General features: G+C 31.4%; 2 pseudogenes; both read left to right on the top strand.

Moving 5' to 3' along the window:
- The first annotated feature begins 12,393 nt into the window (after positions 1-12,393).
- Positions 12,394-15,346, top strand: LOC117906312 (annotated as a pseudogene).
- A 13,126-nt stretch (positions 15,347-28,472) lies between these two features.
- On the top strand, positions 28,473-50,897 carry LOC117905603 (annotated as a pseudogene).
- The last annotated feature ends 21,192 nt before the right edge of the window (positions 50,898-72,089 follow it).

Genomic DNA, 72,089 nt, shown 5'->3' with positions numbered 1-72,089 from the left:
ACAATCCAAAGCGCTCATCTATCACATGTAGCCTACACTTTTTTAAGGAAAGAACCCTTTACGTGTATTGCATAGATATCTTCTTTCTATTTGCATAGGCTGTGCATCTTGTAAAAGGTCAATGGGTGTGTGTTGTACACATGCAGGCTGGGGGTTGTATCTCTTTAACCAAAAAAGTATCTCCAATGTGTCTTGATCTCCATCCTATTATGAGGGCAGTCGTGTACGCCAAGGGATCTTCTTTAATTTGAGCATTCAAATCTCATGCAAAATTAAAATAATGTTTAAAATTAGTAAAAGTCATGAATTTGAAAATTAAAACGAATTAAATTAAGCAATTAAAAATTATATGCGTATCTAAGATCAAGCATCAATTAAAGTAATTAAAAGTCATAACATTAGTTTCACATAAATTTTCTAAAATAAACAAATAAAACAAAAAAATTTAAGAAATTAAACACATGCAGTCAAGATCCAAATATTAATCTTTATGCAATAGATATTAAGAAAATCGACACGTCGATCTCACGCAAATAAAGATCAGTACTCACGAACTCAACTAAATGGTTTTTACATAGGTCCTATTCTTGCCCCATTCTATATACCTAAACTAATTTTGAAGAAATAAATTATTTTTCATTTTCTTTAATTTTAATTGTTATTTTTTTCTTTAATCTACACTTCCTAAACTTAAGTTTAGACACATGTTTTGTTGATAATCGATTCCTAAGTAGGAGCAAAAAATTTTCTTTTCTGCACCTACTACAATGGGTCTATTATGTCGTCAAGGACTGTTTGGTTCGATTTAAAATTCTTCCTTGTGTTTTTTAATTATGCTATTTTTTCCCTGAAATTTAGACATCTGAAATGAATTGTGTAAATTTTGGTAAAATTTTATCATGCTTTTAAATAATTTAATAAAATTTGTCTTTGTGCACTATTGAAAACTGCCTTATTTATGGCTAATGTGTTTATGAATTAATTTGAATTAAATTGGGATATGATTTGGGTAATTGGCCAATTAGGTTTTGTTTTAGAATTAGTGGGTATTTGGTAAATCAACTTAATAACTTAAAATAACTTAATTCAAGTCATTAAGTAAATTCAACATGTTTAGTAAAATGACTTAATAATTTTTCTTAATATAACCTGATTTTTTTTTTTTTTTTTTTTGTGATTGTTATTTATTTATTTATTTGTGGGTTTGAAGTTGGAAGACACATGCCCACATCTCTTGTGCATTGCTTTCTTTTTATATATATTTCGTCAAGGTGTTTTGTTTTTTAACCTTGAGATTTGTAAAAGGTTTAAGAACATGCTTCATAAATGAGACTTTTGTCTCTGTGTTTTTTCACACTGAAAATTATTTCTCTGAATATGAAATCAAAGAATTTAGAGGAATGTTTGAGGATTCACTGAGAACTGGGTGTATAAAAAGTTATTGGTCATGTCTTTATATAAAGAATATTTATATTCCATAGTAAAAATTATGTATTTATATAAAAAGTCCCATCAAATCCACCTGTAAATGTCAGAATTTTTTCTTATTTTCTTTTATTATTATTATATGTGAAATATAATAATATTTTATGTGAAATGGGTTTGGCTTTATTCTATACTTTCTTTTTCTTTTTTTGAGGGTATATTTCATGACATGAGCTTCCATGAATTTTTTCCTATAAATGTCAGAATTTTTTCTTAAAAAATATTTTATTTTACTTTTATTATTATTATTATTATTATTATTATTATTATTATTATTTAGTTTTCCTTATTTTTAGATTTAAATCTGAATATTCACTTACTATTTCCCTTCTTGTGATCTGCTAATGTTAGATAGAATTGTATGACATTTTTGTTTATTAGGGCATAGGAATCATGATTGTGGTTTAAAGCTTGATGTCATTTTGGGTTTTGAACTCCCAAAGTCCAATCCAAGTATGCAGGCACAAATAATTATTAGAAACATCTTTAAAGATTACGAATGAATTTGAAGCCTTGCTTGAAACCCAAATTTCAAATTCACTCCTCTTTATTTGCATGATTGCCCACTTTAACTAAAATTTTTAGTGGAAGATATCATTATTAGGGTTAACTACAATTTACATCATATTTAAAACCCAAAAGGTATCCTCATAAATTTTATTGAACCCTTGTTGAATTAATACTTAATAAAAAATATGATCATATGTACATTTCATATCCGACCCATTATTTTATATTTTGAGGTCATTCTTTTGTAAGTGGGATTATTATTTTACATGCTTAAATTTTTTCTCATAACTTAACTAATACTTTGATTGAAGGCTAATTTTTTAGTTATTGGTCTATTAATTGAGATTTGGTGAGAATATAGTATGGAACCAATATCTTGAATTTTTTCTATGAATATTTCTAGCATTGAAAGGCCTTAGTATGGTACCAAACATGAGATCAGAAGTGTTGATTGACAGATCGTTGATGAATCACCACTGCACCACTACCACCCTAAAGTCTTCATTTTTAGTCTCCAATTTTATACAAAAGGCTTGGTGAGTACAACTTTTGGTTCACTTTTTTTTTTCCTTATTTAATTTATTTTTTAGGGTTTTTTTAAATGAAAAAAATTGATGGAAACTTGTGATTTGTTGGAGTCGAAAATAGGCTTTTTGTGGAAAGGTCAGATCACTGGGAACATTTGTAGATCTATACTAATTATATTAATATTGAAATAATATAAAAAGTGGTTGAAACATGCCCTTTCAAGTATATAAAAAATAGTTTTCAAAAAGTATTCAAATGCATTTCTATGATGCCTTTTGGAATAAAAATGTGTTTAAAAATTTGGAATATCCTCATGTTTTTTAAGTGTTTAAATTATATTAACATGCTTGATGTTTAAATTTCAATTTCCCTTTTTATTACCTTATCTTAGAGTATTATAAATATTATTTCAATCTCTGTAATTAGCATTATTTTGTAGATGTGTCACAACCAAGAGCAAATTGGAGTGATCCTACGATTAGGAAAAATTTTATTGAGATTTGTCTCAAAAAAGCAAATATGGGCTTTAGATCGGGAGGAACATTGAAACCTATTGCATGGGCTAGGATTATAAAAGAAATGAAGAAGTGAATAGGAGTTGGTTTTAATATTAAACAATGTAGGAATGGTGGGATTATATGAAAAAACAATATTTAATAAGGAAGAGATTGATTGAGGCAACAAGACACGGTTATGATGCATCAACAGGAACATTCAATTGGCCCAATGAGAGGTGGGAAAACTATGCGAAGGTGAGCGAGGATGTAAATTTTATATTTTCTTCTACCTTTTATATTATATAAGTATAACTAATGAGTTGAAATAATGAATAATAGAACTATCCAAAAACAAAATATTTTTTGAGTAGGCCATTGGCTAATGTTGAAGAGCTAGAAAGTTTATTTCAAGGTATGCTAGTAATGGGGAGCACTCGTGTTGCTCCACATTTTAATTTAGAGAAAGACATTATCTATGCTAGCTTCTTTGTCATCCATTGGTGTATACCTCGGTTTACCTCCACAAAGTTTTGATGGTGATGATCTTGAGAAGAGTTGTGATGCCTTAGAATCATCTAGGAAGCATTCTAAAAAAAAATAAATTAGATGAAGATGCTGATAAGCTTGATGAAATGGTAAGTGCAATGTGTACTGTGGATGCAAAGGGATCTGACATTGAGAAATACATGAAGTCTTTGCATTCACTGGTTGAAGAACCAAACTAATGATTTTTAAAAGAATTATACCTAGCATAACATCAACAAAGCAACTAAGGTGATATTTTTTAAAAAACTAAACTAAAAATGAGATTAATGGAATCACCAAACTAATGATTTTTAAAAGAAACTAAACTAAGCATAATATTAATAAAACAGTAAAAGTAATAATATTTAAAAGCTAAATTAAGTATGAGATAAAAAAGAATAACCAAACTAATGATTTTTCAAAGAAACTAAACTAAGCATAATATCAGCAAAGCTACTAAACCAATAATTTTTAAAAACTAAACTAAATGTGAGATCAACGGAATAATCAAACCAATGATTTTAATAGAAACTAAACTACGAATAATATCCATAAAGAAAGAAAACCTAGTAATGTTTAAAAACTAAACTAAGCATGAGATTAATAGAATAATCAAACTAATGATTTTTAAGGTAATTAAACCAAGCATAATATCAACAGAGCAACCAAACTAATATTTTTTCAAAACTAAACTAAATGTGAGATCATGAAACAAAGAAATGAGAATAAAGGTTTATCAAATATGTACAACATGTCCACAACACATATGAAGGATCAAAGAAATTAAAAAAATACGTGGAAAGAGGTTGAATAAATAAAAACATACAAATTACACAACGGTCATAAAACAGTGGCATGCAAAAATAAATCTGTAAAAAATATTTGGAAGTGATATTTCATCAAAAATAAAATAAAATTGTACATCATCCTTGAAGAGTTTTGAATAAACCCAAGTGCCCAAGAAACTTAATTATACTCAAATTATCCCATATTTGATTAAACTTAGGGTCACGCATAAAACAAGACATAACATACACATGCACAAAATAAATCCGTAAAAAATAGCTAGAGGTGATATTAAATAAAATAAAATAAAATAATTTTTCCATCATTCTTAATGAGTTTGAAATAGAACCCAAGTGTCCAAGAATCCTAATTATACACCATATATCTCATATTTAATCAAACATTTGATCATTCAAAAATAGCACAGAATATGATTATATGCAAAGATGAATTTTAAAAACTATCTTAAGAGTGTGATAAAATCAAACTAAAAATTGTACAACTTATTTGAGATGTCTACATTACATGAAAAATATTTAGGAGATTAAAAATATATATTTATCAAGTAAAAATTTTAATTAAACATTCAACATTTACAGATTGGAATTAGCATAATACACAAAAAGATGTGTTTAGTTCTCATACATGGAAAATTGTTTTTGAGTGAAATAAAAGCCTAAAATTCCATTTGGGAAGTCTAAAATATGAGAAAAATATCAAAATAAATTTAAAACCTCTCAAAACAATTTAATTTTATAGAAACATGTCATGTATCAAAAAATGAACTGAATATGGACATTTTGAAAAAACTGATTTTATTTATTAGCTTGGAAATTGATTTTTGTTCAAAATAAAATTTCTCCAACACTTTTAAGAAGTTTAAAAAAGTCATCCAAGCATGAAAAAGATTTTTTTTGATAATTTCTAAAGTTTCCAAACTCAATTTAATATCTTGAAGGCCAGAAACTCATAGCCAAAGGGGTTGTTTTGGAAACTTAGAATGTAGCTAGGGCTTCACCAAGGCCTGATTTAATTTTCATGAATTAATCCACACTTCCCTAAACCTCAATAATCATGATGAAGCTCATGAAGGCCATTAATTACTCCATTATTTTAGAGTTATGAATTTCATTAACTGTAAGAATAGTGAAAATCATTGAAAACCAAAGTAAGCATGCATACCGAAATAAAGTGGTTGCATGATTTTGAAAAATGAATTTTCATAACCTAACAATGTCTAAGATGAATTTGAAAAATTGAAAATTGATTTTTAGAAAGGTAGATTGATAAGCATTTTGAAATCACTAACAAATACAAATAATCACATAAAATCACACAACCAAAAGAAGAAAATTCCTTAGGAAACAAAGTGGTGTGTGCAAAAAGTGAGTGAAACATGCTGAGTTGTGTGTGATGAGAGTGAAAGTGTGGCTGATGTGTGTTTGTTCATAGTGGTATCATGGCTGCAAGTGAACAAGTTGATCATCACAAAACCAAACAACCAAAATGAGATCAAAGCAAAGAAAACAAAATCAAAAAATTAATTTCACACAAAGCCTTATTTCATGTGGTCTCCAAAGGCTTGAATTAGGCGGTGAACATGAGAAGATTTTAAGAAAAATGATTTGAGATTCTAACAAAGATTAATAGAAACTAAATTGCTAACAATGCTAATGCATTCACGACCAAAGATAGAAAGCATCACAAACAAATTTCCACATGAAATCACAACTAAAAGGAGAACACATCATGATCCAATTTTCAATATGAATTCATAATTAAAAAGAGAAGCATATCTCAATCAGATTCAACAATCTGTATGGCCTCCAATATCCACACCCAAGCATGGTAAAATCTCATATTCAAAAGGTGCAAAATAAGAAGAAGAAAAAGAAGAAGATGATGAAATAAAAAACGAAAAAAAGAAAAGTCAACAATTTACCTCAAAATCCTCTTCAAAGTTCACTGATGTATCTCTTTAAACCTAATGCGTGCTGATGGTGTCTTCAATGGCTGACACACGTTGATGGTGTCTTCAATGGCTGATGCGTGTTGCTTCAATCAGCAACTTGGTGGTCTCCTTCTCTATGCAACTATGCATGCCTTCTTCATCAGTTCATTGATGTGGGAATCCACCACCCCTAAAAACAATGAACTGAAAAAGATCAGGAAGAAATCATGGCATATGAACTTCCCCAAAAAGGTTGATGAAAGAACTAAAACTTCATCTTTGAGCCCTAGAACAATGCCTAGAAAAAAACCCTAATTTTCTTTCTTTTTCTCGATCACTTTTTTTTGTAATATACCAAAGCTCCAGTGCTATATATATTTGGGCTTAGAGAATACCCAAATATAAAATAACCTAATACATGAGCTCACGGGTTGGACAAATTTAGCCCAAATGATCTTCCCTTCCAACACATGAGAGAGGAATGCCAACCTATAACCCCATCACAATGGAGTTCAAACTTGTTGTGCCAATGCACAATTGAAGCTGCTACTTGGGAACAACATTTGTCAAACATGTTTAAGGCATTCTTGTTTGTGTGAATCTTCTTCAACTTGGCTGGATTTTCTTCAAGTATCCATCAACGACTTGAACACCCATTGTTTTTCAATGATTTTCTTCCTTTAGAATGTTCTACCAACTCATAGGTTTCATTTTTTTGTTTTTTTTTTAAATAAGGAATCTATCTCATCTTGCACAGTTTTCAACTAATACTTACTATCTTCATGAGACTTAGCTTCTTGAAAACTTAGTGGTTCTTTCTCATCAGTTACTAAAATGTATTTAGAAGAAGGATATTTAATAGAGGGATGGTGCTTTCTAGTAGAACTCCTAGCCTGAGGTGCCAAATCCTCTTAATGAAGTGATTGCTCCCCTGTTCCTCATGCTCAACTAGCTCTTGTACAAGTATATCACTTGCACTATCATCTCTTGGTAGCTCATCAAATTTTTCTTCATTTTTGGGCTGTTCTAATGATGGATGAATAGGTACTAACTCAATAAAGTCATCACTTGTACCTTTGGATTGATTAGCTTTGTCAAAATCTCCTAAGGTTTGATTCTCTTGGAAGACCACATCTCTACTTTTCACCAATTTCTTCTTCGTTGGATACCACAACCTAACTCCAAACTTTTCATCACCATACCCATTAAAGACATGTGAAATTGCCTTATTATCAAGTTTGGATCTTTGTTCTTTGGGAACGTGCACAAAAGTTTTACACTAAAAGACCCTCAAGTAAGAATAGGAAACATCTCTTCCTGTCCACACCTTCTGTGGAACCTCAAAGTTCAATAGACTTTATGGAGATTTGTTTATCAAATAGTAGGCAATTTGAGCAACTTCACCCCAAAACACCTTAAACAACTTTGCAATCTTCAGTACACACCTATCCCTCTCAATGATGGTGTGATTTCATCCTTTCAACCATATCATTATGTTGTGGAGTGCTAGGGAGTGTTTTCTCATGCCTTATACCATTCTTAATGTAGTAAGTTTCAAACTTTCTTGAGGTGTACTCACCTCCATTAATTTCTTTCCAATCTCTCTATCAACCATGGCATGAAACTATAAAAAATACTAAAAGACTTGATCTTTTGAATTGAGCAAATAAATCCATACCTTCATCATGGCATCATCAATAAAGGTGACAAAGTATCTATTTCCTCTAAGAGTTTCCACATCCAAGGAGCCACAAACATGAGAGTGTACCAACTCTAACTTCTTTAACTTCTTAGGTTTGCTACAAAAGGAAACCCTATGTTATTTTCTATCCAAACAACAATCACAAGAAGATAAGAATTCATTTTTGGCCAAGGGAATTAAGAACTTTCTTGCCAAAACTTGCAATCCTTTCTCACTCATATGCCCCAAACCTTTTATGTCACAACTCCAAGGAAGTACCCTCTATAACATATAACTCATCATTACAAACTTTTCCTAGGGTCTTATACAAAGTGCAACATACTTCTCTTTTTGCAACTACCAATGAGCCCTTAGTGTGCTTCCATTTGCCTTTGCCAAAGTGGCTTTCATAACCTTGCTTATCCAAGGCAAATCCAGACATTCGATTAAGGCGTAAATCTAAAACATGTCTTACATCTTTCAATGTCGACTTACATCTCATAATGGTTTCAAAGCAAACATCACCCATCCCTATATTCTTATCAAATTAATTTTAACTTATAAAATATTAGAACTTTATTATTAATTTTTTATATTTTAATATTTTTTGAATAAATTTATATTTTTAATATTTTAAAATAAAGACATTCAAAATTGAAAGATAAATATAAAAAAATTTAAAAGTGAAGCGATAGTTATTTTTTAAAATAGAATTAATGAGATAAATGATGATATATTTAATATTAAAACTATAATTTATTTAATTTAAATGAATTCAATAATATAAGATAAATGATGATGCATATATGATTTTTTAATATTTATATTTTTTATATTTAGTTATCATATAAATGATATAAAAAAAGACTTGTTAAAAAAATTATAATGTTGATTTTTATATTTTTATTAATCAATTAAATAAAATTTAAAATAAAATAATTAGAATTATTGTTTTTAATAATAAACCTTGACAAATTTAAATTGAACATATATATATATATATATATATATATATATATATATATATATATATATATATAAATATCATCTTAGGATAGTGGTAGCCAGGTTTGACCATGGGTTAACCAAAGTATCTGTGAGTGGGCTGCACCAACCGCGCGTTGACCAAGGTGGATGTGAGCAGGCTGCACCAAAAAATGGGGAAAGGAAAATAGGCAAAAAAAAAAAAAAAAAAAAAGGAGCCGATAAATACTCGCCATATTCTGGGCAAAGTGAGGCTGCCGATTCTGGGCATAAGTCACAGTAAAATATTTGTTCATATAATTTTTTTAAAATTTGTTTATAATTGTTTTAAATATAATTTAGTTCTATCTTTAAATTGAAATTGTGTAATTTTTTTTTTGAAGAAAATGAATTTATTTATTGAATTAAATGAACTCCTATTTATCAATATTTTTTTAATTTTTATAAAGATGTGATATCTCATAGAATTTAACTTTGTACTATAATTGATCCTTCTTATTGAACTATTTTTCCTACTTGAGTTTTAAGTTCACTCTTATTTATTGTTTCACTTTTTAAGTGCAAGTGATATTAATAAAGGAAAATTGAGATATGAGGGGTGTTTCTTTTAAAATGTGCTGCACAATTAATTATTTAGGAGTTTTAAATTAAAATTGAATTTAGTATTGATTTCTAAAACTCTTTAGGGGGTGTTTGGTACACGGGAATAGGGAGTAGGAATAGACATCTCATTTCTTTTCTCCCTTATTCCTATGTTTTGATAAATGTTAAGAAGGCGGAAATGAAATAAAAAATTATTCCGGCAGAAATCAAATCCAACTTATGAGTCGGATTTGCATTTATTAAAAGTAGGTGGTATTCTGATTCATTAAACCTATTTGATAATATAAAATAACCTAAATTATTATTTTACCCTCTTATCTTGTTTTTCAAACCCGATGTTTATCTTCTTTGTAAAGGTCTATCCATTCATCATCCACTTCTTATCTTTTTTTTTTTTTTCTCTTTTTTTTTCTTAGTAAAATATAATTCTATAGCTTTTTTTTGCATGACAAATTATTTAAAATTTTGATAAAAAAAAATGAATATTTAAAATTTTTTAAGGTTATGGATTTTTATCGGATATGATACTTGTTGAAAATTAGAATAAATTTGAATTCTTTTATTTCCTCTTTTGAAAATAGGAAAAACATTTGCTAGCTTTGAGAATTTAAATATTATAATAAATATTTTTTTTTTGAAAAATATAATTTTATAACTACTTAAGCATGACAAATTATTCAAACTTTTAATAAAAATAATAATTGAATATTTGTGCATTAGGGTTATACGATTTTTTATGGTTAATTTTTTATTTATTGAGTATATATATATTTTTTAGTCTTATTATTTAATAACAAAAAACCTCTCAAATTTTATTTTTTAAAAATAAAAGTAAAAATAAAAAATATTTTAAATTATATGTAAGGATATTATTGTAAATTTATTTCTTTTTCATTTCCATTCCTATTATTATCAAACATTGGAATGGAAACAAATAATCATTCCAATCTTGCATTCATAAGTTCATCCAAATGCTAGAAACGGAATCATCAAATTCATTCCATTCCACTAAGAAATAGGAAATGAAACAAAATATTATTTCCATTCCCTATTCCAACGTACCAAACACCCCCTTAAAGTATTTGGGATGATAATTGAAAATTATTATTATTTAGATATTTTTAATTAGTTTTGGATTAGAAATTTATATATATTTTTCATTTGTGCTCTAATCATTGTTATGAATCAATTTGAGGAAATTGTTAACTAATTACTTATTGGATTTGTTAGTTAAGGTCATTGATGTGTTGGGCTCTTAGGTTTGACAAGTGAAATAATCACGGTGTCTTTGATTTTCGAGCCTCACAATTAATATATTTGAAAAACTATGTTCTAAAATAAGGCGAAAATAATTATCATTTTCAAGAAAAGTTTTTTGTTAAGGTAAAAATATAAGCTCAAAATAATTCAACCAAATATTGCATAAATATGTATCATATAGAGAAAAAAATTATATTAAAGCTCCACAAATAGTAGGGAATTTATTCCAAAAGTTTAAAAGGAAATATGAGAAAAAAAATGAAAAAATAAAAAAAGTTTAAATTAACTTCATCAAATTTTTAGGTTATGTTTGGTTTCCGGAAAATTTGAGGGAAAATGCAATGGAAAAAAAATAGAGAAGACAAGTAAAAGAAAGAAAAAGTGAAGGAAAATAAAAAATAGAATTAAAGATGATAAATTATTTTTATTTGCTACTTCAAACTCATTTTATTTATTTTAACTCATCAATATAAAAATTAAATAATTTTAAAATGCATTAGTTTCTAACTAATTTTAATTATATTTAATTTTCTTTGGAACATTTCATAGGACAACCAAACATGATAAAATCATTTTTCTTAGCATTTTTTTTTCTTTCTTTTATACTTTTTAGTAACCAAACATAACCTTAGGGTCTTAAAATTTATTCATCATTTTTTCCTGTTTATAAATAATTTAAAAATATATATATGGTACAATAAACCAAACATGGAAGTTTGGATTATTTCTTATTTTACTTTTTTTTTTTTTAGATAATAGTTTTTGTAAGCCAACTAAAACCATTTTAATCAAGATATATATATATATATATATATATATATATATATATATATATATATATATATATATATCATACTAACAAATAAATTATAGATTGCATTTGTTTTAAAAAATGTTTTTTTTTTTAATCTATAATTATTTATTATTATTATTAAATTGCTTTTTGTTGAGAAAAAAGATACTATGAATCCCAATAGATGTTTTAAGTGATTCGCAATATACATGGGGTTGTTGGTATCCTATTTTCAACTTTTTATAAAATATATTTTTGTGTTTTTTATAAAAAAATTCTGAAATACCAAATTAGTTTATCACCTTGTCTTTTATAATCTCAATTCACAAGTTTCAAAAAAATTGGGAAACAACATTGTCCCATTTAGACGAAAACAATGATCATGACTAATTTTCTTAAGTAACACGAAAACAAGTAAGACTAATAATAAGGGTTTGATAAATAATATTCTTAAAAAATAATTCTTAAAAGTAGTTGTATAAGAAAAACAGTTTTCATATATGCTGAGGTCAAAACTTTCATGTCTTACCTAACATTTCTTGAAATAATCAATAAAAGACTTGTGAAAGAATTAATATTTTAAATTTAGTCTAAAATAACGTGTAAGTAACTTGTAAGAAATTTTCACAATTGTTAGCTCTCTTCAGGCATTTGCATTATTTTAATTTGGTGAGTGATCAAATATCATTATTATATTGACACGTGGAGAGGAAGTATTGTATCCCGCGAGAATTATCATGACTATATAATGAATCATATATGAAAGAAGTACAGCAAAAGTCGTGCCATTAGAAATAGCAAGAAAATTGGAGTTGTGTTTAGGACAAGGGAAGAGGCTTTTATTCCAAAGAAGATGCGGCTGATCATGAAGGTTTTCCTCTTGCAAATTTTAGCGTTTCTAGTTTTTAGTGGTGGCATTCATTGCCAAGCTGCAACCCGTGGGCTTACTTTTGTGGTAAATACTATATATGATTTTGGCCTTAATATCACCTTCTAATCATGATATTTAGGGAGTGGTATGACTCTCAGTTTCAATCGTGTGACCCTTACCCTGCTGTCGTTGAGTCATTCATGCATGCTATGGGTGTCGTTGAGTTGTTCATGCATGCTATCAATTTCTAATTGGTTATACACATGTGTGAATGGATCGATGCAACCATTCATGCATGTAATATTTCTTTTGGGATAAGGTTGCATGGTTAACTTTTAATTGGTTGCAGGTGAGGGAAGCTTCATATACAAGGCTTTGTAGCACCAAGAACATCTTAACAGTAAATGGACAATTTTCGGGACCAACTATATATGCAATGAAAGGAGAGACGATCATTATCGATGTTTATAACAAGGGAAAAGAAAACATCACCATTCACTAGTAGGTCCTGTGCTTGTCTCAGAGAAAGAGCGTAGGCAGCATGCTTGCATGGCATACATTCTTTTATTTCTAAGATGGGGCTACAATATATTGCTTTGCAAATAGAGCCAAATTTAAAACAATACTTTAGGCTTTTTTTTGCTTCAGTTCCATTGAAATACAGTTGATGCCTCTTGTTACTATCATAATATGTTGTTGTATGCCATCTTTTGTTAGTCTGAAAATTAGTACTAGTCTTAACGTACAATTATGGTTTTGCAGGCATGGGGTGACCATGCCTAAATATCCATGGACAGATGGTCCTGAGTATATCACACAATGCCCAATTCAGCTAGGGTCAAAGTTTAGACAGAAGATCATCCTTTCCTTTGAGGAAGGCACTCTATGGTGGCATGCTCATAGTGATTGGACTCGAGCCACCGTTCATGGAGCTATAATTGTCTATCCCAAGAATGGAACAAAGTATCCTTTTCACAAACCTAACGCAGAAGTTCTCATCATATTAGGTATAAATGTTATTACTTTTAAATGTTAATTTACATATTATGAATTAACCAGCAATGCAAAATCTAAAATTATTGAAGTTGTTGAAATGCAGGAGAATGGTGGAAGAGAGATGTGAATGAGGTTCGAGATGAAGGGCTTGCAACTGGAGTTGATGCCAATGCCTCTAATTCTTTATTGATAAATGGACAACCCGGTGATCTACTTCCATGCTCAAAATTAGGTACAAATTAAGTTTAATTTGCCATTTTAAAATTGTACACGATTTCCTTTTCTTGTATGTTGACCATATTACTTTTTTCTTATTAACATCAACATATTTAAAGCTTAATGCTAAGAAAGAGGAATATATCTATGAGGATGGTAGAGCCATGATTTAACACATGAGAAAAGGCTAGTCCAAATATAATTTTGAACTATGGAAACTTTTTCTTTTTCTTTTAGCTAGTCATAAGCATACAACTTTCCCTTTCTAATTGCAGACACATTCAAGCTAACGGTGGATCATGGAAAGACCTATTTACTTCGCATAATCAATGTTGCCTTGCACGAGGCTCTCTTATTCTCCATTGCCAAGCATAAAATGACAGTGGTTGGAACAGATGCTAGCTACATGAAACCATTGACATGAGATTATATCACAATATTTCCTGGCCAAACCTTCGATGTCTTACTAGAAGCTAACCAACGCCCGAATCACTATTACATGGCGGCTAAAACTTTTGCCAATATCCTGGTAGCTGGTAATAGATATTATGATAACATAACCACGACAGCTATTGTACAATACAGGGGATACTACACTCCATCTTCACCTCCCTCCTTGCCTCATTTTCCTGCATACAATGACACAAATGCATCGGTTCAGGTCATGGCCGGCCTCCGAAGCTTAGCAGATGCGAAACATCCTTGCAATGTCCCATTGAGCACGAGTACTAAACTGATTTACACTATTTCTATAAATTCGTACCCATGTGTCAATAATTCATGTGAAGGGGCCCATGGGACGCTGTTCGCCGCAAGTATAAATAACTTAACCTTCCATACCCCTACAGTTGACATACTGGAAGCTTACTATTATAACATCAGTGGTGTATATGGAGATAAATTTCCTAGCGTTCCACCATGGTGTTCGATTTTACAGCTGATTATCTTCCATTACTCTATCAGTTGCCGAGCACCGGAACAGAAGTAAGGGTGCTCGAGTATAACTCCACAGTGGAGATTGTTTTTCAAGGGACAAACTTGGTTGCAGGGACATTTCACCCTATACATCTCCATGGACACAGTTTCTATGTTGTTGGATGGGGATTTGGGAATCTTGATGAAACTAGGGACCCTTTGCGCTATAATTTGGTGGATCCTCCCTTTCAGAATACCGTCTTTGTTCCTGCGAATGCTTGGGCTGCAATCAGATTTGAGGCATCCAACCCTGGTATGTTGCAAGCACTTAGGTCCTCTATTAAAAAAAAAAAAAAAAAAAAAAAAACCCTTGAAACTACCAACCTGCATACCAAGGAAATAATTTTTCTTAATATTACAATTAAGTTAGGTGTAATGTTGTATATTTTTTTGTTGTAGGAGTGTGGTTCCTGCACTACCATGTAGAACGCCATCTAACTTGGGGCATGGAAATAGCGTTCATAGTGAAAAATGGTAAACACCCAGAAGCTCGAATGCTGCCTCCTTCATCTGACATGCCACCATGTTGAAGTTGCAAATAAATAACATGCCAAAGATTTCATTGAATATTCGTATTATTCAGCTTTCATGATTTATTTTCTGCTCAATTAAGATAAAAAGAATAATGTAAAGTTGTAGAATATTGTGTCTGGGATTATTAATGTCAATTTCTTGGATTGAATAATCTTTGAGATATGCTATGGTGGAATTTGCCATGGTGATCTTTGATTATGGGAAGAGAATTTGATGTTGTGTTCCTGTTTCAACGTTAATAATTTCAATATGAACAACTCATTAAACAGACCAGTACAATGCTAAGCCTCCCAATGCCATGTCCATAATAGATATATCTTGATTTGATAACTTTTGGTCATTCCAATTTCTTTGGACATGATAAAATATCATGTTCTATTAGAAAAGTTTGATTGTGATTAAAATGTTTTTTATTTGTAATGTTTTTATCCATAAAAAATATTATTTAAACGTAAATTTTAAAAAAATGTCCAGAAATGATTTTTAAGTGATTTTTTTTTTTTTTTTGGATTTTTAAAAGTGATTTTCAAATGTATTTAAATTTTATTTGGATTGGCCCTTAATAGTTAAAAAATAACTAAAATTAAGTTGAATAAAAGTTTTTATACTTATTTAATTATTTTTTTTTTTAAACTTATAACTTTTAAAAAAGGTTTCATATAGAAGTCATAAAAATGCTATTTCTTATAAGAATTTTATAATTATATTTTTGTTTAGATAAGTTCTTTCATGTTTAATAAAACTTTTATAACATCAACATTACCCCTTAAAAATTATTACTTTAATTTTGATTTTAATTTTCGGTTAAAGCAAAAAATATGAAGCTATTTCCAATTTGACTTTACCATCCACTTAATTAATTTTTATAAGAAAGTTTTTTTTTTTAATATTTAAAAGGGCTTTTATTTATTTATTTTTAAATCACTCCCAAATGAAATTTATAAGAAAGAAAGATAAAGTTTTCTCCCATATTACAAAGAAATACAATTTTTAAATGTGGATTGAAGTGATTATGGAACTTTGTTACATATTTAAAATTAGGATCTCCTTGATAGAAACCATGATTTACGTAGCGGAAACAAATCATGATGAAACAAGTATGGAGGCAAGCCAAAACCATATGTAAAAGACTGACCTTTTTCTCTGCTGAAAACGCCCACAATCTCCTACAATCTTCTGTTGTTTACCTTATCAATTTCCGGACTATGATTTCTGAGTGGGCAAAAAAACAATAGCTAGGGTATTTCTTACTCTCTTTTCTGTTTCTAATATATCTCTCTTCGATGGGAAGAAGACCGCTTTCTAAGAAACTCTTTCCCTTAAAATGCTCATTTTAAATAAATTAGATTATCTATTTTTAATTAAATAAAATTTAATTAAAAACTAATCTATCATTTATTTAAAACACATAATTCATGTATAGTCCAAACAATTAAGGCACAGCAAGGACCGCAAGAATAAAATTAACAAGGCTACTAATTATAATAAGAATTCATACAGGACCAGTATATTCTCATTATAATTAATCACAAATTATACCACTAAAAATTCATGATTGAACTCCTTATTAATCTTACAATTCCATTACATAATAATTTATGTTTCCCACGTTAAGATTACAGATGCTATTTACATCAAACAAATTACTGACAATTTATTTGAGTAACAATAGATCTTCAAGATTGTCGCTTAACTTAATTCATGTGTCGGATAAAAATCCACCTGCAGGGTTTACACTATGAAACCTTATAAGCTTACTTAAAGTGCATCATCAATCTCTATACCGAGACGTGGATTCAATCATTATTTAATACATCACAAACATAAAGCGTCTTTGTCCAACTCATCGAGTCTTATCGCTCCAATAAATGAAACTCACTCTTTAATGAATCAAAACACAAGACATTTTATATTTGCTCATATTAATTAAATCATGATTAAAAACATAAATCTTATTTCTAATGTCCTAGAGAATATGTTTTAACAGTCAGTACAAAACATTCATTCTCTACTTGGTCCAGTTAGTTATATATAAAATATACTAACACAATTATTATTAAATTATACCGAAAGATTAATTTATCTAATGCAAATCTCCAATTAAATACAAAGAAATAATTGTTTATAGAATGTCATCATAATAACATACTATTAAATTCACGCATATGCATGGTTAATAGTATATCTCTATCACTCCTAATTTCTCTCCTAATTTCTTACAACTCTAATATTCAATATTTGTTCATTATCTAAAATCTAACATAAGGAATGGTTGTCCACTTATGACAGAGGACATGGAATATAATTTTATTTTAGGTAACATTCAAATTCAATGCATTAGAATCAAAGAGCAAGTGAGGATCTAGATTTCTCCCTGTGCATGGTATTTGACAATGGTCTAAATGAAATTTGTTTCTAGTCAAAGCATTTCTATTATCCAAAATTTTAGATGGTGTTTGTTTTTTGGTTGAATAAAAAAAGGTAAAATATTTGATTTTTTTCTATTTAGTTAAAAATAACTTGTTGATATTAACTAACTTTATTAAACTGAATTTATTGATCATAAGTTCACTTTAGTTAATATCAACGACATAAATAGAATTTAAAAAAGAAAAAACTTATATATATATATATATATATATAATATATATATATATATATATATATATATATATATATATATAACCTATTGATATTAACCAATATCATTAAACTGAATTTATTGATAACAAGTTCACTTTAGTTAATATCAACAACATAGATAGAATTAAAAAAAGGAAAAACTTATATATATATATATATATATATATATATATATATATATATATATATATATAAACTCCTCTAACAAACCCAATGATTAAACCTAAATAATAATATTTTTAATATTTAAACTATATTTAGATTTAATATTTGGTTTAATTTTACCTTTTTACTTTATTTTATTATTAAGTCCCTAGTTTTAAGTTTAATATGTTTTTATAAAAAAAAATATTTTTCTCTTAATTTTTGCATATTTATATCAAATGTTGGAAGATGTCTTTCTATAAAATTGGATACCATTTTTTTTTCTGGTATAATTACCATATATTCCCCACCCTATGATTGCCCTATGGTTGACACATCATCTAATAAGAGAGCTTAACATGTTCTAGTCATTTTCATGCTAAAGAGGGATCCACACGTTGCTGCCCATGCCTAAGCCTTGATTAGCTACCACCAGCTGTCCAACCTTGCCCCAAGGTTCATTCATCTTTCTAATCTTATGAATTAGTGTGAAAATAACTCTATATAAAGGGAGGAATGCTGATTGAAGAAGGGAGTAAAAATATGATGTAAAATAGAGTAGTGGATGTAGAAATGCAGGAATAAGGAGGAAGAATATAGAGTCTTACTGTAATTCTTAATTTTTATTTATAAAGGATGTGTTTAGTTTTTAGAAAATGCAAGGGAAAGGGAAAAAAATATTGTAGAAAGTTATTTTCCTTAGTTTGGGTGACATGAAAAATATGATGGAAAAAAGTATAAAGGAAAATACTAAAGAAAATATCGTAGTATTTTCCCTACTACTTTCCTTAAAAATTAGTGAGGAAAACAAAGAGAGAGAAGGAAAAGTTGGAGGAAATTTTATCAATCTCACATTATCTTCTTCATCAAGTCTCCAATTCACCTAACTTCCTCTTTTATGGCTTCCCACCACCATCAACCCTTTCAATAGCCACCACCATTACTCCAACCACCTTCCAATGCCTCCAAAAACCAACCCTCTTCTGGTGCACAAGTTCCTATGGATGAATTGCATTCTTCAAATCTAGTCAATGTGTTCAAATCCATGTCTCTATATTAGGCATGGATTGAATTGCTCTATGTTAACCTTACACCTTGATGTTTTGTAGATGTATGCCTTCTCTTAATGAACCTTTTTTTTTTTTTTTTTCATTTTTGGAAATATAAACACCCGACTTTTGTGGATATGGAAAATTTGATGCTACTATTTATAATTGGATTTAAGTGTTTCTCTTGTGTCTGCATTTTTTAATTCTTGTGCTTCCATTTGATTTTAAATGCAAGAATTTTAATTTTTCATTTCATACTACAAGACTTAATAGCAACAATGAGGACAACATGTTTGAGGAATTACCTATAAGAGAATTTAACACACCAATGAAGCTATAACTATAACCAAAGAAAAATTAGCTTAAAAAGCCAAAAAAAAAAAAAAAAAAAAAAGCCATGCAGAACAACTATAATAATAGTGTTGTGGATTGAGATGATAAAATTACAGAAAATGGAGCATTCTTGATGCGGTAGATTTGCAATTGAATGGGATTTTCAACCAGGAGCAAGATGTCCATTCCGTGTAGCCTTTTGTCTTATCTTATTGGGATTTGTCTTGTTATATCTTGGGTAGTGAAAAATTCATAAACTAAAACTATCAACTTGTCCTCTACCACTAGATAATTTCTTTCTTAATAGAAATGTAGTAAGTATTATTAGAAAATACAATTTGGTTTTGGTGGTACAGTTTTTCCTCAATACTTTATTATCATGATAGAACTTGGTATACGTCTCTTAGATCAATTCTGTGATGTTTACAAATTCCCTCTTAAAAATTCTAAACAACTTATCCAACTTTAGAAGTCTTCTTACTTAATTAATGCACAATTGATTACATATGTTCAGAGATTGTTCTGTTTTGTAGTAGCTCTCTAGATTATTCTTACGAAATTTCCTTTCTTGTGGAAGTCTTTTGTGCGTGCATGTAGTTAATCCACTTGAAGCATTGTACTAAGAAAGTGCTTGAGATAAGCCTCTGTATTGAGTTAATAAGTAATTCCATCAACTCCAAACTTGGTTACTTTCATTTGGCCCTCAAATCTTCAATTTGCATTGTTTAACAACCTAACTAGCCTAGGATAATAGTTCATAGGCAACCCCACTAGCAATTGTCTCAAATTATACTAGAAAAGGGTCTTCACAAACTATTTGTAAAGCTCCTCAACAACAAAACTTGTCATGCATGCACCATCAGTTCTTTCTACTTGAATTACTCTATTTTGGTAGTACAGTGAAACTGGAGATCAAACTAGTTTAAGTATTTGGCTTATGGAAGCTTCAACCTAGATCACTTACCAAAAGTGGACTGGCAAACAATCCCAAATAGTAGAGGAGTAGGACAAATATAATTGCTTGGATTTTGGAGTGTTGTGGAGAATCTTGGGACTTTGTGAGTCAAACCATGCTTATCCAAAGCCAATTTAGCTGGGCTATAGTTTGGTGTTGGAGGCCTGAAGCCTAACTCCTATGGCTTCATTACAAATTAAAAGTTGCTTATGACATAAGCATAATCTAAAATTTAAAATCCTTATACTTTGGGACTTAATAATGATGATAATATAATTTCAAGTCACAAGCACTCAATATGTCAATAATTCTACCCATTGACTTACTCCTAACAAGCAAATAATCCATAGGTCTACTCCTACACATTATTTTTTTTTCTTTTGAAAACTATTTGTTCCATTGTACTTTGAATCTTTTATGATCAAAGATTTAAAAACTTACAACATTCGTTAATTTAGCGATCGTATTATATTTTAAGTCTAAGAAATACAATTGTGAACCCGCATTTTTCATGTACATCCCTACTTGGCGATGAGATTTGTTTTTATTGTAAAAAACTGATTTTTTTTTTTTTTTTTTTTTTTTTTTTTTAAGTTGGAGTCATCACTTATTTTTGTTTATTTTTAAAAGAAAACAAAATAAGAAATAAAACCCTTGTGTAACTCTATTTTTAAAGGAAAGACATGTTGGCAAAAATCGAGTTTGAATCTAGAGGTTAGTTACCTATTGGGAGGTACCATAATAGCACCTTTTTAAGCTTTAAAAAGGTTTTTACTAAGCACATAAAAGGGAATTATGATAATTAATTAATTAATCATGGATACTGAGAAAAAGAATAATACAAGTATATGGAATAATGCAAAAACAAATTATAAGGATACACAAAAATGATACATGCACAAAATAATTTATTAAAAATATTTTATTATTTCCAATATCATAATAGAATTTCCAAAATTTTCAAAGAATTCATTTATATTAACAATAATTCCAAATTAGGGATTTGAATTCATTTATATTACAAAAGATTTGATTTGATTTACAAGAAATGATTTTTGTTTACTTTACTAAGAAGGGGTGGATTTTACTAATTTATTTTAAAAAGTGTTTTGATTCAATATTTATTTATTTAAAAAAAATTACACACTTAAAGAAAGACATTTACAAGTTTATAAGAAGAAATTTCAACCCAATTTTATTAAATATATATATATATATATATATATATATATATTTTACCTATAAAAAGATTCTTTATTACTAATTTATTTAGAGAAAGAATTTCCCAAATTTATTCCCAAGGGGTCCAATTTTATTTAAACTTGTAAACTAGAATTCGTAAAACACCTAAACTACATAGGATAACTCAAAACTAAGATTAATAAAACCATGATTAACAATTCTAACTTTCAATCTAATGGAATCAAAACAAATATAAAGAAAATTAACTTACAAACCAAAAATTAAGAATCGAAACAAAATAAGAAAAAAACCTAAACTATATAGGATAACTCAAAACTAAGATTATTAAAACCATGATTAACAATTCTAACTTTCAATCTAATGGAATCAAAACAAATATAAAGAAAATTAACTTACAAACCAAAAATTAAGAATCGAAACAAAATAAGAAAAAGCTGACTTACCTTCTCGAAACGGTGTGCGCGGGCTGCCCATGGTAAATCTTGAAGTAGCAGCCTGCTACTTCTTCTCCAATATGTGCGGCTGTGTGTGGGGCTGTGGATGAGCCACTAATATTCATGGTAGCAAGTGATCCTCCATGTGCATGTGTATCCTCTCTGATCGGCAACGTGTGAAAACCTCTCTCCTTAGGATGCAGTGTGTGTTGTATGGAGAGAATCTCTTCCATAAGGAACACGTGGTTGTTAGCTCTCCTTCAATGGCGGACTGTGCATTCCCCTCTCCATGGAGCCGTGTGATGATTTTATTCTTTTCTCCAAAGCGGACTCCATTTTCAAAGTGGCCCTCACTTTTTATACTTCCTCTTGATCCAAAAGATAGAATCCCTTTTCTTTTTAGAAAGTGGCCCCATGCATCTGTAACTGCTCAATCTTGAAGTATATGTGAAATGGGTTTGGCTTTATTCTATATTTTCTTTTTCTTTTTTTGAGGGTATATTTCATGACATGAGCTTCCATGAATTTTTTCCTATAAATGTCAGAATTTTTTCTTAAAAAATTATTTTTATTTTACTTTTATTATTATTATTATTATTTAGTTTTCCTTATTTTTAGATTTAAATTTGAATATTCACTTACTATTTCCCTTCTTGTGATCTGCTAATGTTGTTGAGATTTAATACGGAAATTAACACACAATAATCCAGATCATTGAATTCAAACTCATCTCTGATAATAAAATAATAAAAACATTAATTAAAAAATAAATTACATACCGTTTGAAGAACACGCAGCCATGAGAGATTTCCCTTCAGTTTATAGATCTTAAATCTTTGATCTCTTCTTCGCCTTATCAAACCTTAATACACAGAATTGTTTTCTGTATTTGATGGAAAAGAGCACATGAAGAGGTTTCTGTATATATATCTTATTGATAGGAGAAGAGGGCCAAGAATACACGTTCAAAAACCGTTCTAAACGTGTTATTCGAATAACTGTTTTTATTCTAAATAATAATATTAAAATTATTATAATTTATCCACTCCATCAAGGGTAAATATCTTTATAACATTTTAAAGATATTGGGTATTCTTTTAATTGGCTAAATACTAGGTTAGTGAGCCACCCACTTAATTTTAATGTGGAAATAACATTCTCCCACTTGGCCCACTAAACCGATTATGAAAACTATAATATATATAGTTTATATATAAAATATATACTGGAAAATAAATTTGACACGTGATCACGATTTCAATAAACTTAGCCAATACGTCCAAAATCATATACCATAATACTGAATAGTTTAGATCATAAATGCGAGTCATGGCGGTCACATGACCATAATGTCATGTTTCCTTCCATGCACCACACATCAATAACCCTTACCAACCCAGTCCTTAATGCCAAATAGCCCTTGTAATTTGTCTTGTCAGGACAATTCTTGTTTATCAAACAATAAAACGTGCACCCATAATTGAAAACAAGAATAAACATAAACAATTTTAATGCGTAAATTGTCAATTACATAACCACCATTCATTATCATACATATTATGGATTACTCAAAAGGCCCATCCTCATAACATGTTCCAAATATGCCTTAGGAGGTAATCCTTTAGTTAATGGATCAGCAACCATAAGTGTGGTCCTAATATTTTCAATTGACACTTGTTGTTTCTGGACTCTTTCTTTAACAACTAAATACTTTAAATCCATGTGTTTCGATCCACTAGAAAATTTGCCATTCTTAGAGAAGAAAACAGCTGCGGTGTTATCACAATATATTCTCAAAGGTTTAGCAATAGAGTCGACAACACCAAGCCCTGAGATAAAATTCCGCAACCATAAAGCATGACTTGAAGCTTCAAAACAAGCAACAAACTCGGCCTCCATCGTGGATGAAGCAGTAATTGATTGTTTTTCACTTTTCCACGAGATTGCCCCATTTGCTAGCATAAAGACAAATCCTGAAGTTGACTTTAAGCTATCGAGACAACCACCATAATCAGAATCCGAGTAACCGACAACCTCTAATTGTTCTGATCTTTTATATGTGAGCATATAATCCTTTATCCCTTGTAAGTACCTCATCACCTTCTTTGCAGCTTTCCAGTGTTCGAATCCTAGATCACTTTGGTATCTTCCTAACATACCTACAGCAAAGCTGATATCTGGTCTTGTACATGTTTGAGCGTACATCAAACTCCCCACAGCTGATGCATAAGGAATTTTCTTCATTTGCTCCCTTTCCCTGTTATTCCTTGGGCACTGCATTTTACTTAATTTGTCACCTTTCAATATAGGTGCAATACCCGATGAACATGACTGCATATTAAATCTCTCTAAAACCCGATCAATATATCCTTTCTGAGATAAACCTAGCACTCCTCGAGATCGATCCCTAAAGATCTCGATGCCAATAACATAGTTTGCCTCACCCATATCAACCATGTGAAAGTTTTTAGAGAGATATTCCTTGGTTTCACGTAATAAACCAAGATCACTGCTAGCAAGCAAAATATCATCCACATACAGTATCGGAAATATAAACTTGCTCCCACTAACTTTCAAATATATACACTGATCAACAATGTTCTCTTTAAATCCGAAAGATGTAATGGTATTATTGAACTTAATATACCATTGTCTGGAAGCTTGTTTAAGACCGTAAATGGATTTCTTTAATTTGCAAACTAGGTGTTCATTTCCTTTCTTTCCGAACCCTTCAGGTTGTTCCATGTAGATATCTTCATCCAAATTCCCATTTAAGAATGCAGTTTTCACATCCATTTGATGTAACTCTAAATCAAAATGAGCTACAAGTGCCATGATGATTCTAAGCGAATCTTTCTTGGAAACCGGAGATAAGGTATCTTTGTAATCGATACCTTCCTTTTGAGTGAAACCTTTGGCCATAAGTCTGGCCTTAAATCGTTCGATATTGCCTTTAGCATCGCGCTTTGTCTTAAAGACCCATTTACAGCCGACGGGTTTACAACTATTAGGTAATTCGATGAGATCCCAAACACCGTTATGGGCCATAGATTTCAACTCTTCATTCATAGCTTCCATCCATTTACTAGAATCATCATTTTCCATGGCTTGTGAAAACGAAACCGGATCCTTCCTTATCCCAATATCAAAATCAAATTCCTGTAGATACACCACATAATCATCTGTAATGGTAGGTCTCCTTTCTCTTTGAGATCTCCTCTAAGGTGCCGGTTGTGGTGGCTCTACAACATTTTCAATGGCAATATTTTCTAGTGGTAATGAACCATCTCTATTATGTTGCTCATTTTCCTCAACTTGTTGAACAGGTTGAGGGACAATAATTTCTTGAGGTAAAAAAGGTGGTGGGATATCCACTCTTATCTCCTCAATATCTACCTTTCTTGGTTCATTACTCCCACTGATTTTGCCATTCTCTAAGAATCTGGCATTACCGGTTTCAACTATTCTCACACTGTGGTTAGGACAATAAAATCTGGCATTACCGGTTTCAAATATCCAGATATCGTTCTTGAATCAAGCTTTTTCTCATGTGGGTTATAGATTCTTGCCTCCGCTGGACAACCCCATATATGTATATGTCTCAAGCTAGGTTTCCTACCAGTCCATAACTCGAAAGGAGTTTTTGGAACTGCCTTACTAGGAACTCTGTTCAAGATATACATTGCGGTTTTTAAGGCTTCACCCCACAATGAAATAGGTACAAAAGAGTAACTCATCATACTCCTAACCATTTCCATTAATGTGCGATTACGCCTTTTAGCAACACCATTCTGTTGTGGCGTACCAGGCATTGTGTACTGAGCACGAATGCCACGCTTTTCAAGGAATTTGGCAAAAGGACCAGGATTTTATCCTGATTCATCATATCTGCCATAATATTCACCGCCTCGATCTGATCTCACAATTTTAATCTTTTTATCTAATTGTCTCTCGACCTCTATTATGAACATCTCGAAGATGTCAATGGCCTGAGACTTTTCATGCATTAGATAAACATAACCATAACGAGATAGATCATCTATAAAGGTGATAAAATATTTCTCTCCTGTAAAACATGGAACAGAGAGTGGTCCACAAATATCTGTATGAATTATCTCAAGGAACTCATTAGTTCTTGTGGTACCTTTCTTTGTATGTTTAGTTTGCTTTCCCTTTATGCAACCCACGCATACATGAAAATCAATGAAGTCAAGATTTTGTAAAATTCCTTCCTTCACTAATCTCTCAATTCTTTCCCTAGAGATGTGCCCTAGTCTTCTGTGCCACAAGATTGAAGAATTTTCATTAATTAAGCCACGTTTTGAACCAACATTTGAATGCAGGGTTATCAAAGCTTGTGCAAATTCATGATTCAAGGAAATTTTATATAAACCATCACATAAAATACCAGAACCAACTATAACAGAATTTAACATCAAACTTAATTGTCCAGAACTGAATAAAATAGAATATCCAGTAGCATCTAATTTAGATAAGGGAACTAAATTACTAGAGATGGAAAGTACATAAAAAGTGTTTAAAAGATCCATCTGATGACCCGTCTCTAATAGTAAGCGATAGGTACCAACAGCTACCACTTCAAACTTGAGACAGTTTCCCATATAGAGGAACTTTTCACTTTCCTTTGGTTTCCTGGTTGTAAGGAATCCCTGCATTAAATTAGTCACATGAGTTGTGGCTCTAGAATCAATCCACCAAGTATTTGAAGAAACTTCATTAAGATTGGATTCATAACATACAAATGAAAGATTTATACCTCTCTTTTCGAACCAAGCCTTGCGCTTGATATAGTCCTTCTTCACATGCCCTTTCTTGCCACAAAAGTAGCAACTTACCATGAATTTTCCATCATGACTCTGGCTACCTTCCCCAGGTCCGCTTTTCTTAGGTGGAAAGTTCTTTCCTTTTTTGAATTTTCCTTTCTTCTTTGTGACTCCATGAGTTACAGCAAGAGCAAGATTATGTCCTTCTTGTCTTAATCTCACTTCCTCTTGTATACATTTACTGGTGAGCTCATTCAAGTTCCACTGATCACTATTAGTATTATAGTGGATTTTGAATGGAGCAAACTGTGATGGAAGTAAGTTAAGGACAAACTGTACCAAGAAGGACTCATCCATACCCATGCCTAGTGCCTTAAGCTTTGCAGCCTTTTCAGTCATGTTTAAAATATGTTGCTGAATACCTTTCTGACCATCATATTTCATGGTGGTCAATTCAGCCATCAATGTGCCTGCAAGAGACTTATCAGCGCGTTTGAAGCGCTCCTCAACAGATTTCAGAAATTCCGAGGCAAACTCGGTTTGAGGGAGAGAGGTCTTGATATTATTGGCAATAGTCATTCTCATAAACATCAGACTGAGTCTGTTGGATCTTGCCCAGGCTTTTGATTGTTCCACTTGCTCCGGAGTACTGTCATCTGTAGCTTCAGGAGGTTTATCCGTTATTAAAGCCAGGTCAAGATCCAATACGCCCAGTGAGAATTGAACCCTTTCATACCATTTAGAAAAGTTTGACCCATCAAAAACAGTCATTCCAGATGCAAGAGAGTGTAATGAAGTGGGAACTGTATAAAATAGAACAATGCTCACAATAAGGCCTCAAGTATAAAATAAATAGCAATGAACTATTGATATCATTAAAATTCTCCTTTGGGTAAATTTTTAACATATCCAGTGTTCACTTGGAGGGAGCTTAAAACACTTTACTATTTTGTGTCATTTATATGTTACCTTTGGGTATCCATTTTACCTTTCTAAGCAACACAAAATAAAAACATTAATTAATAATTAGCAGAAATTGACTCTCCTTTGGGTTAGTCTCATTCTCCTAATTATAAAGAGAATTGTTAAGAATTTTACAAGTCTCCCTTTATTCTTTTATGCAATTCAATAAATACAAGGCTCACTAATTTAGGTTACTTTGGCAACTATCTAAATTAGTTAACCTCACATTTATCAATTGTCATTTGGATAAAATTTCACAAGATGAAATTAATTCTTTTATTTGAGTTAAAAAAAAAAATCAAGGAAATAGTATCTTTAATAATCATCTCATTCCACCCGGACGGGAATCTCTCATTCCACCTGGACAGGAATCCCTCATTCCACTCGGACGGGAATCCCTCATTCCATCCGGATATCTCATATCCGGCGCCTGTCTGGCCGACATTCTACCTTTCTGGATATCTCACATCCGGCACCCCTGTCGCCGGATGGGAGAGGAGGACGATTCAACTTCCCTGGGCAGACATGTCCGGATCCTTCGGTAACACCTATCTGGAGTGCGCGCTTGACTTGTCCGCGATCCCCACACTTAGCTCCTGAGGTTTGAACCACCAAACCTCCAAGCTTTCCTTGCTTTCCGCCTAGGCTCTTAAGGGTGCAAGGTCTACCCATGAGGCCTAATTCTCCGGGTCTGAATCAAGTAACTAAGGGGCTGACAAACCAAACGACCAGCAATGGCGCCTGAAATGGCGCCTGAAAATGGCCAGCAATGGGGCTTGAAAACGGCCACCAGACTGACGCCAAACCAGCGCCCCTCACCGGCATTGATCCAGTCAGCGTTGCAAGGAAAAATAAAAATCTTCCTTCTACGCGTTGAGGCTGGTCTTTACTTTGTTTAATTAATTTTTTTTTATTCATTTTAGTGAGACGAATTAATCAAAGATAAATCTCAAAATTTAATCTTTATAAAACAATGATTCTGAATATTTAAATTCAACCTTGCTCTGATACCAATTGTTGAGATTTAATACGAAAATTAACACACAATAATCCATATCATTGAATTCAAACTTATCTCTGATAATAAAATAATAAAAACATTAATTAAAAAATAAATTACATACCGTTTGAAGAACACACAACCATGAGAGATTTCCCTTCAGTTTATAGATCTTAAATCCTTGATCTCTTCTTCTCCTTATCAAACCTTAATACACAGAATTGTTTTCTGTAATTGATGGAAGAGAACACACACCGCACATGAAGAGGTTTTTGTATATATATCTTATTGATAGGAGAAGAGGGCCAAGAATACACGTTCAAAAACCGTTCTAACCGTGTTATTCGAATAATTGTTTTTATTCTAAATAATAATATTAAAATTATTATAATTTACCCACTCCATCAAGGGTAAATATCTTTATAACAGTTTAAAGATATTGGGTATTCTTTTAATTGCCTAAATACTAGGTTAGTGGGCCACCCACTTAATTTTAATGTGGAAATAACAAATGTTAGATAGAATTGTATGACATTTTTGTTTATTAGGGCATAGGAATCATGATTGTGGTTTAAAGATTGATGTCATTTTGGGTTTTGAACTCCCAAAGTCCAATGCAAGTATGCAAGCATAAATAAATATTAGAAACATCTTTAAAGATTATGAATGAATTTGGAGCCTTGCTTGAAACCCAAATTTCAAATTCTCTCCTCCTCTTTATTTGCATGATTGCCCACTTTAACTAAAATTTTTAGTGGAAGATATCATTATTAGGGTTAAATACAATTTACATCATATTTAAAACCCAAAAGGTATCCTCATAAATTTTATTGAACCCTTGTTGAATTAATACTTAATAAAAAATATGATCATATGTACATTTCATATCTGACCCATTATTTTATATTTTGAGGTCATTCTTTTGTAAGTGGGTGATTACTACCAAAAAGTGCTATTTTGTAGACCTAATTATAATGGTTTTAAGCACCTTTGTGTAGTAATCATATTCATTTAACCCAATTAATTCATTAAGGTCCTTAGTAATTGGTTTTAACCATTTTGTGGCAAGTTTACATGTTTTTATCAGCTTATGAATCAATTCAAGCATGCCAAATGATGGAGGAGCTAATTAGACAAGTTAAAGCAAGGATTTTGGAAGTTTACAGGCTTGAATTTCAAGTGGAAACACGAGCACAAGCAAAGAGAATGCAAAGAGGAAAAACAAGCAAAGTGAAGAGGAAAACAGAGGACAGCAGCTGCAGTCTTCTTTCGAACTTTTGGAGCACTTCCCGAAGTCCATTTTCTACATGCTATATACCATTTCAAAGCTCAGGAAGTCAAGAATCCAACGCTTCAAACCGTGTACAATTTGGAGCTGAAATGAGGAAGATATGGCCTTCGGAAGACAACTGCATCAAATCTTGTGAAAATTTCGCAAGGTGAATTTCTCCTTGCGAAATTTCGCAAGGAGGATTTAGGCACATTGCGAAAATGCCGAATTTCCTCTGTTTCTCCACGCACGCACCACCGACTTCTCAGATATTTGTAGCTTGATATTTTCTCATGTAAATTCCTTTTGTAACCTTGTATTCAGCCATCATAAGGCTTTATCTTGTAATTTTGCTATATATAGAGGTGCACAACACCTCCAAAAGGGGAGATTGGAAAATGGATGAATGGGGTGATCGATCCTCTGTACATTAGCTTAGAATAATATAAAGCTCTGTTTTTCTTCTTTTCTCTTTTCTTTCTCATTTTCTTAGAAGCCAAACAGCCTCTGAGGACTTTTCCTCAGAGGATGGTTGGCTAAAACCTTTAAGTTTCTCAAAGTATGGATGTTATGTGATGGCTTGGATGCAATCCCATGGAAATTTCTCGCACCCGGAAGGTAAGGTAGTCGTTTTTCATTAATGGTTCATTAATGGAAAGTTTGGTTTTTATTTCCTTTGGACAACTTCCAATGGCCAATACTTGATAAGCTTTTGGATTTCTATCCATTAGTTATCTCCTACGAGCTATTGGAAGGTGAGGTTTTCAATTCCAAGTTTTGCATTAATCTGTTAGAACCAATTTCAATGGCCATTGAAAGGTGAGTTTATCACCGGGAATGACTTTGAGTTGCCAATATTTGGTAAGCTTTTGGCTTTAGACCATTAGTTATCTCTTACGAGCCATTCAAAGGAAGTCTAAGGTGAATAACCATTGATAAAATCCACTACCATCTGTTTTGCCATTTTAAAGGATTAAAACTTGATTTGCTAAATCCATACCGGTTCGGGAAGCAAGCATCACCATAGTTGCAACCCCAACGCGAGGAGCCTATCCTGAGATTTCCAATTTGCATAAGAGTCAGAGCATAGCTATCCTATCTTTGAGAAACTTGTTTTTACACCCTTTCATTTTAGTCTTTAATGTTAGCTTAAATTAGTTTAAATCTTTCTAAAACATTTTCATCTTCTTTTAAAGCTAACATCCATAAGAAAATCACCTATTTTCCTAATTTGAATATCACTTGTGTTTGCGAAAACCCTTCCCAGTGAACGATCCTAGAACCACTATGCTATAGTAGCTTGGCTACTTTAGTAATAGTATTTAAGGTATAAATTTTATTGATACGCCTTTAAAGCTAAGCTACCATGAGTCGCACAGTGGGATTATTATTTTATATGCTTAAATTTTTTCTAAATTTTTTCTCATAACTTAACTAATACTTTGGTTCAAGGCTAATTTTTTAGTTATTGGTCTATTAATTGAGATTTGGTGAGAAAATAGTATGGAACCAATATCTTGAATTTTTTCTATAAATATTTCTAGCATTCAAAGGCCTTAGGGTGTGTCTTTAGCTTAAGGAGGGTACCAAACATGAGATCAAAAGTGTTGATTGACAGCTCGTTGATGAATCACCACTGCACCACTACCACCCTAAAGTCTTCATTTTTAGTCTCCAATTTTATACAAAAGGCTTGGTGGGTACAACTTTTGGTACACTTTTTTTTCCTTATTTAATTTATTTTTTAGGGTTTTTTTAAATGAAAAAAATTAATGGAAACTTGTGATTTGTTGGAGTCGAAAATAGGCTTTTTGTGGAAAGGTCAGATCACTGGGAACATTTCTAGGTTTATACTAATTATATTAATATTGAAATAATATAAAAAGTGGTTGAAACATGCCCTTTCAAGTATATAAAAAATAGTTTTCAAAAAGTATTCAAATGCATTTCTATGATGCCTTTTGGAATAAAAATGTGTTTAAAAATTTGGAATATCCTCATGTTTTTTAAGTGTTTAAATTATATTAACATGCTTGATGTTTAAATTTCAATTTCCCTTTTTATTAGCTTATCTTAGAGTATTATAAATATTATTTCAATCTCTCTAATTAGCATTATTTTGTAGATGTGTCACAACCAAGAGCAAATTGGAGTGATCCTACGATTAGGAAAAATTTTATTGAGATTTGTCTCTAAAAAGCAAATATGGGCTTTAGAGAGGAACATTGAACCTATTGCATGGGCTAGGATTATAAAAGAAATGAAGAAGTGAATAGGAGTTGGTTTTAATATTAAACAATGTAGGAATGGTGGGATTATATGAAAAAACAATATTTAATAAGGAAGAGATTGATTGAGGCAACAAGACACGGTTATGATGCATCAACAGGAACATTCAATTGGCCCAATGAGAGGTGGGAAAACTATGCGAAGGTGAGCGAAGATGTAAATTTTATATTTTCTTCTACCTTTTATATTATATAAGTATAACTAATGAGTTGAAATAATGAATAATAGAACTATCCAAAAACAAAATATTTTTTGAGTAGGCCATTGGCTAATGTTGAAGAGCTAGAAAGTTTATTTCAAGGTATGCTAGTAATGGGGAGCACTCGTGTTGCTCCACATTTTAATTTAGAGAAAGACATTATCTATGCTAGCTTCTTTGTCATCCATTGGTGTATACCTCGGTTTACCTCCACAAAGTTTTGATGGTGATGATCTTGAGAAGAGTTGTGATGCCTTAGAAATTAAAACATACGTGGAAAGAGGTTGAATAAATAAAAACATACAAATTACACAACGGTCATAAAACAGTGGCATGCAAAAATAAATCTGTAAAAAATATTTGGAAGTGATATTTCATCAAAAATAAAATAAAATTGTACATCATCCTTGAAGAGTTTTGAATAAACCCAAGTGCCCAAGAAATTTAATTATACTCAAATTATCCCATGTTTGATTAAACTTAGGGTCACGCATAAAACAAGACATAACATACACATGCACAAAATAAATCCGTAAAAAATAGCTAGAGGTGATATTAAATAAAATAAAATAAAATAATTTTTCCATCATTCTTAATGAGTTTGAAATAGAACCCAAGTGTCCAAGAATCCTAATTATACACCATATATCTCATATTTAATCAAACATTTGATCATTCAAAATAGCACAGAATATGATTATATGCAAAGATGAATTTTAAAAACTATCTTAAGAGTGTGATAAAATCAAACTAAAAATTGTACAACTTATTTGAGATGTCTACATTACATGAAAAATATTTAGGAGATTAAAAATATATATTTATCAAGTAAAAATTTTAATTAAACATTCAACATTTACAGATTGGAATTAGCATAATACACAAAAAGATGTGTTTAGTTCTCATACATGGAAAATTGTTTTTGAGTGAAATAAAAGCCTAAAATTCCATTTGGGAAGTCTAAAATATGAGAAAAATATCAAAATAAATTTAAAACCTCTCAAAACAATTTAATTTTATAGAAACATGTCATGTAACAAAAAATGAACTGAATATGGACATTTTGAAAAAACTGATTTTATTTATTAGCTTGGAAATTGATTTTTGTTCAAAATAAAATTTCTCCAACACTTTTAAGAAGTTTAAAAAAGTCATCCAAGCATGAAAAAGATTTTTTTTGATAATTTCTAAAGTTTCCAAACTCAATTTAATATCTTGAAGGCCAGAAACTCATAGCCAAAGGGGTTGTTTTGGAAACTTAGAATGTAGGGCTTCACCAAGGCCTGATTTAATTTTCATGAATTAATCCACACTTCCCTAAACCTCAATAATCATGATGAAGCTCATGAAGGCCATTAATTACTCCATTATTTTAGAGTTATGAATTTCATTAAGTGTAAGAATAGTGAAAATCATTGAAAACCAAAGTAAGCATGCATACCGAAATAAAGTGGTTGCATGATTTTGAAAAATGAATTTTCATAACCTAACAATGTCTAAGATGAATTTGAAAAATTGAAAATTGATTTTTAGAAAGGTAGATTAATAAGCATTTTGAAATCACTAACAAATACAAATAATCACATAAAATCACACAACCAAAAGAAGAAAATTCCTTAGGAAACAAAGTGGTGTGTGCAAAAAGTGAGTGAAACATGCTGAGTTGTGTGTGATGAGAGTGAAAGTGTGGCTGATGTGTGTTTGTTCATAGTGGTATCATGGCTGCAAGTGAACAAGTTGATCATCACAAAACCAAACAACCAAAATGAGATCAAAGCAAAGAAAACAAAATCAAAAAATTAATTTCACACAAAGCCTTATTTCATGTGGTCTCCAAAGGCTTGAATTAGGCGGTGAACATGAGAAGATTTTAAGAAAAATGATTTGAGATTCTAACAAAGATTAATAGAAACTAAATTGCTAACAATGCTAATGCATTCACGACCAAAGATAGAGAGCATCACAAACAAATTTCCACATGAAATCACAACTAAAAGGAGAACACATCATGATCCAATTTTCAATATGAATTCACAATTAAAAAGAGAAGCATATCTCAATCAGATTCAACAATCTGTATGGCCTCCAATATCCACACCCAAGCATGGTAAAATCTCATATTCAAAAGGTGCATAATGAGAAGAAGATGATGAAATAAAAAACTAAAAAAAAGAAAAGTCAGCAACTTACCTCAAAATCCTCTTCAAAGTTCAGTGATGTATCTCTTTAAACCTGATGCGTGCTGATGGTGTCTTCAATGGCTGACACATGTTGATGGTATCTTCAATGGCTGATGCGTGTTGCTTCAATCAGCAACTTGGTGGTCTCCTCTATGCAACAATGCATGCCTTCTTCATCAGTTCATTGATGTGGGAATCCACCACCCCTTAAAACAATGAAATGAAAAAGATCAGGAAGAAATCATGGCATATGAACTTCCCCAAAAAGGTTGATGAAAGAACTAAAACTTCATCTTTGAGCCCTAGAACAATGCCTAGAAAAAAACCCTAATTTTCTTTCTTTTTCTCGATCACTTTTTTTTGTAATATACCAAAGCTCCAGTGCTATATATATTTGGGCTTAGAAAATACCCAAATATAAAATAACCTAAAACATGAGCTCACGGGTTGGACAAATTTAGCCCAAATGATCTTCCCTTCCAACACATGAGAGAGGAATGCCAACCTATAACCCCATCACAATGGAGTTCAAACTTGTTGTGCCAATGCACAATTGAAGCTGCTACTTGGGAACAACATTTGTCAAACATGTTTAAGGCATTCTTGTTTGTGTGAATCTTCTTCAAGTTGGCTGGATTTTCTTCAAGTATCCATCAACGACTTGAACACCCATTGTTTTTCAATGATTTTCTTCCTTTAGAATGTTCTACCAACTCATAGGTTTCATTTTTTTGTTTTTTTTTAAATAAGGAATATATCTCATCTTGCACAGTTTTCAACTAATACTTACTATCTTCATGAGACTTAGCTTCTTGAAAACTTAGTGGTTCTTTCTCATCAGTTACTAAAATGTATTTAGAAGAAGGATATTTAATAGAGGGATGGTGCTTTCTAGTAGAACTCCTAGCCTGAGGTGCCAAATCCTCTTAATGAAGTGATTGCTCCCCTGTTCCTCATGCTCAACTAGCTCTTGTACAAGTATATCACTTGCACTATCATCTCTTGGTAGCTCATCAATTTTTTCTTCATTTTTGGGCAGTTCTAATGATGGATGAATAGGTACTAACTCAATAAAGTCATCACTTGTACCTTTGGATTGATTAGCTTTGTCAAAATCTCCTAAGGTTTCATTCTCTTGGAAGACCACATCTCTACCTTTCACCAATTTCTTCTTCGTTGGATACCACAACCTAAATCCAAACTTTTCATCACCATACCCATTAAAGACATGTGAAATTGCCTTATTATCAAGTTTGGATCTTTGTTCTTTGGGAACGTGCACAAAAGTTTTACACTAAAAGACCCTCAAGTAAGAATAGGAAACATCTCTTCCTGTCCACACCTTCTGTGGAACCTCAAAGTTCAATAGACTTTATGGAGATTTGTTTATCAAATATTAGGCAATTTGAGCAACTTCACCCCAAAACACCTTAAACAACTTTGCAATCTTCAGTACACACCTATCCCTCTCAATGATGATGTGATTTCATCCTTTCAACCATATCATTATGTTGTGGAGTGCTAGGGAGTGTTTTCTCATGCCTTATACCATTCTTAATGTAGTAAGTTTCAAACTTTCTTGAGGTGTACTCACCTCCATTAATTTCTTTCCAATCTCTCTATCAACCATGGCATGAAACTATAAAAAATACTAAAAGACTTGATCTTTTGAATTGAGCAAATAAATCCATACCTTCATCATAGCATCATCAATAAAGGTGACAAAGTATCCATTTCCTCTAAGAGTTTCCACATCCAAGGAGCCACAAACATGAGAGTGTACCAACTCTAACTTCTTTAACTTCTTAGATTTGCTACAAAAGGAAACCCTATGTTATTTTCTATCCAAACAACAATCACAAGAAGATAAGAATTCATTTTTGGCCAAGGGAATTAAGAACTTTCTTGCCAAAACTTGCAATCCTTTCTCACTCATATGCCCCAAACCTTTTATGTCACAACTCCAAGGAAGTACCCTCTATAACATATAACTCATCATTACAAACTTTTCCTAGGGTCTTATACAAAGTGCAACATACTTCTCTTTTTGCAACTACCAATGAGCCCTTAGTGTGCTTCCATTTGCCTTTGCCAAAGTGGCTTTCATAACCTTGCTTATCCAAGGCAAATCCAGACATTCGATTAAGGCGTAAATCTAAAACATGTCTTACATCTTTCAATGTCAACTTACATCTCATAATGGTTTCAAAGCAAACATCACCCATCCCTATATTCTTATCAAATTAATTTTAATTTATAAAATATTAGAACTTTATTATTAATTTTTTATATTTTAATATTTTTTGAATAAATTTATATTTTTAATATTTTAAAATAAAGACATTCAAAATTGAAGGATAAATATAAAAAATTTAAAAGTGAAGCGATAGTTATTTTTTAAAATAGAATTAATGAGATAAATGATGATATATTTAATATTAAAACTATAATTTATTTAATTTAAATGAATTCAATAATATAAAATAAATGATGATGCATATATGATTTTTTAATATTTATATTTTTTATATTTAGTTATCATATAAATGATATAAAAAAGACTTGTTAAAAAAATTATAATGTTGATTTTTATATTTTTATTAATCAATTAAATAAAATAATTAGAATTATTGTTTTTAATAATAAACCTTGACAAATTTAAATTGAACATATATATATATATATATATATATATATCATCTTAGGATAGTGGTAGCCAGGTTTGACCATGGGTTAACCAAAGTATCTGTGAGTGGGCTGTGGCTGTGAGTGCGTTGCAACGGCTAAAGAAAAAATGTGAGGGTTGACCAAAGTGGCTGTGAGTGGGCTGCACCAACCGCGCGTTGACCAAGGTGGATGTGAGCAGGCTGCACCAAAAAATGGGGAAAGGAAAATAGGCAAAAAAAAAAAAAAAAGGAGCCGATAAATACTCGCCATATTCTGGGCAAAGTGAGGCTGCCGATTCTGGGCATAAGTCACAGTAAAATATTTGTTTATATAATTTTTTTAAAATTTGTTTATAATTGTTTTAAATATAATTTAGTTCTATCTTTAAATTGAAATTGTGTAATTTTTTTTTTGAAGAAAATGAATTTATTTATTGAATTAAATGAACTCCTATTTATCAATATTTTTTTAATTTTTTTTTAATTTTTATAAAGATGTGATATCTCATAGAATTTAACTTTGTACTATACTTGATCCTTCTCATTGAACTATTTTTCCTACTTGAGTTTTAAGTTCACTCTTATTTATTGTTTCACTTTTTAAGTACAAGTGATATTAATAAAGGAAAATTGAGATATGAGGGGTGTTTCTTTTAAAATCTGTTGCACAATTAATTATTTAGGAGTTTTAAATTAAAATTGAATTTAGTATTGATTTCTAAAACTCTTTAAAGTATTTGGGATTGTTGGGCTTTGTGGAGCCTAGTTTTGTTTGATCCGGTTTGACAACCCGACCCGAATAATATTGCATGGCCTTTTAATGGGAGATTTATTGAGGCCTGTTGGGCCCGTTTAGCCCATTGTGGAACCACCTTTTGGAATTAGGGTTTTTTAGTGTGGTAGGGTTGCCGTGTTATATATATAGAGAGAATATTGTAGCCGTCATGTTGTACTATGTATTCTTCCCTGATAATAGTGATATCCCTGCAACTCCGTGGATGTAGGCAAATTGCCGAACCATGTAAATACTGTCTTGTGCGTGTGATTGTTTTTTTTCTTTGGCGTTTGTTTTCTCTAATTTTTTTTTGTTCCTCACGGGTTGGGAATTCGGTTTAATTCCCCACAACTGGTATCAGAGCCTAGGGTTAGGTTTGAGTGGGAGCAATGGCAGAGGAAGCAGGAAAGACGTCTGGAATAGAAAAGTTTGATGGCACAGACTTTGCATATTGGAGGATGCAGATTGAAGATTATCTCTATGGGAGGAAATTGCATCTACCTCTTTTGGGGACAAAACCTGAGAGTATGAAGGCTGAGGAATGGGCGCTTCTTGACAGACAGGTTCTAGGAGTTATTAGGTTAACTCTGTCTAGGTCTGATGCACATAATGTTGTAAAGGAGAAGACCACAGCAGATTTGATGAAGGCTTTGTCCGGTATGTATGAAAAGCCGTCAGCAAACAATAAGGTGCATCTGATGAAGAAATTGTTTAATTTGAAGATGGCAGAGAATGCATCAGTAGCACAACATCTGAATGAATTTAATACAATCACAAATCAATTGTCGTCTGTAGAAATTGATTTTGATGATGAGATTCGTGCTCTGATCGTCTTGGCTTCTTTGCCAAACAGTTGGGAGGCAATGAGGATGGCAGTAAGCAATTCTACGGGAAAGGAAAAGCTCAAGTACAATGATATACGAGATTTAATTCTGGCTGAGGAGATTCGCCGAAGAGATGCAGGTGAAACCTCAGGATCTGGTTATGCCCTAAACCTTGAGACAAGAGGTAGAGGTAATAACAGAAATTCAAATCAGGGTAGATCAAATTCCAGAAATTCTAATCGGAATAGAAGCAAATCTAGATCAGGCCAACAAGTACAATGCTGGAATTGTGGGAAAACAGGTCACTTTAAAAGGCAATGCAAAAGCCCTAAGAAGAAGAATGAAGATGATTCTGCTAATGCTGTAACAGAAGAGGTACAAGATGCATTACTTCTTGCAGTAGACAGTCCACTTGATGATTGGGTTTTGGATTCAAGAGCTTCGTTTCATACCACTCCACATTGAGAAATAATACAGAATTATGTTGCAGGTGATTTTGGTAAGGTGTATTTGGCTGATGGTTCAGCCTTGGATGTTGTGGGTCTGGGAGACGTCCGGATATCTTTGCTCAATGGGTCTGTTTGGTTACTGGAGAAGGTTCGACATATTCCTGACCTCAGGAGAAATCTGATTTCTGTTGGACAACTTGATGATGAAGGACATGCAATAGTATTTGTTGGTGGTACTTGGAAGGTTACAAAGGGAGCTAGGGTATTGGCTCGTGGAAAGAAGACTGGTACTCTGTATATGACCTCATGTCCAAGAGACACAATTGCAGTTGCTGATGCAAGTACTGATACAAGCCTATGGCAACGCAGACTTGGTCACATGAGTGAGAAAGGGATGAAGATGTTGCTGTCAAAAGGAAAACTACCAGAATTGAAGTCCATTGATTTTGACATGTGTGAAAGTTGCATCTTAGGAAAGCAAAAAAATGTGAGCTTCTTGAAAACTGGCAGGACACTGAAGGCTGAAAAATTGGAACTAGTACACACTGATTTGTGGGGGCCTTCTCCGGTTGCATCCCTAGGAGGTTCAAGGTACTACATCACTTTTATTGATGACTCAAGTAGAAAGGTATGGGTTTATTTTCTGAAAAATAAATCTGACGTATTTGAAACTTTTAAGAAGTGGAAGGCCATGGTTGAGACAGAAACAGGTTTGAAAGTAAAATGTTTGAGGTCAGATAATGGAGGAGAGTACATAGATGGAGGGTTCAGTGAGTATTGTCTTGCACAGGGAATTAGGATGGAGAAGACCATTCCTGGGACACCACAGCAGAATGGTGTGGCTAAGCGCATGAACAAAACTCTCAATGAGCGTGCTAGAAGTATGAGGTTGCATGCTGGACTACCAAAAACTTTTTGGGCTGATACTGTTAGCACTGCAGCTTACCTGATAAACCGAGGACCATCAGTTCCCATGGAGTTCAGACTTCCTGAGGAGGTTTGGAGCGGTAAAGAGGTGAAGTTTTCACATTTAAAAGTTTTTGGTTGTGTTTCTTATGTTCATATTGATTCTGATGCTCGTAGTAAACTTGATGCAAAGTCAAAAAAATGTTTTTTCATTGGCTATAGTGATGAGAAATTTGGCTATAGGTTTTGGGATGAACAAAACAGGAAAATCATCAGAAGTAGAAATGTGATATTTAATGAACAGGTTATGTACAAGGACAGGTCAACTGTAGTGTTAGATGTTACAGAGATAGATAAAAAGAAATCTAAGTTTGTCAACTTAGATGAATTGACTGAAAGTACTGTCCAAAAAGGGGGTGAAGAAGATAAGGAGAATGTAAATTCACAGGTAGATTTGAGTACACCTGTAGCTGAAGTTCGCAGATCTTCTAGGAACATTAGACCTCCGCAGCGTTATTCACCTGTTTTAAATTATCTCCTGTTGACTGATGGTAGTGAGCCAGAGTGTTATGATGAAGCCTTGCAAGATGAGAATTCAAGCAAGTGGGAGTTAGCCATGAAGGATGAGATGGATTCCCTGTTGGGGAATCAGACATGGGAACTAATTGAATTGCCAGTAGAAAAGAAGGCTTTGCACAACAAGTGGGTATACAGAATAAAGAATGAGCATGATGGTAGCAAATGTTACAAGGCCAGATTAGTTGTTAAAGGGTTCCAGCAGAAGGAGGGCATTGACAACACAGAGATATTTTCTCCAGTTGTGAAGATGTCAACAATTAGACTTGTACTTGGAATGGTGGCTTCAGAAAACTTACATCTTGAACAATTAGATGTGAAGACAGCATTCCCTCATGGTGACTTGGAGGAAGACCTTTACATGATTCAGCTAGAAGGGTTCATTGTTCAGGGACAAGAGAGTTTAGTCTGCAAACTAAGAAAGAGCTTGTATGGCCTTAAACAAGCTCCTAGACAGTGGTACAAGAAGTTTGACAGTTTTATGCATAGAATTGGGTTCAAGAGATGTGAAGCTGATCACTGTTGTTATGTTAAGTCTTTTGACAATTCTTACATCATATTACTGTTGTATGTGGATGATATGCTTATTGCAGGGTCTGACATTGAAAAGATTAATAATCTGAAGAAGCAATTGTCCAAACAATTTGCAATGAAGGATTTGGGAGCTGCAAAGCAAATCCTTGGTATGAGAATCATTAGAGATAAAACTAATGGTACATTGAAGCTTTCACAATCAGAGTATGTGAAGAAAGTTCTCAGTAGGTTCAACATGAATGAAGCTAAACCAGTGAGCACACCCTTGGGGAGCCATTTCAAACTAAGCAAAGAACAGTCACCGAAGACAGAAGAAGAGAGGGACCATATGAGCAAGGTGCCCTATGCCTCAGCTATTGGTAGCTTGATGTATGCTATGGTGTGTACAAGGCCAGACATTGCACATGCAGTGGGAGTTGTGAGCAGATTCATGAGTAGGCCTGGAAAGCAGCATTGGGAGGCAATCAAGTGGATTCTAAGATATCTAAAGGGTTCATTAGATACATGTCTTTGCTTCATAGGTGCAAGTTTGAAATTGCAGGGTTATGTAGATGCTGATTTTGCTGGTGATATTGATAGTAGAAAGAGTACTACTGGGTTTGTTTTTACTCTAGGTGGTACAACTATATCATGGGTTTCAAATCTCCAGAAGATTGTTACTTTGTCTACTACAGAAGCTGAGTATGTTGCAGCAATTGAAGCTGGAAAGGAGATGATTTGGCTACATGGTTTCTTAGATGAATTGGGTAAGAAGCAGGAGATGGGCATTCTACACAGTGACAGTCAGAGTGTAATTTTTCTTGCCAAAAATTCGGCTTTTCATTCAAAGTCGAAGCATATACAAACAAAATACCACTTTATCCGTTACCTTGTTGAAGATAAACTGGTAATACTTGAGAAGATTTGTGGATCTAAGAACCCAGCAAACATGTTGACTAAGGGTGTCACTATTGAGAAGTTGAAGTTGTGCACAACTTCAATTGGTCTTCTAGCTTGAGAACAGGAGGATGAGTTGCAGGGATGAGGGATTGTTTCTTGGAGGATAGCGGTTTGATGTTGGTGATTGAACTAGTCTCCAAGTGGGAGATTTGTTGGGCTTTGTGGAGCCTAGTTTTGTTTGATCCGGTTTGACAACCCGACCCGAATAATATTGCATGGCCTTTTAATGGGAGATTTATTGAGGCCTGTTGGGCCCGTTTAGCCCATTGTGGAACCACCTTTTGGAATTAGGGTTTTTTAGTGTGGTAGGGTTGCCGTGTTATATATATATAGAGAATATTGTAGCCGTCATGTTGTACTCTGTATTCTTCCTTGATAATAGTGATATCCCTGCAACTCCGTGGATGTAGGCAAATTGCCGAACCACGTAAATACTGTCTTGTGCGTGTGATTGTTTTTTTTCTTTGGCGTTTGTTTTCTCTAATTTTTTTTTTGTTCCTCATGGGTTGGGAATTCGGTTTAATTCCCTACAGGGATGATAATTGAAAATTATTATTATTTAGATATTTTTAATTAGTTTTGGATTAGAAATTTATATATATTTTTCATTTGTGCTCTAATCATTGTTATGAATCAATTTGAGGAAATTGTTAACTAATTACTTATTGGATTTGTTAGTTAAGGTCATTGATGTGTTGGGCTCTTAGGTTTGACAAGTGAAATAATCACGGTGTCTTTGATTTTCAAGCCTCACAATTAATATATTTGAAAAACTATGTTCTAAAATAAGGCGAAAATAATTATCATTTTCAAGAAAAGTTTTTTGTTAAGGTAAAAATATAAGCTCAAAATAATTCAACCAAATATTGCATAAATATGTATCATATAGAGAAAAAAATTATATTAAAGCTCCACAAATAGTAGGGAATTTATTCCAAAAGTTTAAAAGGAAATATGAGAAAAAAAAATGAAAAAATAAAAAAAGTTTAAATTAACTTCATCAAATTTTTAGGTTATGTTTGGTTTTCGGAAAATTTGAGGGAAAATGCAATGGAAAAAAAAAAAATTATTTTAGTAACCAAACTCATTTTAAAGATGATAAATTATTTTTATTTGCTACTTCAAACTCATTTTATTTATTTTAACTCATCAATATAAAAATTAAATAATTTTAAAATGCATTAGTTTCTAACTAATTTTAATTATATTTAATTTTCTTTGGAACATTTTATAGGACAACCAAACATGATAAAATCATTTTTCTTAGCATTTTTTTTCTTTCTTTTATACTTTTTAGTAACCAAACATAACCTTAGGGTCTTAAAATTTATTCATCATTTTTTCCTGTTTATAAATAATTTAAAAATATATATATGGTACAATAAACCAAACATGGAAGTTTGGATTATTTCTTATTTTACTTTTTTTTTTTTTAGATAATAGTTTTTGTAAGCCAACTAAAACCATTTTAATCAAGATATATATATCATACTAACAAATAAATTATAGATTGCATTTGTTTTAAAAAATGTTTTTTTTAATCTATAATTATTTATTATTATTATTAAATTGCTTTTTGTTGAGAAAAAAGATACTATGAATCCCAATAGATGTTTTAAGTGATTCGCAATATACATGGGGTTGTTGGTATCCTATTTTCAACTTTTTATAAAATATATTTTTGTGTTTTTTATAAAAAAATTCTGAAATACCAAATTAGTTTATCACCTTGTCTTTTATAATCTCAATTCACAAGTTTCAAAAAAATTGGGAAACAACTTTGTCCCATTTAGACGAAAACAATGATCATGACTAATTTTCTTAAGTAACACGAAAACAAGTAAGACTAATAATAAGGGTTTGATAAATAATATTCTTAAAAAATAATTCTTAAAAGTAGTTGTATAAGAAAAACAGTTTTCATATATGCTGAGGTCAAAACTTTCATGTCTTACCTAACATTTCTTGAAATAATCAATAAAAGACTTGTGAAAGAATTAATATTTTAAATTTAGTCTAAAATAACGTGTAAGTAACTTGTAAGAAATTTTCACAATTGTTAGCTCTCTTCAGGCATTTGCATTATTTTAATTTGGTGAGTGATCAAATATCATTATTATATTGACACGTGGAGAGGAAGTATTGTATCCCGCGAGAATTATCATGACTATATAATGAATCATATATGAAAGAAGTACAGCAGAAGTCGTGCCATTAGAAATAGCAAGAAAATTGGAGTTGTGTTTAGGACAAGGGAAGAGGCTTTTATTCCAAAGAAATGCGGTTGATCATGAAGGTTTTCCTCTTGCAAATTTTAGCGTTTCTAGTTTTTGGTGGTGGCATTCATTGCCAAGCTGCAACCCGTGGGCTTACTTTTGTGCTAAATACTATATATGATTTTGGCCTTAATATCACCTTCTAATCATGATACTTAGGGAGTGGTATGACTCTCAGTTTCAATCGTGTGACCCTTACCCTGCTGTCGTTGAGTCATTCATGCATGCTATGGGTGTCGTTGAGTTGTTCATGCATGCTATCAATTTCTAATTGCACAACAAGAAAAAAGAGATATGGTGACATTTATAATGAGTCACTATAAACATAGGGTGTCGCTACAACATAGTGTCACCTTATCCACTGACACCATAGAGGGTACCAATTGGTGACGTATTTGGAAGCGACACCAAAGCAGATAAATGGTGACACATTCAGAAGCAACACCATATATTTAGATATATAAGGTGTCATATTAAATGCATCACCTTTTAGTTATGGTGTCACGTTAAATGCATCACCTTTGAGTTATGGTGTCACATCATTGTAAATGATTATGGAAGATATGGTTGTTTTTTATTAATTAGCCTGTTGATTTTTGTAATGCTTATTAACAAATAAGATCAACTTGTGTATATTTTGTCCATAAATATAATAATCATATCACATTTAACTTATATTTTCGTAATGCTTATGGATTAACCTGTAATACATTACATCATCCAGTGATATTTGTATATCAAATATTTACAAAATGATAGTACATCAAATCCACCGAAACTAAAAAAGAAAAGTGAATACATATTAAAATATGATTTAGAAATGTTAAGCATTCCAACATTCATGTATACTTGCATTTCATATGCATAAAACCAACTAATCATAAAATGACACAAGAGTTGCATCCAAAAACCCAAAATTCTCAATACCAAATAAAGTAACATTGATGTCCTATAATGTATGGCATAAGAGTCACATCTAAAAACCCAAAATGTTGTTGTTTCTTTCTCCTTTCTTTTTATTCTTCATAATGTCTTCCCAAGAGTGTATACCTGCATTTCATAGTTTAATGAGATTTAGAGTTTTATTGAAAATAAAAATTAATTGATGTTATAAAAAATAAACAAATCTAAGTACTAATGTTTTCTTTTTTCTTTTTCCCATTTTGATATAAAAATAGTTTGTAAATAATAAGTAATGTTATACAATACCAATGGAAAATTCATATAACAACTAAGGGACTCACCATGCATGATCATGATTTATCAATACGATTCATGATTAGTTATAACACAAAAGAAGTTAATTCTCCTCTAATTTCATCAAATTATACCTGAGAGTATGGTTTTTTTATTTTAATCATAAAACTGAAATCAAATGAGAATAACATTAATATCATAATAATTGGAAGTATGAAACTAAGTACAATTCATTAAATGAGTAAAACCTTTAATACAACAATTATAGAATCAATAATTATCTCTTTAATGAATCTCATAACAAAGCAGTCACATTTGAACTCAAATAAAAAAAATTCAAGAAAATAAAAAATAAAGCAAAACTAGAAAATCAAAAAATAAATATAAAATTTTAGAAAATAGTAATCTTCCACTTAAAGTCTGCACTTTTTAAATTTATTTTTTTATAATTCATTGTGCTTTTAAAAATCATTTTTAACATTTAATTCTTTTTATATATTTTTTTATTTCTTGGAAGGATTTTTTTAATTTCAATATTTTTTTAATGTTCATTTTGTGAAATAACAATGTCCATTAAATTTCATCTCAATTATATAAAATAAAATTTTAGTAACAGAATATAAAAATGTTTTCAACTACTAATATGAGAGGACATGATATTATAACAAACTTGAAGATTATGTATATAAGACAAAAAAACTTAATTTATTATTAAAAAATGTTAAGAGAAAAATTAGTATGAGAAAGAATTAAAGAACCTTTCATAAAAATTATTAATTTTTCAGTCATAACTCCAATTAATATTTATTTTTTCTAATTAAAATAATTAATAAAAAATCCGGATATGAAAAATATGTTCAAATAAAAATAATAAAAGATTAAAAACATCAAAGGAAAAGATATTCAATATTTTAAATTTTACTTTTGATATTCTTTAGATCAATAAATTATCAAATATCTTTTTCAGAAAAAAGAAAAATGAAGAAAATGAAGAGTTTTATGGAAGGGATTGGAAAATGTTTTGTAATTAAAGGATTTTATAGAAATTTCCTAACCTTGAAAGGAAAATTTCATCATCAATCTCAAATTACTCCAAAATTTGGTCAATGCATATAAAAACAATAAGAAAAGAAGACAAAAATAAAACAAATTTTTAGAATCCTTTTGAGGGAGATGACAATATTGAGAATAATTTTCTCAAAAATTATTTTCCAAATATTACCAACCAATATCTTCATCACAACATATTATAATATTCTTAGAAAATAAACAAATTAAAGGAAATTTCATAGAAAATCAAAAGAAAATTATAAAATATCTTTTTTTTTTTAAAAAAAGTTTTATGGAAGGAAATTTATGTAATAAAAGGATTTTATAGAAATTTTTTAACCTTGAAAGGGAAATTTCATCATCAATCTCAAATTACTCTAAATTTTGGTGAACGCATATAAAAGCAATAAGAAAAGAAGGTAAAAATAAAAAACAAAAAACATATTTTAAGAATTAAAAAAAAATATGAATAGGACAAGATGAGATATTAACCATAATACCATGTAAAAGAATTAAAAAAAAAAAAAAATCAAAATATGAGATTTGATCATTTTTATAATCATAAAAATTTTCATTCCTATTTAAATTTTAAAAAACAATTCATTTACATTAATAAATAGAAAATAAAATTAATTTCTCATTGTTAATTCCATCATTCTAAACCAACTCCAACATGATATGGAAACTATTTCATTTTTCCTTTTGTGGGAGATGACAATATTGAGAATAATTTTCTAAAAAATTCTTTTTCAAATATCACCGATACATATTCTCATCACAATATACTATAATATTCCTAGAAAACAAACAAAAAATCTCATCAAAAGAAATTTCTTGTAAGATTAAAAGAAAATTTCATACTGTAAAATGTTTATCCCTCATTTTGAGTATAAAAGATATTGAAAAATCATTCATTTATCTTATTTTCATTCGTTTTGGGGTTTATGGATTTAACAATGAAACAAAAGATATGGTGGAATGTTAAACCTAATTTTTACTTTCCTGCAACTCAATAAAAAAAACACTATTTACACAATCTACATTACAAATATACCAAATCAATGAATGTAAATCAGTTGTGCCAATAAAGATTTTGGCATTAATAAAAAAAAAGAAAAAAAAATGATAGATCTAAGAGATTTTGGGTTACCTGAGAGTCCACAAAGTAGAGAAGAGCAGTTGTGTGTGAACTATGGGTGTGAGAAGAGAGGTAGAAGAAAGTTATGGTTATGGGTTATGGAATGAGATTTTTTTGGATTGTGGGAATGTGGAAACAATGAGTTTTTTTTTTTTTTTTATATATAGTATCATTATTCTCAAAGTGGGCCCATTTAGTTAAATATTTAAAAATTTTTATTTTATATGGTGTCACTTTTTTAAAATTGACACTAAACTTAAAATTAATATCATCTATCCTAATTAAAAATTTTTATATGATGTGTCACCTTTATGAATTTTAAGTCATATGGTGTCATTATTTTAAAAGTGACACCATAAATAGTGACACCATAAATTATTTTTGTTGTAGTGTTGGTTATACACATGTGTTAATGGATTGATGCAACCATTCATGCATGTAATATTTCTTTTGGGATGAGGTTGCATGGTTAACTTTTAATTGGTTGCAGGTGAGGGAAGCTTCATATACAAGGCTTTGTAGCACCAAGAACATCTTAACAGTAAATGGACAATTACCGGGACCAACTATATATGCAATGAAAGGAGAGACGATCATTGTCGATGTTTATAACAAGGGAAAAGAAAACATCACCATTCACTGGTAGGTCTTGTGCTTGTCTCAAAGAAAGAGCGTAGGCAGCATGCTTGCATGGCATACATTCTTTTATTTCTAAGATGAGGCTACAATATATTGCTTTGCAAATAGAGCCAAATTTAAAACAATACTTTAGGCTTTTTTTTGCTTCAGTTCCATTGAAATACAGTTGATGCCTCTTGTTACTATCATAATATGTTGTTGTATGCCATCTTTTGTTAGTCTGAAAATTAGTACTAGTCTTAACGTACAATTATAGTTTTGCAGGCATGGGGTGACCATGCCTAAATATCCATGGACAGATGGTCCTGAGTATATCACACAATGCCCAATTCAGCCAGGGTCAAAGTTTAGACAGAAGATCATCCTTTCCTTTGAGGAAGGCACTCTATGGTGGCATGCTCATAGTGATTGGACTCGAGCCACCATTCATGGAGCTATAATTGTCTATCCCAAGAATGGAACAAAGTATCCTTTTCACAAACCTAACGCAAAAGTTCTCATCATATTAGGTATAAATGTTATTACTTTTAAATGTTAATTTACGTATCATGAATTAACCAGCAATGCAAAATCTAAAATTATTGAAGTTGTTGAAATGCAGGAGAATGGTGGAAGAGAGATGTGAATGAGGTTCGAGATGAAGGGCTTGCAACTGGAGTTGATGCCAATGCCTCTAATTCTTTATTGATAAATGGACAACCCGGTGATCTACTTCCATGCTCAAAATTAGGTACAAATTAAGTTTAATTTGCCATTTTAAAATTGTACACGATTTCCTTTTCTTGTATGTTGACCATATTACTTTTTTCTTATTAACATCAACATATTTAAAGCTTAATGCTAAGAAAGAGGAATATATCTATGAGGATGGTAGAGCCATGATTTAACACATGAGAAAAGGCTAGTCCAAATATAATTTTGAACTATGGAAACTTTTTCTTTTTCTTTTAGCTAGTCATAAGTATACAACTTTCCCTTTCTAATTGCAGACACATTCAAGCTAACGGTGGATCATGGAAAGACCTATCTACTTCGCATAATCAATGTTGCCTTGCACGAGGCTCTCTTATTCTCCATTGCCAAGCATAAAATGACAGTGGTTGGAACAGATGCTAGCTACATGAAACCATTGACATGAGATTATATCACAATATTTCCTGGCCAAACCTTCGATGTCTTACTAGAAGCTAACCAACGCCCGAATCACTATTACATGGCGGCTAAAACTTTTGCCAATATCCTGGTAGCTGGTAATAGATATTATGATAACATAACCACGACAGCTATTGTACAATACATGGGATACTACACTCCATCTTCACCTCCCTCCTTGCCTCATTTTCCTGCATACAATGACACAAATGCATCGGTTCAGGTCATGGCCGGCCTCCGAAGCTTAGCAGATGCGAAACATCCTTGCAATGTCCCATTGAGCACGAGTACTAAACTGATTTACACTATTTCTATAAATTCGTACCCATGTGTCAATAATTCATGTGAAGAGGCCCATGGGACGTTGTTCGCCACAAGTATAAATAACTTAACCTTCCATACCCCTACAATTGACATACTGGAAGCTTACTATTATAACATTAGTGGTGTATATGGAGATAAATTTCCTAGCGTTCCACCACGGTGTTCGATTTTACAGCTGATTATCTTCCATTACTCTATCAGTTGCCAAGCACCGGAACAGAAGTAAGGGTGCTCGAGTATAACTCCACAGTGGAGATTGTTTTTCAAGGGACAAACTTGGTTGCAGGGACATTTCACCCTATACATCTCCATGGACACAGTTTCTATGTTGTTGGATGGGGATTTGGGAATCTCGATGAAAATAGGGACTCTTTGAGCTATAATTTGGTGGATCCTCCCTTTCAGAATACCGTCTTTGTTCCTGCGAATGCTTGGGCTGCAATCAGATTTGAGGCATCCAACCCTGGTATGTTGCAAGCACTTAGGTCCTCTATTAAAAAAAAAAAAAAAAAAAAAAAAAAAACCCTTGAAACTACCAACCTGCATACCAAGGAAATAATTTTTCTTAATATTACAATTAAGTTAGGTGTAATGTTGTATATTTTCTTTGTTGTAGGAGTGTGGTTCCTGCACTACCATGTAGAACGCCATCTAACTTGGGGCATGGAAATAGCGTTCATAGTGAAAAATGGTAAACACCCAGAAGCTCGAATGCTGCCTCCTTCATCTGACATGCCACCATGTTGAAGTTGCAAATAAATAACATGCCAAAGATTTCATTGAATATTCGTATTATTCAGCTTTCATGATTTATTTTCTGCTCAATTAAGATAAAAAGAATAATGTAAAGTTGTAGAATATTGTGTCTGGGATTATTAATGCCAATTTCTTGGATTGAATAATCTTTGAGATATGCTATGGTGGAATTTGCCATGGTGATCTTTGATTATGGAAAGAGAATTTGATGTTGTGCTCCTGTTTCAACCTTAATAATTTCAATATGAACAACTCATTAAACAGACCGGTACAATGCTAAGCCTCCCAATGCCATGTCCATAATAGATATATCTTGATTTGATAACTTTTGGTCATTCCAATTTCTTTGGACATGATAAAATATCATGTTCTATTAGAAAAGTTTGATTGTGATTAAAATGTTTTTTATTTGTAATGTTTTTATCCATAAAAAATATTATTTAAACGTAAATTTTTAAAAAATGTCCAGAAATTATTTTTAAGTGATTTTTTTTTTTTGGATTTTTAAAAGTGATTTTCAAATGTATTTAAATTTTATTTGGATTGGCCCTTAATAGTTAAAAAATAACTAAAATTAAGTTGAATAAAAGTTTTTATACTTATTTAATTATTTTTTTTTAAACTTATAACTTTTAAAAAAGGTTTCATATAGAAGTCATAAAAATGCTATTTCTTATAAGAATTTTATAATTCTATTTTTGTTTAAATAAGTTCTTTCATGTTTAATAAAACTTTTATAACATCAACATTACCCCTTAAAAATTATTACTTTAATTTTGATTTTAATTTTCGGTTAAAGCAAAAAATATGAAGCTATTTCCAATTTGACTTTACCATCCACTTAATTAATTTTTATAAGAAAGTATTTTTTTTTTAATATTTAGAAGGGCTTTTATTTATTTATTTTTAAATCACTCCCAAATGAAATTTATAAGAAAGAAAGATAAAGTTTTCTCCCATATTACAAAGAAATACAATTTTTAAATGTGGATTGAAGTGATTATGGAACTTTGTTACATATTTAAAATTAGGATCTCCTTGATAGAAACCATGATTTACGCAGCGGAAACAAATCATGATGAAACAAGTATGGAGGCAAGCCAAAACCATATGTAAAAGACTGACCTTTTTCTCTGCTGAAAACGCCCACAATCTCCTACAATCTTCTGCTGTTTACCTTATCAATTTCCGGACTATGATTTCTGAGTGGGCAGAAAAACAATAGCTAGGGTATTTCTTACTCTCTTTTCTGTTTCTAATATATCTCTCTTCGATGGGAAGAAGACTGCTTTCTAAGAAACTCTTTCCCTTAAAATGCTCATTTTAAATAAATTAGATTATCTATTTTTAATTAAATAAAATTTAATTAAAAACTAATCTATCATTTATTTAAAACACATAATTCATGTATAGTCCAAACAATTAAGGCACAGCAGGGACCGCAAGAATAAAATTAACAAGGCTACTAATTATAATAAGAATTCATACAGGACCAGTATATTCTCATTATAATTAATCACAAATTATACCACTAAAAATTCATGATTGAACTCCTTATTAATCTTACAATTCCATTACATAATAATTTATGTTTCCCACGTTAAGATTACAGATGCTATTTACATCAAACAAATTACTAACAATTTATTTGAGTAACAATAGATCTTCAAGATTGTCGCTTAACTTAATTCATGTGTCGGATAAAAATCCACCTGTAGGGTTTACACTATGAAACCTTATAAGCTTACTTAAAGTGCATCATCAATCTCTATACCGAGACGTGGATTCAATCATTATTTAATACATCACAAACATAAAGCGTCTTTGTCCAACTCATCGAGTCTTATCGCTCCAATAAATGAAACTCACTCTTTAATGAATCAAAACACAAGACATTTTATATTTGCTCATATTAATTAAATCATGATTAAAAACATAAATCTTATTTCTAATGTCCTAGAGAATATGTTTTAACAATCAGTACAAAACATTCATTCTCTACTTGGTCCAGTTAGTTATATATAAAATATACTAACACAATTATTATTAAATTATACCGAAAGATTAATTTATCTAATGCAAATCTCCAATTAAATACAAAGAAATAATTGTTTATAGAATGTCATCATAATAACATACTATTAAATTCACGCATATGCATGGTTAATAGTATATCTCTATCACTCCTAATTTCTCTCCTAATTTCTTACAACTCTAATCTTCAATATTTGTTCATTATCTAAAATCTAACATAAGGAATGGTTGTCCACTTATGACAGAGGACATGGAATATAATTTTATTTTAGGTAACATTCAAATTCAATGCATTAGAATCAAAGAGCAAGTGAGGATCTAGATTTCTCCCTGTGCATGGTATTTGACAATGGTCTAAATGAAATTTGTTTCTAGTCAAAGCATTTCTATTATCCAAAATTTTAGATGGTGTTTGTTTTTTGGTTGAATAAAAAAGGGTAAAATATTTGATTTTTTTCTATTTAGTTAAAAATAACTTGTTGATATTAACTAACTTTATTAAACTAAATTTATTGATCATAAGTTCACTTTAGTTAATATCAACGACATAAATAGAATTTAAAAAAGAAAAAACTTATATATATATATATAACCTATTGATATTAACCAATATTATTAAACTGAATTTATTGATAACAAGTTCACTTTAGTTAATATCAACAACATAGATAGAATTAAAAAAAGGAAAAACTTATATATATATATATATATATATATATATATATATATATATATATATATATGTATATATAAACTCCTCTAACAAACCCAATGATTAAACCTAAATAATAATATTTTTAATATTTAAACTATATTTAGATTTAATATTTGGTTTAATTTTACCTTTTTACTTTATTTTATTATTAAGTCCCTATTTTTAAGTTTAATATGTTTTTATAAAAAAAAAAAAAAATTCTCTTAATTTTTGCATATTTATATCAAATGTTGGAAGATGTCTTTCTATAAAATTGGATACCATTTTTTTTTCTGGTATAATTACCATATATTCCCCACCCTATGATTGCCCTATGGTTGACACATCATCTAATAAGAGAGCTTAACATGTTCTAGTCATTTTCATGCTAAAGAGGGATCCACACGTTGCTGCCCATGCCTAAGCCTTGATTAGCTACCACCAGCTGTCCAACCTTGCCCCAAGGTTCATTCATCTTTCTAATCTTATGAATTAGGGTGAAAATAACTCTATATAAAGGGAGGAATGCTGATTGAAGAAGGGAGTAAAAATATGATGTAAAATAGAGTAGTGGATGTAGAAATGCAGGAATAAGGAGGAAGAATATAGAGTCTTACTGTAATTCTTAATTTTTATTTATAAAGGATGTGTTTAGTTTTTAGAAAATGCAAGGGAAAGGGAAAAAAATATTGTAGAAAGTTATTTTCCTTAGTTTGGGTGACATGAAAAATATGATGGAAAAAAGTATAAAGGAAAATACTAAAGAAAATATCGTAGTATTTTCCCTACTACTTTCCTTAAAAATTAGTGAGGAAAACAAAGAGAGAGAAGGAAAAGTTGGAGGAAATTTTATCAGGCTCACATTATCTTCTTCATCAAGTCTCCAATTCACCTAACTTCCTCTTTTATGGCTTCCCACCACCATCAACCCTTTCAATAGCCACCACCATTACTCCAACCACCTTCCAATGCCTCCAAAAACCAACCCTCTTCTGGTGCACAAGTTCCTATGGATGAATTGCATTCTTCAAATCTAGTCAATGTGTTCAAATCCATGTCTCTATATTAGGCATGGATTGAATTGCTCTATGTTAACCTTACACCTTGATGTTTTGTAGATGTAGGCCTTCTCTTAATGAACTTTTTTTTTTTTTTTTCATTTTTGGAAATATAAACACCCAACTTTTGTGGATATGGAAAATTTGATGCTACTATTTATAATTGGATTTAAGTGTTTCTCTTGTGTCTGCATTTTTTAATTCTTGTGCTTCCATTTGATTTTAAATGCAAGAATTTTAATTTTTCATTTCATACTACAAGACTTAATAGCAACAATGAGGACAACATGTTTGAGGAATTACCTATAAGAGAATTTAACACACCAATGAAGCTATAACTATAACCAAAGAAAAATTAGCTTAAAAAGCCAAAAAAAAAAAAAAAGCCATGCAGAACAACTATAATAATAGTGTTGTGGATTGGGATGATAAAATTACAGAAAATGGAGCATTCTTGATGCGGTAGATTTGCAATTGAATGGGATTTTCAACCAAGAGCAAGATGTCCATTCCGTGTAGCCTTTTGTCTTATCTTATTGGGATTTGTCTTGTTATATCTTGGGTAGTGAAAAATTCATAAACTAAAACTATCAACTTGTCCTCTACCACTAGATAATTTCTTTCTTAATAGAAATGTAGTAAGTATTATTAGAAAATACAAATTGGTTTTGGTGGTACAGTTTTTCCTCAATACTTTATTATCATGATAGAACTTGGTATACGTCTCTTAGATCAATTCTGTGATGTTTACAAATTCCCTCTTAAAAATTCTAAACAACTTATCCAACTTTAGAAGTCTTCTTACTTAATTAATGCACAATCGATTACATATGTTCAGAGATTGTTCTGTTTTGTAGTAGCTCTCTAGATTATTCTTACGAAATTTCCTTTCTTGTGGAAGTCTTTTGTGCGTGCATGTAGTTAATCCACTTGAAGCATTGTACTAAGAAAGTGCTTGAGATAAGCCTCTGTATTGAGTTAATAAGTAATTCCATCAACTCCAAACTTGGTTACTTTCATTTGGCCCTCAAATCTTCAATTTGCATTGTTTAACAACCTAACTAGCCTGGGATAATAGTTCATAGGCAACCCCACTAGCAATTGTCTCAAATTATACTAGAAAAGGGTCTTCACAAACTATTTGTAAAGCTCCTCAACAACAAAACTTGTCATGCATGCACCATCAGTTCTTTCTACTTGAATTACTCTATTTTGGTAGTACAGTGAAACTAGAGATCAAACTAGTTTAAGTATTTGGCTTATGGAAGCTTCAACCTAGATCACTTACCAAAAGTGGACTGGCAAACAATCCCAAATAGTAGAGGAGTAGGACAAATATAATTGCTTGGATTTTGGAATGTTGTGGAGAATCTTGGGACTTTATGAGTCAAACCATGCTTATCCAAAGCCAATTTAGCTGGGCTATAGTTTGGTGTTGGAGGCCTGAAGCCTAACTCCTATGGCTTCATTACAAATTAAAAGTTGCTTATGACATAAGCATAATCTAAAATTTAAAATCCTTATACTTTGGGACTTAATAATGATGATAATATAATTTCAAGTCACAAGCACTCAATATGTCAATATTTCTACCCATTGACTTACTCCTAACAAGCAAATAACCCATAGGTCTACTCCTACACATTATTTTTTTTTCTTTTGAAAACTATTTGTTCCATTGTACTTTGAATCTTTTATGATCAAAGATTTAAAAACTTACAACATTCGTTAATTTAGCAATCGTATTATATTTTAAGTTTAAGAAATACAATTGTGAACCCGCATTTTTCATGTACATCCCTACTTGGCGATGAGATTTGTTTTTATTGTAAAAAACTGATTTTTTTTTTTTTAAGTTGGAGTCATCACTTATTTTTGTTTATTTTTAAAAGAAAACAAAATAAGAAATAAAACCCTTGTGTAACTCTATTTTTAAAGGAAAGACATGTTGGCAAAAACCGAGTTTGAATCTAGAGGTTAGTTACCTATTGGGAGGTACCATAATAGCACCTTTTTAAGCTTTAAAAAGGTTTTTACTAAACACATAAAAGGGAATTATGATAATTAATTAATTAATCATGGATACTGAGAAAAAGAATAATACAAGTATATGGAATAATGCAAAAACAAATTATAAGGATACACAAAAATGATACATGCACAAAATAATTTATTAAAAATATTTTATTATTTCCAATATCATAATAGAATTTCCAAAATTTTCAAAGAATTCATTTATATTAACAATAATTCCAAATTAGGGATTTGAATTCATTTATATTACAAAAGATTTGATTTGATTTACAAGAAATGATTTTTGTTTACTTTACTAAGAAGGGGTGGATTTTACTAATTTATTTTAAAAAGTGTTTTGATTCAATATTTATTTATTTAAAAAAAATTACAAACTTAAAGAAAGACATTTACAAGTTTATAAGAAGAAATTTCAACCCAATTTTATTAAATATATATATATATATATATTTTACCTATAAAAAGATTCTTTATTACTAATTTATTTAGAGAAAGAATTTCCCAAATTTATTCCCAAGGGGTCCAATTTTATTTAAACTTGTAAACTAGAATTCGTAAAACACCTAAACTACATAGGATAACTCAAAACTAAGATTAATAAAACCATGATTAACAATTCTAACTTTCAATCTAATGGAATCAAAACAAATATAAAGAAAATTAACTTACAAACCAAAAATTAAGAATCGAAACAAAATAAGAAAAAAACCTAAACTATATAGGATAACTCAAAACTAAGATTATTAAAACCATGATTAACAATTCTAACTTTCAATCTAATGGAATCAAAACAAATATAGAGAAAATTAACTTACAAACCAAAAATTAAGAATCGAAACAAAATAAGAAAAAGCTGACTTACCTTCTCGAAACGGTGTGCGCGGGCTGCCCATGGTAAATCTTGAAGTAGCAGCCTGCTACTTCTTCTCCAATATGTGCGGCTGTGTGTGGGGCTGTGGATGAGCCACTAATATTCATGGTAGCAAGTGATCCTCCATGTGCATGTGTATCCTCTCTGATCGGCAACGTGTGAAAACCTCTCTCCTTAGGATGCAGTGTGTGTTGTATGGAGAGAATCTCTTCCATAGGGAACACGTGGTTGTTAGCTCTCCTTCAATGGCGGACTGTGCATTCCCCTCTCCATGGAGCCGTGTGATGATTTTATTCTTTTCTCCAAAGCGGACTCCATTTTCAAAGTGGCCCTCACTTTTTATACTTCCTCTTGATCCAAAAGATAGAATCCCTTTTCTTTTTAGAAAGTGGCCCCACGCATCTGTAACTGCTCAATCTTGAAGTATATGTGAAATGGGTTTGGCTTTATTCTATATTTTCTTTTTCTTTTTTTGAGGGTATATTTCATGACATGAGCTTCCATGAATTTTTTCCTATAAATGTCAGAATTTTTTCTTAAAAAATTATTTTTATTTTACTTTTATTATTATTATTATTTAGTTTTCCTTATTTTTAGATTTAAATTTGAATATTCACTTACTATTTCCCTTCTTGTGATCTGCTAATGTTGTTGAGATTTAATACGGAAATTAACACACAATAATCCAGATCATTGAATTCAAACTCATCTCTGATAATAAAATAATAAAAACATTAATTTAAAAATAAATTACATACAGTTTGAAGAACACGCAGCCATGAGAGATTTCCCTTCAGTTTATAGATCTTAAATCCTTGATCTCTTCTTCGCCTTATCAAATCTTAATACACAGAATTGTTTTCTGTAATTGATGGAAAAGAGCACACACCGCACATGAAGAGGTTTCTGTATATATATCTTATTGATAGGAAAAGAGGGCCAATAATACACGTTCAAAAACCGTTCTAAACGTGTTATTCGAATAACTGTTTTTATTCTAAATAATAATATTAAAATTATTATAATTTACCCACTCCATCAAGGGAAAATATCTTTATAACAGTTTAAAGATATTGGGTATTCTTTTAATTGGCTAAATACTAGGTTAGTGAGCCACCCACTTAATTTTAATGTGAAAATAACATTCTCCCACTTGGCCCACTAAACCGATTATGAAAACTATAATATATATAGTTTATATATAAAATATATACTGGAAAATAAATTTGACACGTGATCACGATTTCAATAAACTTAGCCAATACGTCCAAAATCATATACCATAATACTAAATAGTTTAGATCATAAATGCGAGTCATGGCGGTCACATGACCATAATGTCATGTTTCCTTCCATGCACCACGCATCAATAACCCTTACCAACCCAGTCCTTAATGCCAAATAGCCCCTATAATTTGTCTTGTCAGGACAATTCTTGTTTATCAAACAATAAAATGTGCACCCATAATTGAAAACAAGAATAAACAGAAACAATTTTAATTCGCAAATTGTCAATTACATAACCACCATTCATTATCATACATATTATGGATTACTCAAAAGGCCCATCCTCATAACATGTTCCAAATATGCCTTTGGAGGTAATCCTTTAGTTAATGGATCAGCAACCATAAGTGTGGTCCTAATATTTTCAATTGACACTTGTTGTTTCTGGACTCTTTCTTTAACAACTAAATACTTTAAATCCATGTGTTTCGATCCACTAGAAAATTTGCCATTCTTAGAGAAGAAAATAGCTGCGGTGTTATCACAATATATTCTCAAAGGTTTAGCAATAGAGTCGACAACACCAAGCCCTGAGATAAAATTCCGCAACCATAAAGCATGACTTGAAGCTTCAAAACAAGCAACAAACTCGGCCACCATCGTGGATGAAGCAGTAATTGATTGTTTTTCACTCTTCCACGAGATTGCCCCATTTGCTAGCATAAAGACAAATCCTGAAGTTGACTTTAAGCTATCGAGACAACCACCATAATCAGAATCCGAGTAACTAACAACCTCTAATTGTTCTGATCTTTTATATGTGAGCATATAATCCTTTGTCCCTTGTAAGTACCTCATCACCTTCTTTGCAGCTTTCCAGTGTTTGAATCCTGGATCACTTTGGTATCTTCCTAACATACCTACAGCAAAGTTGATATTTGGTCTTGTACATGTTTGAGCGTACATCAAACTCCCCACAGCTGATGCATAAGGAATTTTCTTCATTTGCTCCCTTTCCATGTTATTCCTTGGGCACTGCATTTTACTTAATTTGTCACCTTTCAATATAGGTGCAATACCCGATGAACATGACTGCATATTAAATCTCTCTAAAACCCGATCAATATATCCTTTCTGAGATAAACCTAGCACTCCTTGAGATCGATCCCTAAAGATCTCGATGCCAATAACATAGTTTGCCTCACCCATATCAACCATATGAAAGTTTTTAGAGAGATATTCCTTGGTTTCACGTAATAAACCAAGATCACTACTAGCAAGCAAAATATCATCCACATACAGTATCAGAAATATAAACTTGCTCCCACTAACTTTCAAATATATACACTGATCAACAATGTTCTCTTTAAATCCGAAAGATGTAATGATATTATTGAACTTAATATACCATTGTCTGGAAGCTTGTTTAAGACCGTAAATGGATTTCTTTAATTTGCAAACTAGGTGTTCATTTCCTTTCTTTGCGAACCCTTCAGGTTGTTCCATGTAGATATCTTCATCCAAATTCCCATTTAAGAATGCAGTTTTCACATCCATTTGATGTAACTCTAAATCAAAATGAGCTACAAGTGTCATGATGATTCTAAGCGAATCTTTCTTGGAAACCGGAGATAAGGTATCTTTGTAATCGATACCTTCCTTTTGAGTGAAACCTTTGGCCACAAGTCTGGCCTTAAATCGTTCGATATTGCCTTTAGCGTCGCGCTTTGTCTTAAAGACCCATTTACAGTCGACGGGTTTACAACTATTAGGCAATTCGATGAGATCCCAAACACCGTTATGGGCCATAGATTTCAACTCTTCATTCATAGCTTCCATCCATTTACTAGAATCATTACTTTCCATGGCTTGTGAAAATGAAACCGGATCCTTCCTTATCCCAATATCAAAATCAAATTCCTGTAGATACACCACATAATCATCTGTAATGGTAGGTCTCCTTTCTCTTTGAGATCTGCTCAAAGGTACCGGTTGTGGTGGCTCTACAACATTTTCAATGGCAATATTTTCTGGTGGTAATGAACCATCTCTATTATGTTGCTCATTTTCCTCAACTTGTTGAACAGGTTGAGGGACAATAATTTCTTGAGGTAAAAAAGGTGGTGGGATATCCACTCTTATCTCCTCAATATCTACCTTTCTTGGTTCATTACTCCCACTGATTTCGCCATTCTCTAAGAATCTGGCATTACCGGTTTCAACTATTCTCACACTGTGGTTAGGACAATAAAATCTGTACCCTTTCGATTTATCCGGATAGCCAATGAAATATCCAGATATCGTTCTTGAATCAAGCTTTTTCTCATGTGGGTTATAGATTCTTGCCTCCGCTGGACAACCCCATATATGTATATGTCTCAAGCTAGGTTTCCTACCAGTCCATAACTCGAAAGGAGTTTTTGGAACTGCCTTACTAGGAACTCTGTTCAAGATATACATTGTGGTTTTTAAGGCTTCACCCCACAATGAAATAGGTACAAAAGAGTAACTCATCATACTCCTAACCATTTCCATTAATGTGCGATTACGCCTTTTAGCAACACCATTCTGTTGTGGCGTACCGGGCATTGTGTACTGAGCACGAATGCCACGTTTTTCAAGGAATTTGGCAAAAGGACCAGGATTTTATCCTGATTCATCATATCTGCCATAATATTCACCGCCTCGATCTGATCCCACAATTTTAATCTTTTTATCTAATTGTCTCTCGACCTCTATTATGAACATCTCGAAGATGTCAATGGCCTGAGACTTTTCATGCATTAGATAAACATAACCATAACGAGATAGATCATCTATAAAGGTGATAAAATATTTCTCTCCTGTAAAACATGGAACAGAGAGTGGTCCACAAATATCTGTATGAATTATCTCAAGGAACTCATTAGTTCTTGTGGCACCTTTCTTTGTATGTTTAGTTTGCTTTCCCTTTATGCAACCCATGCATACATGAAAATCAATGAAGTCAAGATTTTGTAAAATTCCTTCCTTCACTAATCTCTCAATTCTTTCCCTAGAGATGTGCCCTAGTCTTCTGTGCCACAAGATTGAAGAATTTTCATTAATTAAGCCACGTTTTGAACCAACATTTGAATGCAGGGTTATCAAAGCTTGTGCAAATTCATGATTCAAGGAAATTTTATATAAACCATCACATAAAATACCAGAACCAACTGTAACAAAATTTAACATCAAACTTAATTGTCCAGAACTGAATAAAACAGAATATCCAGTAGCATCTAATTTAGATAAGGAAACTAAATTCCTAGAGATGGAAAGTACATAAAAAGTGTTTAAAAGATCCATCTGATGACCCGTCTCTAATAGTAAGCGATAGGTACCAACAACTACCACTTCAAACTTGAGACAGTTTCCCATATAGAGGAACTTTTCACTTTCCTTTGGTTTCCTGGTTGTAAGGAATCCCTGCATTAAATTAGTCACATGAGTTGTGGCTCCAGAATCAATCCACCAAGTATTTGAAGGAACTTCATTAAGATTGGATTCATAACATACAAATGAAAGATTTATACCTCTCTTTTCGAACCAAGCCTTGCGCTTGATACAGTCCTTCTTCACATGCCCTTTCTTGCCATAAAAGTAGCAACTTACCATGAATTTTCCATCATGACTCTGGCTACCTTCCCCAAGTCCGCTTTTCTTAGGTGGAAAGTTCTTTCCTTTTTTGAATTTTTCTTTCTTCTTTGTGACTCCATGAGTTACAGCAAGAGCAAGATTATGTCCTTCTTGTCTTAATCTCACTTCCTCTTGTATACATTTACTGGTGAGCTCATTCAAGTTCCACTGATCACTGTTAGTATTATAGTAGATTTTGAATGGAGCAAACTGTGATGGAAGTAAGTTAAGGACAAACTGTACCAAGAAGGACTCATCCATACCCATGCCTAGTGCCTTAAGCTTTGCAGCCTTTTCAGTCATGTTTAAAATATGTTGCTGAATACCTTTCTGACCATCATATTTCATGGTGGTCAATTCAGCCATCAATGTGCCTGCAAGAGACTTATCAGCGCGTTTGAAGCGCCCCTCAACAGATTTCAGAAATTCCGAGGCAAACTCGGTTTGAGGGAGAGAGGTCTTGATATTATTGGCAATAGTCATTCTCATAAACATCAGACTAAGTCTGTTGGATCTTGCCCAGGCTTTTGATTGTTCCACTTGCTCCGGAGTACTGTCATCTGTAGCTTCAGGAGGTTTATCCGTTATTAAAGCCAGGTCAAGATCCAATACGCCCAGTGAGAATTGAACCCTTTCATACCATTTAGAAAAGTTTGACCCATCAAAAACAGTCATTCCAGATGCAAGAGAGTGTAATGAAGTGGGAACTGTACAAAATAGAACAATGCTCACAATAAGGCCTCAAGTATAAAATAAATAGCAATGAACTATTGATATCATTAAAATTCTCCTTTGGGTAAATTTTTAACATATCCAGTGTTCACTTGGAGGGAGCTTAAAACACTTTACTATTTTGTGTCATTTATATGTTACCTTTAGGTATCCATTTTACCTTTCTAAGCAACACAAAATAAAACATTAATTAATAATTAGCAGAAATTGACTCTCCTTTGGGTTAGTCTCATTCTCCTAATTATAAAGAGAATTATTAAGAATTTTACAAGTCTCCCTTTATTCTTTTATGCAATTCAATAAATACAAGGCTCACTAATTTAGGTTACTTTGGCAACTATCTAAATTAGTTAACCTCACATTTATAAATTGTCATTTGGATAAAATTTCACAAGATGAAATTAATTCTTTTATTTGAGTTAAAAAAAAAATCAAGGAAATAGTATCTTTAATAATCATCTCATTCCACCCGGACGGGAATCCCTCATTCCACCTGGATGGGAATCCCTCATTCCATCCGGATATCTCATATCCGGTGCCTGTTTGGCCGACATTCCACCTCTCTGGATATCTCACATCCGGCACCCCTGTCGCCGGATGGGAGAGAAGGACGATTCAACTTCCCTGGGCAGACATGTCCGGATCCTTCGGTAACACCTATCTGGAGTGCGCGCTTGACTTGTTCGCGATCCCCACACTTAGCTCCTGAGGTTTGAACCACCAAACCTCCAAGCTTTCCTTGCTTTCCGCCTAGGCTCTCAAGAGTGCAAGGTCTACCCATGAGGCCTAATTCTCCGGGTCTGGATCAAGTGACTAAGGGGCTGACAAACCAAACGACCAGCAATGGCGCCTGAAAATGGCCAGCAATGGGGCTTGAAAACGGCCACCGGACTGACGCCAAACCAGTGCCCCTCACCGGCATTGACCAGTCAGCGTTGCAAGGAAAAATAAAAATCTTCCTTCTACGCGTTGAGGCTGGTCTTTACTTTGTTTAATTAATTTTTTTTTATTCATTTTAGTGAGACGAATTAATCAAAGATAAATCTCAAAATTTAATCTTTATAAAACAATGATTCTGAATATTTAAATTCAACCTTGCTCTGATACCAATTGTTGAGATTTAATACGAAAATTAACACACAATAATCCAGATCATTGAATTCAAACTCATCTCTGATAATAAAATAATAAAAACATTAATTAAAAAATAAATTACATACCGTTTGAAGAACACACAACCATGAGAGATTTCCCTTCAGTTTATAGATCTTAAATCCTTGATCTCTTCTTCTCCTTATCAAACCTTAATACATAGAATTGTTTTCTGTAATTGATGGAAGAGAGCACACATCGCACATGAAGGGGTTTCTGTATATATATCTTATTGATAGGAGAAGAGGGCCAAGAATACACGTTCAAAAACCATTCTAAACGTGTTATTCGAATAACTGTTTTTATTCTAAATAATAATATTAAAATTATTATAATTTACCCACTCCATCAAGGGTAAATATTTTTATAACAGTTTAAAGATATTGGGTATTCTTTTAATTGGCTAAATACTAGGTTAGTGGGCCACCTACTTAATTTTAATGTGGAAATAACAAATGTTAGATAGAATTGTATGAAATTTTTGTTTATTAGGGCATAGGAATCATGATTGTGGTTTAAAGATTGATGTCATTTTGGGTTTTGAACTCCCAAAGTCCAATGCAAGTATGCAAGCATAAATAAATATTAGAAACATCTTTAAAGATTATGAATGAATTTGGAGCCTTGCTTGAAACCCAAATTTCAAATTCTCTCCTCCTTTTTATTTGCATGATTGCCCACTTTAACTAAAATTTTTAGTGGAAGATATCATTATTAGGGTTAAATACAATTTACATCATATTTAAAACCCAAAAGGTATCCTCATAAATTTTATTGAACCCTTGTTGAATTAATACTTAATAAAAAATATGATCATATGTACATTTCATATCTGACCCATTATTTTATATTTTGAGGTCATTCTTTTGTAAGTGGGATTATTATTTTATATGCTTAAATTTTTTCTAAATTTTTTCTCATAACTTAACTAATACTTTGGTTCAAGGCTAATTTTTTAGTTATTGGTCTATTAATTGAGATTTGGTGAGAAAATAGTATGGAACCAATATCTTGAATTTTTTCTATGAATATTTCTAGCATTCAAAGGCCTTAGGGTGTGTCTTTAGCTTAAGGAGGGTACCAAACATGAGATCAAAAGTGTTGATTGACAGCTCGTTGATGAATCACCACTGCACCACTACCACCCTAAAGTCTTCATTTTTAGTCTCCAATTTTATACAAAAGGCTTGGTGGGTACAACTTTTGGTACACTTTTTTTTCCTTATTTAATTTATTTTTAGGGTTTTTTTAAATGAAAAAAATTAATGGCAACTTGTGATTTGTTGGAGTCGAAAATAGGCTTTTTGTGGAAAGGTCAGATCACTGGGAACATTTCTAGGTTTATACTAATTATATTAATATTGAAATAATATAAAAAGTGGTTGAAACATGCCCTTTCAAGTATATAAAAAATAGTTTTCAAAAAGTATTCAAATGCATTTCTATGATGCCTTTTGGAATAAAAATGTGTGTAAAAATTTGGAATATCCTCATGTTTTTTTATGTGTTTAAATTATATTAACATGCTTGATGTTTAAATTCCAATTTCCTTTTTTATTAGCTTATCTTGGAGTATTATAAATATTATTTCAGTCTCTCTAATTAGCATTATTTTGTAGATGTGTCACAACCTAGAGCAAATTGGAGTGATCCTACGATTAGGAAAATTTTTATTGAGATTTGTCTCAAAAAGGCACATATGGGCTTTAGATTGGGAGGAACGTTGAAACCTATTGCATGGGCTAGGATTATAAAAGAAATGAAGAAGTGAATAGGAATGGTGGGATTATATGAAAAAACAATATTTAATAAGTGAATAGGTTATGATGCATCAACAGGAACATTCAATTGGCCCAATGAGAGGTGGGAAAACTATGTGAAGGTGAGCGAAGATGTAAATTTTATATTTTCTTCTAGCTTTTATATTATATAAGTATAGCTAATGAGTTGAAATAATGAATAATAGAACTATCCAAAAACAAAATATTTTTTGAGTAGGCCATTGGCTAATGTTGAAGAGCTAGAAAGTTTACTTCAAGGTATGCTAGTAATGGGGAGCGCACTCGTGTTGCTCCACATTTTAATTTAGAGAAAGACATTATCTATGCTAGCTTCTTTTATAATCCATTGGTGCATACCTCCACAAAGTTTTGATGGTGATGATCTTGAGAAGAGTTGTGATGCCTTAGAATCATTCTAAAAATAAATAAATTAGATGAAGATGCTGATAAGCTTGATGAAATGGTAAGTGCAATGTGAACTGTGGATGCAAAGGGACCTGACATTGAGAAATACATGAAGTCTTTGCATTCACCGGTTGAAGAACCAAACTAATGATTTTTAAAAGAATTATACCTAGCATAACATCAACAAAGCAACTAAGGTAATATTTTCTTAAAAACTAAACTAAAAATGAGATTAATGGAATCACCAAACTAATGATTTTTAAAAGAAACTAAACTAAGCATAATATTAATAAAACAGTAAAAGTAATAATATTTAAAAGCTAAATTAAGTATGAGATAAAAAGAATAACCAAACTAATGATTTTTCAAAGAAACTAAACCAAGCATAATATCAGCAAAGCTACTAAACCAATAATTTTTGAAAATTAAACTAAATATGAGATCAATGGAATAATCAAACCAATGATTTTAATAGAAACTAAACTATGAATAATATCCATAAAGAAAGAAAACCTAATAATGTTTAAAAACTAAACTAAGCATGAGATTAATAGAATAATCAAACTAATGATTTTTAAGGTTATTAAACCAAGCATAATATCAACGGAGCAACCAAACTAATATTTTTTCAAAACTAAACTAAATATGAGATCATGAAACAAAGCAATGACAATAAAGGTTTATCAAATATGTACAACATGTCCACAACACATATCAAGGATCAAAGAAATTAAAAAAATATGTGAAAAGAGGTTGAATAAATAAAAACATACAAATTACACAACGGTCATAACAGTAGCATGCAAAAATAAATCCGTAAAAAATGTTTGGAAGTGATATTTCATCAAAAATAAAATAAAATTGTACATCATCCTTAAAGAGTTTTGAATAAACCCATGTGCCCAAGAAACTTAATTATACTCGAATTATCCCATATTTAATTAAACTTAGGATCACTTATAAAACAAGACATAACATATACATGCACAAAATAAATCCATAAAAAATAGCTAGAGGTGAAATTAAATAAAATAAAATAAATTTGTCCATCATTCTTAATGAGTTTGAAATAGAACCCAAGTGTCCAAGAATCCTAATTATACACCATATACCCCATATTTAATCAAACATTTGATCATTCAAAAATAGCACAGAATATGATTATATGCAAAGATGAATTTTAAAAATATATATTTATCAAGTAAAAAATTGTACAACTTATTTGAGATGTCTACATTACATGAAAAATATTTAGGAGATTAAAAATATATATTTATCAAGTAAAAAATTTAATTAAACATTCAATATTTACAGATTGGAATTAGCATAATACACAAAAAGATGTGTTTAGTTCTCATACATGGAAAATTGTTTTTGAGTGAAATAAAAGCCTAAAATTCCATTTGGGAAGTCTAAAATATGAGAAAAATATCAAAATAAATTTAAAACCTCTCAAAACAATTTAATTATATAGAAACATGTCATGTATAAAAAATTGAACTGAATATGGACATTTTGAAAAAACTGATTTTATTTATTAGCTTGGAAATTGATTTTTGTTGAAAATAAAATTTCTCCAACATTTTTAAGAAATTTAAAAAAGTCATCCAAGCATGAAAAATATTTTTTTTTTGATAATTTCTAAAGTTTCCAAACTCAATTTAATATCTTGAAGGCCAGAAAGTCATAGCTAAAGGGGTTGTTTTGGAAACTTAGAATGTAGGGCTTCACCAAGGCATGATCTAATTTTCATGAATTGATCCACACTTCCCCAAACCTCAATAATCACGATGAAGCTCATGAAGGCCATTAATTACTCCATTATTTTAGAGTTATGAATTTCATTAAGTGTAAGAATAGTGAAAATCATTGAAAACCAAAGTAAGCATGCATACCGAAATAAAGTGGTTGCATGATTTTGAAAAATGAATTTTCATAACGTCTAAGATGAATTTGAAAAATTGAAAATTGATTTTTAGAAAGGTAGATTGATAAGCATTTTGAAATCACTAACAAACACAAATAATCACATAAAATCACACAACCAAAAGAAGAAAATTCCTTAGGAAACAAAGTGGTGTGTGCAAAAAGTGAGTGAAACATACTGAGTTGTGTGTGATGAGAGTGAAAGTATGGCTGATGTGTGTTTGTTCATAGTGGTATCATGGCTGCAAGTGAACAATTTGATCATCACAAAACCAAACAACCAAAATGAGATCAAAGCAAAGAAAGCAAAATCAAAAAATTAATTTCACACAAAGCCTTATTTCATGTGGTCTCCAAAGGCTTGAATTAGGCGGTGAACATGAGAAGATTTTAAGAAAAATGATTTGAGATTGTAACAAAGATTAATAGAAACTAAATTGCTAACAATGCTAATGCATTCACGACCAAAGACACAGAGCATCACAAACAAATTTCCACATGAAATCACAACTAAAAGGAGAACACATCATGATCCAATTTTCAATATGAATTCACAATTAAAAAGAGAAGCATATCTCAATCAGATTCAACAATCTGTATGGCCTCCAATATCCACACCCAAGCATGGTAAAATCTCATATTCAAAAGGTGCAAAATAAGAAGAAGATGATGAAATAAAAAACTAAAAAAAAGAAAAGTCAGCAACTTACCTCAAAATCCTCTTCAAAGTTCAGTGATGTATCTCTTTAAACCTGATGCGTGCTGATGGTGTCTTCAATGGCTGACACATGTTGATGGTATCTTCAATGGCTGATGCGTGTTGCTTCAATCAGCAACTTGGTGGTCTCCTCTATGCAACAATGCATGCCTTCTTCATCAGTTCATTGATGTGGGAATCCACCACCCCTAAAAACAATGAACTGAAAAAGATCAGGAAGAAATCATGCCATATGAACTTCCCCAAAAAGGTTGATGAAAGAACTAAAACTTCATCTTTGAGCCCTAGAACAATGCCTAGAAAAAAACCCTAATTTTCTTTCTTTTTCTCAATCACTTTTTTTTTGTAATATACCAAAGCTCCAGTGCTATATATATTTGGGCTTAAAGAATACCCAAATATAAAATAACCTAGTACATGAGCTCATGGGTTGGGACAAATTTAGCCCAAATGATCTTCCCTTCCAACACATGAGAGAGGAATGCCAACCTATAACCCCATCACATGGAGTTAATGAAGTGATTGCTCCCCTGTTGCTCATGCTCAACTAGCTCTTGTACAGGTATATCACTTGCACTATCATCTCTTGGTAGCTCATCAATTTCTTCTTCATTTTTGGGCTGTTCTAATTATAGAGGAATAGGTACTAACTCAATAAAGTCATCACTTGTACCATTGGATTGATTAGCTTTGTCAAAAACTCCTAAGGCTTGATTCTCTTGGAAGACCACATCTCTACTTTTCACCAATTTCTTCTTCGTTGGATACCACAACCTAAATCCAAACTTTTCATCACCATACCCATTAAAGACATGTGAAACTGCCTTATCATCAAGTTTGGATCTTTGTTCTTTGGGAACGTGCACAAAATTTTTACACTAAAAGACCCTCAAGTAAGAATAGGAAACATCTCTTCCTGTCCACACCTTATGTGGAACCTCAAAGTTCAATAGACTTTATGGAGATTTGTTTATCAAATAGTAGGCAATTTGAACAGCTTCACCCCAAAACACCTTAAACAACTTTGCAATCTTCAGTACACACCTAACCCTCTCAATGATGGTGTGATTTCATCCTTTCAACCATATCATTATGTTGTGGAGTGCTAGGGAGTGTTTTCTCATGCCTTATACCATTCTTAATGTAGTAAGTTTCAAACTTTCTTGAGGTGTACTCACCTCCATTAATTTCTTTCCAATCTCTCTATCAACCATGGCATGAAACTATAAAAAATACTAAAAGACTTGATCTTTTGAATTGAGCAAAGAAATCCATACCTTCATCATAGCATCATCAATAAAGGCGACAGTATCTATTTCCTCCTTCCACATCCATGGAGCCACAAACATGAGAGTGTACCAACTCTAACTTCTTTAACTTCTTAGATTTGCTACAAAAGGAAACCCTATGTTATTTTCTATCCAAACAACAATCACAAGAAGATAAGAATTCATTTTTGGCCAAGGGAATTAAGAACTTCCTTGCCAAAACTTGCAATCATTTCTCACTCATATGCCCCAACCTTTTATGTCACAACTCCAAGGAAGTACCCTCTATAACATATAACTCATCATTACAAACTTTTCTTGGGTCTTATACAAAGTGCAACATACTTCTCTTTTTGCAACTACCAATGAGCCCTTAGTGTGCTTCCATTTGCCTTTGCCAAAGTGACTTTCATAACCTTGCTTATCTAAGGCAAATCCGGACATTCGATTAAGGCGTAAATCTAAAACATGTCTTACATCTTTCAATGTCAACTTACATCCCATAATGGTTTCAAAGCAAACATCACCCAACCCTATATTCTTATCAAATTAATTTTAATTTATAAAATATTAGAACTTTATTATTAATTTTTTATATTTGAATATTTTTTGAATAAATTTATATTTTTAATATTTTAAAATAAAGACATTCAAAATTGAAGGATAAATGTAAAAAATTTAAAAGTGAAGTGATAGTTATTTTTTAAAATAGAATTAATGAGATAAATGATGATATATTTAATATTAAAACTATAATTTATTTAATTTAAATGAATTCAATAATATAAAATAAATGATGATGCATATATGATTTTTTTAATATTTATATTTTTTATATTTAGTTATCATATAAATGATATAAAAAAAGACTTGTTAAAAAAATTATAATATTGATTTTTATATTTTTATTAATCAATTAAATAAAATAATTAGAATTATTATTTTAATAATAAACCTTAACAAATTTAAATTGAACACACACACACGTGTATATATACACACACACAACCCAGTCTTTTGGCCTGGTTCGAATCCCATTGGTTGACCACGGGTTGACCAAAGTATCTGTGAGTGGGCCGCACCAACCACGCGTCCCTTGGGCGTTGCAATGGCTAAAAAATGTCAGGTTTGACCGCGCGTTGACTGTGAATGGGCTGTGGCTGTGAGTGCGTTGCAACGGGCTAAAGAAAAAATGTGAGGGTTGACCAAAGTGGCTGTGAGCGGGCTGCACCAAAAAATGGGGAAAAAAAAAAGAAAAAAAAAAGGAGCCGATAAATACTCGCCATATTCTGGGCAAAGTGAGGCTGCCGATTCTGGGCACAGTGTTATTACTAATAAGTCACAGTAAAATATTTGTTTATAATTTTTTTAAAATTTGTTTATAATTGTTTTAAATATAATTTATTTCTATCTTTAAATTGAACTTGTGTAATTTTTTTTTAAGAAAGTGAATTTAATTATTGAATTAAATGAACTCCTATTTATGAAAAAAAATTTATTTTTATTTTATTTTTATAAAGATGTAATATCTCTTAGAATTTAACTTTGTACTATACTTGATCCTTCTTATTAAACTATTTTTCCTACTTGAGTTTTAAGTTCACTCTTATTTATTGTTTCATTTTTTAAGTACAAGTGATATTAATAAGGGAAAATTGAGATACGAGGGGTGTTTCTTTTAAAATCTGCT

Source organism: Vitis riparia, chromosome 18 (assembly GCF_004353265.1).
Source record: "Vitis riparia cultivar Riparia Gloire de Montpellier isolate 1030 chromosome 18, EGFV_Vit.rip_1.0, whole genome shotgun sequence".
NCBI lineage: Eukaryota > Viridiplantae > Streptophyta > Magnoliopsida > Vitales > Vitaceae > Vitis > Vitis riparia.
Note: the sequence above shows the minus strand (reverse complement) of the source record. Positions and strands in the feature narration are given on the sequence as shown.